The 72,089-nt window shown below is 37.7% G+C and overlaps 4 protein-coding genes across 5 annotated transcripts; 1 reads left to right on the plus strand and 3 right to left on the minus strand.

Moving 5' to 3' along the window:
* Window positions 1-533: 533 nt before the first annotated feature.
* On the minus strand, window positions 534-6,408 carry LOC126707714 (methylthioribose kinase-like). The gene is made up of 6 exons (XM_050407575.1): window positions 5,739-6,408; window positions 3,857-4,166; window positions 3,012-3,186; window positions 2,709-2,910; window positions 1,678-1,892; window positions 534-849 (listed from the first exon to the last, which is right to left on the minus strand). Exons 1-6 carry the CDS (start codon window positions 5,913-5,915, stop codon window positions 678-680), a joined length of 1,251 nt encoding a protein of 416 aa, XP_050263532.1. The 5' UTR covers window positions 5,916-6,408; the 3' UTR covers window positions 534-677.
* Window positions 6,409-8,957: 2,549 nt separating this feature from the next.
* On the minus strand, window positions 8,958-14,177 carry LOC126707713 (methylthioribose kinase-like). Its single transcript, XM_050407574.1, has 6 exons — window positions 13,813-14,177; window positions 12,980-13,289; window positions 12,279-12,453; window positions 11,977-12,178; window positions 10,158-10,372; window positions 8,958-9,353 (listed from the first exon to the last, which is right to left on the minus strand). The coding sequence occupies exons 1-6, from the start codon at window positions 13,996-13,998 to the stop codon at window positions 9,182-9,184; spliced, it is 1,260 nt and encodes a 419-aa protein (XP_050263531.1). The 5' UTR covers window positions 13,999-14,177; the 3' UTR covers window positions 8,958-9,181.
* A 2,068-nt stretch (window positions 14,178-16,245) lies between these two features.
* On the plus strand, window positions 16,246-23,320 carry LOC126705324 (triacylglycerol lipase 1). 2 transcript variants are annotated; one of them, XM_050404230.1, is made up of 9 exons: window positions 16,250-16,627; window positions 16,776-16,886; window positions 17,586-17,726; window positions 18,303-18,413; window positions 18,498-18,641; window positions 18,726-18,766; window positions 18,860-18,936; window positions 21,639-21,734; window positions 22,848-23,320. In XM_050404230.1, exons 1-9 carry the CDS (start codon window positions 16,445-16,447, stop codon window positions 23,171-23,173), a joined length of 1,230 nt encoding a protein of 409 aa, XP_050260187.1. In that variant the 5' UTR covers window positions 16,250-16,444; the 3' UTR covers window positions 23,174-23,320. The 2 variants fall into 2 exon arrangements, with proteins under 2 accessions (XP_050260188.1, XP_050260187.1); XM_050404231.1 differs by lacking the exon at window positions 17,586-17,726 and having other exon boundaries at window positions 16,246-16,627.
* Window positions 23,321-34,704: 11,384 nt separating this feature from the next.
* Window positions 34,705-36,433, minus strand: LOC126707260 (gallate 1-beta-glucosyltransferase). The gene has a single exon (XM_050406850.1). The coding sequence runs from the start codon at window positions 36,269-36,271 to the stop codon at window positions 34,739-34,741; it is 1,533 nt and encodes a 510-aa protein (XP_050262807.1). The 5' UTR covers window positions 36,272-36,433; the 3' UTR covers window positions 34,705-34,738.
* Window positions 36,434-72,089: the final 35,656 nt, after the last annotated feature.

Genomic DNA, 72,089 nt, shown 5'->3' on the forward strand with positions numbered 1-72,089 from the left:
AAAAAACCACACAGTAGTGGAGCTAAACCTATTTTTTTTAGCTCATTTCTACAGTGCACATCTATCTATGGAAGTGCACTATAGCTTAGAGCTAAAAAAAAATTTATCCCCTACCCGGTTGTGTGTGTGGCTATGATAGTTGTATGTAGTGGATATCTTATTTTATTGTAGTAGATATTTTATTTTATTGCAATGTTTATATTATTTTATTGTGTTGAAAGCTAAAATAATATCTAAGGACTAGCATATTTCTTCTGACAATTATAGCCCCCAACAGGTTTAAGCAAATATAAATTGTGTATAAAGAATAATGAGATGCTGATTCATTCAATGGTAATACCTTTAACAGTCATTTAATACAAAAGTTCTCTGGTTGCTAAAAAAATGCATTTTAAGTTTTAACAAAACCATTCAAAATATTGATTATCAGGCCCACCCACCACTTTCATGGGCAGTGGAGAATGATAAAATCATATTAATAACAAGCAAGGACCTTCTGCAATCGCAGTTCACAGCATTAAAGCAATCAAAACAACAGCAATAAAAGGAAATCTTATTCCTTTGTCTTAATGTTGACATTACAACACACATGGTAAAAGTTCATTTACAAAGGATCTGGAAAATCTTGTCCGCAAAACCCCAATATTCAAGCAAACTATGATTTACCAATAACTTAGTTATGACTGGAGTTTTTGAATGGTTGAAATAACTTCAGTAATGGCATGAAATTTTCTCCTTTCCTTAAGAAGCAACTTTGCCACTTCAAGAGCCCGGCGTTCACAATCTGCTCGTCTACTAGCATCAGTGATTGATTCAAAATCCTCAACATGTGCAACACCAACAATTCTCCTGTCAATCAGAAGATACCCAAAATGAATCAATACTAGGAGTTAATATCAACACATTAGAAAAAGAATTTCACTAGAGATTCTAAAAGGATGAACATTAGCAAAATTATCCCTCATAAGAAATATATGAACTCACTATACGGTGTCATTGCCCTTTTCTGTTGATTTACCATATTACATCTAGAAAATACATAGTGATAACATCTTCACTCAATAGATAATATGCAATAAAAGTGAATTACGAATGACTCCTCCTTGTCAGAAGCTAATTAATCTAACATATTTTCCAAGCTTGGAAAATGTGTCCATGATTGGCATTTTACAACAAACACAGCAATCCATAGTGAAAAGAAAAATTATCAATGAGTCTTAGTTCAATATTTTTTCTGAAGGTTTATTATTGATTCAATATGGCCACCAAAGAAACAAAATCAGGTGCCACGGGTTTATTAAGAAACGCATTCTTCCATTGACAAGGATATTTGGCCTTTGTATTAGTGGAAATGATTCCGGAAAATGATCAAAAATATGGGGACAAGGCTTGATTCATTGTTATAGAATATGATTATAATCAAATATCTTCAATTATGGATTAACAATATTCTCTTAATTTCTTTGAAATTTGAAAATCTTCCATCAATTAGCATTCATAGGTTATGGTCTGTTTGAGATGCACAATACCCTCTACCTTAAGGATAGTAAGCTCTAAAAAGTGAAAGCAATATAGTTAAACTTTCAAAAGCAGTGAAAGGAATGAATATTGAAAACATTTGCACACAGAACATAGAAAATATATTGAAACCAAAAAATCTGTAATCAGATTTGTTACCTTATCATTTTGGCAGCACTAAATCCAAGTGTGTCATGGAACAAATCTTCCATAAATTTCTTTTGTACAAGCTGCTGAAGCTCAGGATTGTTATATATTGCAGGAAGATATGCCTCACCAGAACCACCCTTGTGCTCATCCCAAAGTGCAATGAATTTCTTGTGGAAAAGATTCCAAGTATCTTCAATTGTCCTCAATATCCACTCCTTGTATGTCTGCACAGTAATTCCAATATCAAATATGACCCTTAAGAACAGCTAAAGAATAAGAAGTAATAATGTAAACACCTCCAAGCAAGGCTACAAGTCATGCTTTCTACATAAGGAAACTGCAATAGATAGTTTCCTTAAAAAACAAACAAAAGCAAAGAACTTCACCAAAAGAAAAAATTGTTACACCCCACCCATCAAACAGGTCGGATAGAAGGTTGGCCATCCACTACCCAATCAATTGAGAGGAAAAAAAAAATTACAAGAAATAAATAGCGATGTGGGCTTGTGGGGGAAATGTCATACAAAATAATAATGTAGGCAAGAAGCTATGTTTGTTTGTTTGCTATTGTGAAAATTGATTTTCAATTGTAATCTTTATTGCACTGCCATTTTGGAGTAAAATGGCTTATGGATAATTTGGGAGAAAATATTTTATGCCAAGTAAATAAAGGACCCTTTGGGACTACACTTTGTTGAAGTTGTTGTAAAGAAAAGGGGTCTCTCCTACTAAGGGGGCATCTTTTTCCATGTTCCATTCTCTCTTTTCCCACAGAGATAAATTAGTGAAAATTTCAACATAGTTTCAAAGTCCAAGCAAGAAGGGAAAGATCAGTCAAAAAATATGAATGTCACATGTTTATTATTTACTAGCAGTCTGACATTAGCTTCTACACCACTTATTTTACAGGAAAAGAAATGATTCTTAGAAATAAAAACCATTAAATTAAAAACAAAGAGGCGCTTACTTGTTTTCAATAAAATTATTTACTTTTCAAAAGAAAAAATAAAGACAGAGGCAGTTATTGAAACAGGACATACTTTTCTGTCATTCACTTGATCAGCATGTCCATTTTGTGCAAAGAAAGCCAAAATCAAGTTTCCAAGAAATGCTCCAATATCAAAACCCATAGGCCCATAAAATGCAAATTCCGGATCTAAAACTTGAGTTGACTCTTGAGTAACCATGATAGAACTAGTGTGGAGATCTCCATGTAGAAGAGCCTGGGCTTTCTCACAGAATCTAAAGGAAAAGAAACTCTTTAATATCTCATATAACACTAGAAAAAATAGAACTGCTACATGTTACAAAAAGAAAGTAACAACAGTGAGCAGGTACTATACTTAGATTTCAACTCAGCAACTTCAAGCTTCAAAACATTATCCTCTCGAAGAGCCTCAGCATCACGATCAAGATAAGGGGAAGTCCAATGGTTATATTGAGAAACCTTGTAAGGGTCAGAAAAAACAACCTGCTCAGTGAGCCTGCATAACTCCACGTTCCCACAAAACTCAGCAACTGCATAAAGCAAGAATGAGTCATATTACAATAAGGACCATATAAATATGAGACACCATTTACATCTAATTACAACACAATCACACTCTGAATAAACTCATCAAACCCAAAACTTTTTTTTTTTTTTTTGATAATTATAGTTAGGGGAGGTGGGATTTGAACTCTGGATGTCTTCATTGTAAACACCAAGAAGTATCTATTGAGCTACAAGGCTCTTTGCAACCCAAGACATAAAATTTAAGGAAAGTAATTCATAGTAAGAGCAAAAAGGCAAACAACAAATAAACAAATCAAAACAAGCTGTGATCAATCTTCCCGGAATAATCTTCAAGCTAATCTCTAGACAATTTAATGTCAAAACACCTGAGTTGCAACACAAAATGTAGAAGAGAGTGCTAGCAAGACTATTGTCACCCCAACCAATTTTAAACTGATAAGAATCAATCCTCTGCCAACTTACTTAGATGCATCGGCACATTCAAAAAACAGAGTTAAACATTCACATGGATGGAAGTTACTTTGCAAAACTTAAACCATAGTCAGTTGCAATTATATATATAGCCTAGAAAGAAATGGTCATATTGTGAAATAAAAACTCACAAAGAAGAAGATCATATAATACATGCCAGATACAATAACAATACAAAATTACGAATTGAGGTTCACATACCTGCACGTTTGTGCTCCATGGTGGAACGATAAAGGAGGGATGTGAAATAAAGTGTCCTCGCCATGAATTCTGACATGTGTTCTGCCAGCAAGGGGTATTCAATTCCAGCAATCAACCCTTTTCTCACTATAATATGTGGAGGCTCCAAATAACGCATGCCAATCAAAGACATAGTCTGATCAAAATGATAAACTTCAGGCACATGCTCAGGATTCAATCGACCCAACTCTCTCAATGCCACTGCCTCAAAATATGCTCGTTCCTTAGTCATTGGCCAAGATTCCCCTATACAACGCATGTATGGAAGAGCCTGCAGAACCGTATGGCACAACAAATTACAATATAGAAGACACAACCACAAATGATCACCTCCAAGTAGTTGAACCGGAGCACGCAGAGAGAATATATGATAAATACTGCTAGCCACAAAAGCTTAAAAATATCATAATAAATTATTGAGTATTCCAAAAGCTCAAGTTAATAGAGAATTCAAGTTTTAATCATTTAACCTTTATTCTAATTGTATATACCTTGATAATAACAACTAAACACCATGAATTTAGCTTGTTGTTCAAGTAACCAAGATTGATACACCTTTTGATGATTATTAAGTGAGAATTGAGATTGTAAGTGAAATTTCAGTTGCATAATATAGCTTGCAATAGATGAGCCAATCGGATTAAGAGTACACTTTATTCTTTCTTTATAATTCATATGTTTCACGAAAGTAAATTATTTTTACATCTTAACCTCTTTGTTCAAAGTTTATTTGGGTCTTCTTTGAATTGTACATGCTAATAAATCCATTTCAAAAAAAAAAATAATAATAATAATTAAAAAAAGTTAGGAGTGGCAAAAATGATCCAAACCCATTAACTTGCACGTGAACTGCATCTTATAAATCAACCAAACGAATAAAGATACATTGGTATTCCATATAGATGGGTATTAATTGGTAATTCATTGAGTTGCCCATTTAGTAAAACTTAAAAAAAAATTATTTTACTTAACAATATTAACCTTTCAAAGTGATCAAAAACCCATGAAACCAAATACTCCATAACCTTCAACATTACCAAAATCTTCACACTACTTGTGTCAACTCGTGATTGGATTTTAACACTTTTACGAGATTCCATCATAGAAATTTGAGCATTTTATGTTAATTTATGCACCAATTATGATTTAACACTTAAGTACGGAATGGAAAATGGTGTGTCCCTAGTATTTTTTTTTGGACATTTCAAAGTTATTTTGGTCATTTTAGAAGGTCAGGGATATTTAGTCATTTTGGACGGTTAGGAGTATTTGGGTCATTTTGGACATTCCATGGATATTTTGGAGGTTTGGAGGTTTAGAGGTATTTTAATTTTTTGTCATTTTGGAGTCTTAAGGGATATTTGGATTATTTGGGCATTTCAAAGTTTTAAAGGGTATTTTGGTCATTTTTAAGGTTTTAGTAGTATTTTGGTGATTTAGGGTATTTTGGCTTTAATTCTAGAGAGTCCTAAAATATTTTGGTCATTTTAAATTTTGGGAGTTTTAAAATAATTATAATTATATTTATATTTATATATAATATATATTGTGTTTATATATGCACATGAATTTATGATAATAATCGGTTAAATGGGTGTGTTGGTTTTATAAATAGATAAATAGTTGAGTTGATTCCTGCTTAAATTAAATTAAATGGGGGTGAATAATGAATATTTAATATGTATTCAAATGGGTAAACATATAAATTCAAAACTCATCTAACCAACCACCCCTACCTATTCATTTCTCCAACACCCAGCCAATAAAAATTAAAATGCAAATATGGCCAGACACAGCATTACAAACAAAATGTAGACTATTAAGGTTTTGAAAAGGAACAAACCTGCTTGATGACGAAAGATCCGGCATGGCTGACTACGATGTAGACAAAATTGAGGTTGCCATCTCCGACCTCTTTAACCTTGAGGTCACTGCCGAGCTTAGAGTAGAGAGAGGGCACGGTCTTTATGTACTCAATCAGGGACTTCTCATCCAGAGGCCTGAACTCAGTGAAAGCCATTTTGAGCAGCAATGAATATGATATAAAAAAGAAGAGGTTGAATCACTATTGGTGGAAACGCAAAATGAATCAAATGAAGAGTGAGATGAGACTAGTCACTAATGAGAGTAGGACGACTTCTTTTGATATGGTGTCTCATCCGACTATTCCATTCCCTACTCATACTCATAAGACATCCACAAAATCCGTGAACCACCTGGATGGTGAGAGTGAATGGGAGGGCTTTTATTAAGAAAAGAGAATAAGCAAATGGTTGGGTACATTGAATCTGGTCGATTGTAAGAGTAAGACTAGTCCAAAGGAGAGACAAAGTTGGTAATTGGCTACATAAAAGTATGCGGGTTTTTCTTGTTCAAAGAAGGTGGGAAGAACTGGATTCTCCATTTGGAAAACTACAGAAAAATTAAAATGTTTTTGGCATGTTCTTTGAAGTTTGAACTTACATACATAGCTACCCAAAAGAAATTCTCCCTCATCTTAAATTGAAAACTGGGACCATTGGATATACACCAATAAATCATAAGTTTTGATATGCAATACAAGAATTTGATAGATTTTTTTTTTTCTTCCGTTTATGTTTTTGTATGAGGAAAAATTTTAAGCCAATTATAAAATGTCACATCAAAATTTAGTGGCAAATTTTAAATTAATGTCATTAAATTAATTGAATTAGATGATGACGTGTGTGATTCAAATTGACATCACATTGATATATCAAAATTTGTCATGTGTCATTTGGTCCACAAGATAAAAATAAATTTTTTATTCAAAATTTATGGATAATTATCTTTATTAAAATAAATAAATAAAAATAAATTTTTTATTCAAAATTGATAAATAATTATTTTTATTAAAATAAATAAATTAAATAGAGAAAATTATTTATCTTTATTGATTATTATTTTTATCAAAATAGATAAATAGAAATAATTATCTCTAAGAAGAATTTAGACCAATTAAAAGTCTACCACATACTTTTAAATATATCAATTTAAAGTGGAACTTAATCTCTGAAATCACTATAAATAGAGGACATCCCCTCTCATTTTGAACACCAAGTCTTCAAGAGGTCCAAACTCTGGAGAAATTCATCCAATTGAAATAGAGATTGTACTCATTATTCATCAATACAAATTTATATTTGCAAACTATATTTCTTTTCAATTGTTTGATTTTCTGCAATTGAGAAATTTTGTGTTTACAGTTTTACACAGTGAGATTAAATCTTAAAGCTCCAAAGTTCATAGACTTTCACCCAAATCATGTTGAATTTGAAACATTTCAAAAAGGTTTTTTTTTTTTATTAACTAAACAGCAAGATTATATACTTAACTTTTAATTCAATGTTTCTTTATACTATACTGATGAATACTTACAAAACACAGTTCCAAAAAAACATCCATATATTGGAGCCGATGATAGGGGAAAGGGGGTCGAACCACATACGTGAGCAGAAAAAAGAGAAGTGGAGTCTTGATCCTCTCAATTGCAGACTCTTCCTTTACTCGCAAAAAAATAGCACCATGGCTCAGATTAAGTATTTGTTTACTTCTTTGATAATCATTGCAACCATACAAGCATTTGAAGCAGTGCAAGACCAACAAGGTGGCTTCAGTTCAGTCCCTGGTGGATGCGCTTTTATAATGAGATTGAAGAGACTGCTAATGAGTTTGGAGCTGGATACAGCAACCGACCGCTGAAATCTGCCACAGAAATCATTTGCAGACTCTTCCAACAGAGAATATCAGCAGAAAAGAATGTGCAGCGAATGAGCTTTGTCTGTTGTGTAGCATAAACTAGCAACAACAAAATTCATGTTAGCGCAAACTATATTACTGGCTAGTCTGGTGATAAAAGAGAATAGGCAGACTCCTTGAGGATCAATTAAATGGATTGAAAGTTTTGTGAGGATCGAGGCAGGGTATGCAACACCACATTGGGTCTATGACAGATATCATAATTGGGATCAGAGGCAACAGCCACGTTTCTCAACTGCTGTAACAGTTTCAGGAATGGGTTTGTGGTGGAGCTCAACCACAAGAAGAGAAGGTACTACACATCTTTAACATTTTTTGTTGAGCTGCTAGGTAGGACTTAAGAGAGTAGATCAGTTATAGAGTGACAATTAAGGCTAAGTACAGAAGCAAAGCCTGGAACTAAAGTCGCGAAAAGCATTTTCTTTTCATTTCATGGCTGCAACTCGCATAACAGAGACATCGAACCTACCATCTTGTTCTGTTCTCTAAGTAAAACATAACATGTACAGCATTATATCCAAATAACCTAAAGGGCTTTGCTAACTAGGATATCAATGACATCAGAGGAGACATCTGATTTAGCTTAAGGCATGTGCAAGATATCTGACACAAGGACAAGGTCTTGAATTTCCCTACAAATCCAAATAGGTCCGATATAATTATCATATGACCATCTTTGAAAGGTTAATTTCAGGGCCAAGTGTCACCTGTCTTGACCAATCTGATGCTAGGGCAAAACCATACAATTAAGCTTCAACAAATTGAGTAGATCAGGGTCTTAAGTAAGAGCTGCCAAGCCATAAAAATTGGAAAACCCTTATACAAACCTAATGGAGAACTTTGAGGTGAATAAGTTCTACTTCAACATAATAAGAGCATGCACATACACATGGAAGGCAAGTCAATCAACATCTTAGAACAGTAATTTTTTTAACAGAAGACACTCGAAACAGCTTTTTATTTCTGTTTGGAGGAATGCTACTCAAACTTCCAGGGAGCTCATTCTAGAAATAATTAATAAGTATGTGAATGCGTTCATAATCCTGCATACCTGCGGCTCTGAGGAGTAACTTCAAGGATAAAATCCACAACAATATTCCTGTTTCGTCCCAAGACAATAACGGAGGCCTAGCATATTTCTTCTGACAATGATAGCCCCCAACACATTTAACCAAATTTCAATAGTGTATAAAGCCTTTAATAGCCATTGAATACAAAAGCTCTCTGGGTGCTACAAAAAGCATTTTAAAGAACCATTCAAAATATTAATTATCAGGCCCGCCCATCACTTAAATGATAGAATCATATTAATAACAAGCAAGCACCTTCGGCAATCACAGTTCACAGCAATGAAGCAACCAAAATAACAGCAAAAAAGGAAATCTTATTACTTTGTCTTAATGTTGACATTACAATACACATAGTAACAATTCATTCTACAAATATCTGGAAATTCTTGTCTGGAAAACCCCAACATTCAAGCAAACTATCATTTTACCAAAAACTTAGTTATGACTGGAATTTTTGCATGGCTGAAATAACTTCAGTAATGGCATGGAATTTTCTCCTTTCCTTGAGAAGCAACTTTGCCACTTCAAGGGCCCGGAGTTCACAATCTGCTCGTCTGCTAGCATCAGTGATTGATTCAAAATCCTCAACATGTGCCACACCAACAATTCTCCTGTCAATCAGAAGATGCCCAAAAAGAATCAGCTATAGGAGATAAAATCAACACATTATTAGAAGAATTTCACTAGAGATTTTAAAAGGATGAACATTAGCAGAATATGAAATATGCAGTGCCATTGCCTTTTTTCTGTTAGTTAACCATCTTCCATCTAGAAACTACATAGGGATAATATTTTCACTCAATAGATAATATGAAAGAAAAGTGAATTACAAATGACTCCTTATTGTTAGAAGCTAATCTATGTAACATATTTCCATGCTTAAAAAATGCGTCCATGATTGGCTTTACAACAAACTCAAAGCAATCCATAATGCAAAAAAGATTTGTTAGGGTGTGGACAAGGCTTTATTGATTATTAATGATTATAAACAAATAACTTCAATTATGGAATAAAAATGTACTCTTAATTCTTTGAAATTTGGAAATCTTCCATCAATGAGTTAGTTAGCTTCTGAGGTTATGTTCTGTTAGAGATGCACAAAACCCTCTGCCTTGAGGATAGTAATTTTTATAAAAACAAATAATAATAATAATAATAATAAAAAATTGATAAGCTACACTTGCACCTAATGGGTCTTGAACCCACAACTAAACTTCATCCCATTATTATGAGAGAAGGTAGTGCCATTTGAGTTATAGCCCATTGGTTAAACTCTAAAATAGAGAAAGCTCTAATATTTGAAAGTAATATGGTTAAACCTTCAAAAGCAGTAAAAGGAATCAACATTGAAAAATTCTACAAACAGAACACAGAAAATAGAGTGAAAACCAAAAATCTGTAGTCAGTTTTGTTACCTTATCATTTTGGCAGCACCAAATCCAAGGGTGTCATGGAACAGATCATCCATAAATTTCTCTTGTACAAGCTGCTGAAGCTCAGGATTGTTATATATTGCAGGAAGATATGCCTCACCAGAACCATCCTTGTGCTCATCCCAAAGTGCAATGAATTTCTTGCGGAAAAGATTCCAAGTCTCTTCAATTGTCCTCAAAATCCACTCCTTATATTTCTGCACAATTATTTTAAATATCAGATATGACCCTTAAGAATAGATAGAGAGTTACAGAACTAATAAGGAAACACCTACAAGCAGGGCTACAAGTCATCCTTTTTACATAAGGAAACTGTAATAGATAGTTTCCTTAAAAACAACCAACAGCAAAGAACTTCACCAAAAGAAAAAGATGTTATATCAATAGAGTAGAAGCATTATACGAATCAGGCTTCATCTCTTTCCAACTGTCCAGCACTTCATAATGAACTCATGATCACAAGTTCTGTATACAATGTTTGACTATAAACCATAGTAACTTTGAGCTTAAGTACTTTATCTTCATTATAATCGGATTAAACATCTTTTCATATTTCTTACAAATCCATCAATGAACTTCACATGATTATTTCATGCTGGCATAACTCGAGTTGTAGAAATTTGGGACACATAGTTTAAGCACACTCTTTCTTTCTTTTCTTTTTGTTGCCACTTAAGAGGGGAATACTCGTAATTTGCATATTAATATCTAAGCAAGTATAATAAAACCAGTGCTAGGGTTAATGAAAGACCCTAACACAATTTTCTCCAAAATTAACAGAAATTAATGGCAGCATATTCAATGATGGAACTGCAACAGATCCTAAGATATATAGGATAAAATTATTAAGAGAAGAAGTAAGGTCTTCAAAGCATAGAAATAAAGAATATTACTGTGGATAGACAAAATTTCAGATAGTAATCCAGCAGGAGAAGTAACATGCACTAAAAAGCACATGCGGATCCAGGGAAAAAAATTAAAATTACATACTACAATTAAAACTGAGTACATAACACAACAAAAAGCATACACCCACATACATAGCATGTAAATAACATTATTTAAAAGAAACAAGAAAGAGCATAAAAATACTGTATTCAACCACGAATGGCTCCAAAACATATCCAAATACAAACACTGCAATGATGAAAAAACCAGGCCATATAAACTCTAACATACTACTACAGTACTACTAGACTTTATTTCTTTCGACATAAAATCATCAATGGACAATGTTTTCTCATATAATAACATTTTCTTCTGTTTGTTTGCTTGAGTGTAAATTCATTTTCAAATTTTACTCTTCATTACACTGCCATTTCGGAGTAAAATGGCTTATGGATAATTTGGGTGAAAAAAAAAACTATGCCAAGTAAAGGAAAGGGCTTTTTGGCACTAACACTTTTTTGTTCTTTTTGGTGGTGGTGTTGTAAAGGAAAGGGCTCACCCCTATTAAGGGGAATCTTTTTCCATATTCCCATATATCCTTCTCTCTTTTCCCATATTTTGAGATAAATTAGTGAAATTTCAACATAGTTTCAAAGTCCAAGCAAGAAAAGAAAATTCAGGTGGAAAATCTGAATGTAACATGTTTATTATTTACTGGCGTTAGATTTTTCTTCTTTTTCTGATAGATACTGGCATTACCTTCTGCACTGTTTATTTTACAGGAAAATAAATGGTTTGTAGAAATAACAAACATTAAATTAAAGAAAGAGAGGCTCACGCATTTTTTCAATAAAATTACTTTTCAAAAGAAAAAATAAAGACAAAGAGGTAGTTACTATAAAACAGGACATACTTTTCTGTCATTCGCTTGATCAGCATGTCCATCTTGTGCAAAGAAAGCCAAAATCAAGTTTCCAAGAAATGCTCCAATGTCAAAACCCATAGGCCCATAAAATGCAAATTCTGGATCTATAACTTGAGTTGACTCACGAGTAACCATTACAGAACCAGTGTGGAGATCTCCATGTATAAGAGCCTGGGCTCTCTCACAGAACCTAAAGGGAAGGCAACTCTTTAATATCATAAAACACTACAAACAATAGAACTGCTGCCACATGTTATAAAAAGCAAATAACCACAATGAAGGTACTATACTTAGATTTCAATTCTGCAACCTCAAGCTTCAAAATATTGTCCTTTCGAATAGCCTCAGCTTCAAGATCAAGAAAAGGGGAAGTCCAACGGTTATACTCAGAAACTTTGTAAGGGTCAGAAAAAACAACCTGCTCAGTGAGCCTGCATAATTCCACATTCCCACAAAATTCGGCAACTGCATAGAACAAGCATGAGTTAGACTACCATATATGACAATCATGCTCTGAATAAACTCATCAAACACCAAACATAAAAAAATTGTGGAAAATAAATTCATAGTAAGGGGAAATAGGTAAATCATAAATAAACAAATCAAAACAAGTTGTGGTCAATTTTCCAGACTAATGTTCAGGCTTAGCCATAGCTGATTTAATGTTACAACACCTGAGTTGCAACACTGTGATGTAACACCAAAAGGGGAAGATAGTATGTTTGAAGGTGCTGATGCATCGAAGTATGTTGGTGGAGGTTTGATTCCAATCATTAGTTTGCTTTAGAATTGATTGGGGTGAGAATAGTCTTGCTTGCACTATCTTTTACAACACAGTGTTGCAACTCAGGTGTTGTAACATTAAATTATATATATATATATTGTGAAAACAGACTCATAATGTAGAAGATTATATAAAACATGATGAAACCAATAATAATACAAAATTACAATATAAAAGGCTCACACTTCAATAGGAAATATCACACACCAGCACGTTTGTGCTCCGTGGTGGAACGATGAAGGAGGGATGTGAAATAAAGTGTCCTTGCCATGAATTCTGAAATGTGTTCTGCCAGCAAGGGGTATTCAATTCCGGCAATCAACCCTTTCCTCAGAATTATATGCGGAGGCTCTAAGTAACGCATGCCAATCAAAGACATAGTACGATCAAAATGATAAACTTCAGGGACATGCTCAGGACTCAAGCGAGCTTCCTCTCTCAGTGCCACCGCCTCAAAATATGCCCTTTCCTTAGTCATCGGCCATGATTCCCCTATACAACGTATGTACGGAAGAGCCTGCAGAATCACACAGCACAAAAAATTACAGCAGAGGACACAACAACCAAAGACCATCTCCTAGTATATGATAAATTATCGCTAACCCCAAACGCTGAAATACATGATAAATGACCGATTGTCCCAAAAAGCTGAAGCTATTACGAAAAGCAGAATTTAATCATTTAACCATTATTCTAACAGACTAAACACCATGAATTTAGCTAGATTTTACCTTTTGATGATTTTTAAGTGACAACTGAGATTGCAGATATTACAACATTACAAAACATCTTTTTTCTTTTGGAATCCAATACATTTCGCAAAAGTGAATTACTTTCACATAATAACCAATTTCTTCAAAGCTTCTTTTGGCTCTTCTTCACAAAACTGTACACTCTAACAAACCCATTTCCAAGTTTTTTTCTTTCTTTAATTCGTGCTCTCTAACCCAACCAATAAAATGCAAAATGCCCAGAAAATCTATAAAGTATAAACACACACAGCATGAAAAACAAAATGTACACACACAAAAAAAAAAGACCTGCTTGATGACGAAAGATCCATCAGGGCCAACGATGATGAAGACGAAATTAAGGTTGCCATCTCCGACCTCCTTAACCTTGATGTCGTCGAGGTTGTTACCGAGCTTAGAGTGCAGAGCGGGCACGGTTTTTATGTACTCGATCAGAGACTTCTCGTCCAGAGGCCTGAACTCTGTGAAAGCCATTGTGATTTGTGAGCAGTGGTGAACAAAGTAGTGGCTTTTTTTTTAGTCTAAAAAAGAGAAGTGAGAGTGTTTGGCGTTATTCGAGGTTTTTCCTTTTTGTGTGGGGAAGAATGGTCGAGAAGAAGAGGCGTGAGTCTTGCGATTATTCGTTGAAATGATGGATGAGGAATGAGAATAGAGTGAGAGAGGACTTTTGGGAAAAAAAGATACTAATAAAAACACAGTCGGGTACAACGAATCTGGTCGGTTTTAGGATTTGTCTAAAAATAAGTCGAAGTTATTTATGTTAGCAGTATTTTTTTTTTTTGATGAATTTTATGTTAGCAGTATTAAAGATTATGTTTGGATAAAAGATTATGTTTGGATAAGTATCCCACTAATAAATAAAAAGTGAAAATCATATTATTTTTGCAACCGTTATTTTTATTTATTGAATTTTGAAAAAAAAATGAAGAATTTTGATATGAATGATATAATTTGGTATCATTTGATACAGAGTAGTTGGCATTTGATTAAGGTTACATGTGACCTGTGTACTGTATAAAAGTTTGTGCAGTTTTTCTTGTTCACATAACATAAGTTGGAGGTACCGGACCGAATTTTAGGGGTGTGTTTAGATATTATTTATTTTGCTGAAATTGAAAACTTATTGTTGAAAGTGATATATCCTTGGAAATCAGTTGGTTAATAAGTCTCGGGCACTGATGATCTTAAGGCTGGATCCTGAAAACAAACACTAAATCAGAGGAGACCGGTGGGGACTGGCCAAAAGTCCTCCGATGGTGAAGTTAGCGAATTTGGAACTCTCAGTAAGAAGGAAGTGACTTCTGAAAATAAAATGTCTAAATGGCCTTACCTTCTCATCGAAGAATGCTTATATAGCATGTGTGGAACGGTTATCTGTTTAATAACCGTTCTTAATGTCGAGGAGTCTGGAGAATTTGGAGCTAACTTCCATAACCGCCATGGAAGTTATCTCAGTTGGACTTGCGTTCCATAGTGGTTAATGGAGAATTTGGCACTTAGTAGTTCAATCCAATGAACTCGTCCATCTTTCATTAAGGACGAACGAAACTATCAAGGACGGCTCGTCCTTGTCCAAATGATTCTAAGGATGGACAAGTTTTCCATGGGATGGACGGACGAGGTCAACAAGGACGCTTGGGACGATCACCTCGTTTGCCTGGTTCGCCCTAGCTGGTCTTTCATTGGACGAGTCATATGGACGAGTTCAGGAGTTGGTGTTTTTTGTGACACCATCAGAAAGTATTGTAGATAAAGGTAAAAGTTAGTTGAAATAATATAGTAGGGCCCATGAATAGTACCAAAAAGTGCAGTGAAGCCCATAAATAGTAACAAAAATAAACTGAATAGTAAAATAAATTTAATTTTTCATCTCAATCCAAACACACACTAAATTTTGATTAAAAAAAAAAAAAAAAACTACTTTGGGTGCTCATAACTTCGACCCAAATCATGTTGAATTTTAATTTCCATTGATAAATGTGTGTGAATTATAATCTATATATATAATAATAGGAAAACCAGAGGGAAAATCCAATTAAATTTCAAATTGGAATTTAATTAGTATCTAATTTTACGCCACGTGTCTCATCTAATCTAAATTTTAGAATTTTGTGCCAAGTGAATTAATTTAGGTAAAAATTGAATTTCAATTAGAGTTTAATTTTGCGCCACGTATCCCATCTAATTTAAATTTTTAAATTTTTGTACCAAATTAGTTAATTTAATGTAGAAAACAAGAAGTCCAATATAATAAACCATAAAGAACATAATCATATAACTAAAAAAATTCAAATTTAGAAGTCATATATATATATTTATTTATTTATATATTAATAGTTAAATCAGAGAGAAAATTTAATTAAATTCTAAATTGGAGTCTAATTTTGTGTCACGTGTCATTTAATTTTTAAATTTTTCTGTCAAGTGAATTATTATGTGCAAAAATCAAAAGGTCTAAATTCAATTAGATTTTTATTAAATTTTAATTGGAGTTCAATTTTACTTTATGTGTCTCATTTAATTTGTTAATTTTTGTAGCAAGTAAATTGTTAGAGGCAAAAACGGAAGAACTTAAATCCAATTAGATTTCAAATCATATATAATTGTTTTTAAATATATCGTCATTTGCACGAAACACACTAGTTATTTTTAAAAGTTCTCAACGAAATATTGGGCATTCAATTTTATTTTTATATACTTAAATTTTAACAAAGACAAGGCAAGGAAGATAAGAATATGGACCATGGGATGTTGTAGGTGGGGTAGGTGAGATGGAGTTTTCGTTTATATTTTCTCTCCGATTTTGAGAGATGAATTCCATGTAGTGGTAATCGCTTTAAGCGAAATTCTGTGTCCGAAAACGTATTGTATTGGGTATCTGTTTTTTAAGCACTCCCTTTCCTTATCCAAATTTTTGACAATGGCGAAGTCAGTGGCGGTGGTTGTGCGAAGCTTCCTCCTCTTTCTCTTCTCGTCCCAATTCGCCGCCGCACAATTCGCCGCGACACCTACCGGAATTCCCAGTCTCCGCCCTCGATTGCCAAACGACACTTTGTGTAACCATCTCATTCTCCCCGCCGGTTATCCTTGCTCCGAACACACGGTCTCTCTCTCTCTCTGTCTCTCCTTAATTAGTTTCTATTTTCAGAAACTTTTTTTTTTTTTTTCAATTTTAGCAACCTGTGACCATGTGAGCTTTGAAGATTTTCCTTACAAAAATGTCTTCTTACATTTAGTCATTTCAATTATAGGTTCAAACAGAGGATGGTTACTTATTGGCCCTTCATCGCGTGTCTTCTCGTACTGGGAATATAAGCGAACAACGGGGTCCTCCGGTTCTGCTTCAGCATGGACTCTTCATGGTAAACTCTCTCTCTCTCTCTCTCTCTTTTAGCATACATTTGTGCCCAGAAACAAAAGAAAAAGAAAATTGTATGTTTAAAAATAGGGGCTTTACTGAAAAGCCTCCGCCCAAACTTATTTAGTTACATAACACCTTTTGGAACTCTAGTTTGCTAAACTCGAGTTTCAAGTGAAAATCAAGTTTAGCTAACTCGAGTTCCAAAAGGTTAGCTTCTCACTTGGATTGTCTGATGTGGTATTTTCAATCAGACTGCGGCTATCTGCTTGGAACTCGAGTTTAGCAAACCAATTTCCAAAAGGGATTACTTAACAAAGTAACTTTGGGTAGAAGCTTTTTAGTGTTTTTTTTTTTTTTTTTTTTTTGGGTAAAAACTAATATTTGGCAAGAAAATGCCAAAAATGGGCATGAGTATAGTTTACAATAAATATTTCACTCACACTCCCAATGACTTAATATATGCTTTTCAATAAAATTCAACTGTATTTATTTGGAAAAGAATGAAATATTTTTAATTTTCCTACAATTGGTGATTACAACAGTTACATAAAGGTATGCATGAGAGTGCTGCCTTGAAGTTTCTTTAAAAGCATTCTTTGAATAAGTTTTCAACGATGGGATTACGTAGTTATCGTTAAGAAGAAACTAGTTTACTGGCTTTACTTGATCTCATTGTTTCCTAGATTTTAAATACAAACAGGCAGGTGATGCGTGGTTTCTGGATTCGCCAGAACAATCATTGGGCTTCATCCTTGCAGATCATGGTTTCGATGTTTGGGTAGGAAATGTGCGTGGAACACGTTGGAGTCATGGGCATGTATTTTTATCAGAGAAAGATAAGGTTTATGCAGCTTATATGATTTGTCTCTCTTCCTATTATTAAGTTCTTTTTCCATTTAATTTTGGTTGGTTGTAGTCATAGCGGAGTGCCTGAAAATTGCATGTGAAAAGTCGTTATCTTCTCTGATTAATTCCTTGCATTTAGTGAATGAACAAATTTATCATATCTGTTTGTAAATAGTATAAAAAATCTAGTGAGAAACTAAAACAGTAGGTGCACCATTCTTCTTGCATCACTATGTGAGGGTTGAGTATTGAAAATCTCATAGGGGCAGGGGAGACAATGAAGGGGATTAGGAAAGGAATACATATAGACTCTGAGTATAATTATTCCTAGTGAGACTGACATGCAACATAAATACAGTCTCAGGATACCAGTCAATCCCCAGATAAACTTACCTTGATATGTAAATGAACATGAACAAATTAGAACCTTGACAAAAAGGATTTAAGAAAACTTCATAGAAATTCTCTTCAAAACTCTTTTTCTTTTTCTTTTTTTTCTTTTTTTTGGGCGTCTAAAACATGCTTTGCTTATCTGTAATGTGACTAGGCTAAACTTAAGTTTTTCTTGCAGGATTTTTGGGATTGGAGTTGGCAGGAATTGGCTCTTCATGATCTTGCAGATATGATATGCTACATAAATTCAATAACAAATACCAAAATATTTGTTGTTGGACATTCACAGGTCTTACACCTCTTCTTTTACTATATACTCTTCTTGCCTTTTGGCTACTTGCGTTTTTATATACTTAATTTTCTTTTTGCTCAGGGGACAATCATGTCTTTGGCTGCATTCACTCAGCCAGATATAGTGGAAATGGTTGAAGCTGCTGCTCTTTTGTGTCCAATATCATACTTGGGACATGTCAGTGCTCCGTTTGTACTAAGAATGGTTAACATGCATCTTGATCAGGTATTCCTTATCTGCCATTATTGGATGATACGGTAGAAATGGTTCTGATGTTAAAAATGACCAAGATATATTTGCTTTGGACAGATGATTCTCGCCATGGGCATTCATGAACTCGACTTCAGAAGGTTATAAACTGCTTTTATCCTATTATTCTTCTTTTGCTTATACTTAGGCTTTAGTATTAAGTGTGTTGTGTTGAACTTCTACATGATCTTCAGTGATTGGGGGATCAACCTCATGGATTCCATCTGTGATGGCCATGTAGACTGCAGTGACTTGCTATCTTCCATAACAGGTTCTTCTACTCTCTCTCTCTCTCCTCGCATGTGTGCATATTTGTGTTTGGACATGGCTCTATATATGCACTGTGTTTACACATTCATTATGACATGTTTGTTGGAAGCGTTCTTTCTCCAATTTCTTGTTCAAGCGAAAGTGCTATGTCATATGCTTAGTTCCTATTTACCAAATATATACCCAAGTTTGGAAACTGAAAAGAAATGGAATTATGGAAATGAAAAAGGAAGAATTGGGTTCTCCCCTCCTTGGAACTTCAGGGAATTTTGCATGACTTTTGAAAGCTATTCCTAAAGAACTTTACTAGCCGTTGCTATAAACTGCTCCTTTGGTAATTGCCTAGCCATTGCAAGCATTAAACCTTTCATTGGTGGAGAAACTATAACACTAGGGTAAGACTACATAATGGTTTTATTTAGTTGTTCGATAGGGATCTCCTTTTCTGTGTATTGCCATCTCTTATATAGACAAGAGATTGATGGCGGTTCCACATTTAAGTTCTAAAAACTAACTGTGACTATCCATGCAAATAGGCCACATGTCTTTCAAAATAACACCCTCTATTCATGCATGCTTGAGAAGTCATGTCTCTGCCATATAGTGGAGCTAGGATTTTTGCTCACTTGATGCACACTCTAAATAATTTAAAAAAAAAAATTATATAGTTAATTTATTTTTCGTTATTTATTCAAAAATAATAATTTAATCAACCTCAATATGTTTATAGAAAATATGTTTATACTTTTTTCTTTTTTTAAGAGGAATAACCTTACGTGAATATTATTCTAACTGATAAAGAATTTAATTCAAGTTATCAACTCTCTTTACAATATCAATCAATAGACCTAAATTTATCAGTTTCTCTTCTGATAAATTATAGGGATAACTTATATTCATTAACTTAGTTATTTCACATCTGGTTTCAGGTTAAAATTCAACACATGAAATATTGCACTTTTACAAAAATAACATCCTTTTAGAATTTATCTTTTTACTAATACCAGCTCTCTCTCTCTCTCTAAGAACAAGCTCCATTCCCTAAGTGATGGAGTTGAAAAATATGGGATGACTTTAGGCTAAGACTCTTCTTGCTACAATGAATTCAATGAGTCTAGTGTTGGGACCAGTTTTGCAATGGGGCTTGTTGACATCGAAGTTAGTGTTGGGTTTGATATTTAGGTTCAAATGACTTCAGGTTTTGAGTTGGGTTTTGCAGTTTTGTGTCTTTATGGAGAAGAGAATGAGATAAAGAGAACGATAAAACTCTTCTTGCTACATTGAATTCATCGAGTCTAACGTCTGGACCAGTTTTGCAGTGGGGCTCATTGACATTGAACTTAGTGTTGGGTTTGATATTTTGGTTCAATTGACTTCAGGTTTTGAGTAGGGCTTTGCTGTTTTGGGTCTTTATGGAGAAGAGAATGAGATAAAGAGAATGATAAAACTATTCTTGCTACAATGAATTCATTGAGTGTTGGGACAAGTTTTGCAATGGGGCTTGTTGACATCAATGTTAGTGTTGGTTTTGATATTTAGGTTCAATTTACTTCAGGTTTTGAGTATGGCTTTGCTGTTTTGGGTCTTTATGGAGAAGAGAATGATTTTTTTTAATAATAATATTACAGTACATTATGGTTGATTCTAGAAAACCTGTAAGAGGGAGGGGGGGGGGGGGGGGGGGGACTTACATGGATTAGGGTAAGTGGGGTTTATTGTTTGTTTTAGGGACTGCCTTATAATTCTTCTTCTTCTTCATTTTTTTTTTCTTTTTTTCTTTTTTTCTTTTTTATTTAATCTATCCATAAGTTCTTAGAAATTTTAAGGAGTTCCAAATTTTAACAAGGTTCTCATTATTTACCCATAAACTATTTTTAGTGGATACAATTGTAAAAGGATTTCAATTCTTTGTTATGTTTCATAAAACACCAAAACCTTTGCCATGTGTAATTCCATGTAATCCTACAGTACCTGTCCTCCCAAGCACGCTTGACATCTTAATATACACACTGTATCAGCCTAAAATTTGATCTTTAACAAAGTTACTTTATAAGATAAAATTGGGTAGGCTGAGCTAAATCCGTCCAATAATATTGGGCCTTGAAATTTCCTTTTTTTTGGGTAATTGCACCCACCCACACACCTGGAGAATCTTGAGCACTCGATCTTACTTTCCACTTTATTCTTACAAGGTAAGGATGTGCCATTTGAGTTAGAGTTCATTACAATATTGTTTGAAGGACTTCATGTAAAGTGAATTGGCCAACCCCAAAATTGAATGCTTAGGTCCTTCCTTTGTAGGCATAATAACATCCCCACTTTCTCACTCCCACATGCCAGGCTTTGCATGCCCACATTCTTTTAGGATTCTGGATCTCATTTTCTTGGATGTGCAAATTCTTTTGATAAAATAGTTACTGCAATGAGTTGATAACTTGGTACATGGTTTTGTACAATCGTTAAAGAAGACCAAACTTATTGTTTTTTTATTATTCTTTTTAATCAAGTGGTGTATATGGTTAATAGTACAAGGTTGAAATAGATATAGGTTTTGGGTTAATATTTACAATCTTTGAAAGTAATAATTTAGCAACTTAATGAAACCAAATTTGGGGAAGGTGCTCTTATGCTATATTATAAATGCTTGATATATGTGTGTATTTTCATTTAACTTCTTTTGAAGATGTTTCAATAATGTTGCAGGGAAGAATTGTTGCTTCAATAACTCGCGTGTGGATTTCTATCTTGAATATGAACCACACCCATCATCTTCAAAGAACTTGCGTCATCTTTTCCAAAGTATGTTCTACAAATTTTCTTTTAGCTGCCTTCTGTAGTAGTCAGTTTATCATCCTCTTAGACTAAATTCTAGTAGTTTGTGTGATGTTTTGTGTAATTCTTAAAAACTTGTTTTGCACTTTGATAGTTGCAAAAGTGTTGAGGCTGATATTTTAGGAATGCTTCAGATTTTGTTATCATATTCTCATGGCATTGCTCTTTGTACTGCTATAAGTTGTAGTTTAATTTATACGCTAATAACCCTGTGAAGTCTGCAATGCACTTGAAGAACCATATATATTTTGTTAGATTTAGCCTCTAGAATATGTGAACTAATCACTAAACAAAGGTATTATATATTTACTATATAAATTTTTATGTGTTTTCAGTGCCCTCGTATGTAATATCTATGAATTTGGTTGAAGAATTTGAGATGGAAAAAGAGCGTTTATAATGCACATGACTAGAGTTGCAGTGTTGCACCCCTTTGACCTTTGTAGTATTTTCTTTGCAATTCTTGCTCTTTTTCTTTTGGGTGGGAGGGAGGAGAGGGAAGGTTTTGGTGGGTAATACTCCAATTTATTGTTGAATGGAATACCACCTCCATGATAATTTTATTGTTGTTTATTGACAGAGTGGGGTGTAGTTTGTGCATCTCTTTAATCTTATACTAAGCTTTTGGTGTTAAATGATTGTCTTACAATTAATTAATAGAAATCCTGTGTACAACTTCCTCTTCCTCACCCCACCCCCCCCCCCCCCCCCTCTAATTATGATGGAACATAAAGGGGGAAATTGGTTGTCAGCTAAGATCAAGATGGTTATAAATTAGATAACCACCTAGAGGCAACTTCAATGGGCTCTTCTTTAGAATAAAAAAAGATAAATATTTTCTTTTCTTTATCCTGTTTGCGGTACTTGTTTATTGGAAGTGGAACTAATGTCTTTTTCAAATCTATCATATGCTTTTGTTAACATAACTTAGCTTGAAGAGAAACTTCATCAACCCCCCCCCCCCCCCCCCCCCCCCAAAAAAAAAAAGAAAGCTCTATTTTCTTGGGGAAAAGAGAGGCAGAGGGTATGCTTTATGCTTTTGGGCAGTTTTGTTACAATAATCTCCATTGTGTCTTGTAGTGATTCGTAAAGGTAAGTTTTCCAAGTATGACTATGGATTGATCAAAAACCTGAAGCTTTACGGTCAGATGAAGCCCCCTATTTTCGATCTTGGTCACATACCCAAGTCATTGCCTCTATGGATAGCTTATGGGGGTAATGATGATTTAGCTGATGTTACGGATCTGCAGCACACTCTAAAGCAATTGCAGTCCAAGCCTGAGTTGCTTTATCTCAAGAACTATGGTCATATAGATTTCCTTTTGAGCGTAAATGCAAAGAAAGATGTTTATGACCATATGATTCGGTTTTTCAGGTCATGGGGAAAGTCTAGTAGTAGTTACTAAAATGAGTGCATGTAATGTGTAAATATATAGTTCTGGAAGTACTCTCTTTTTTTCTTTGAAACTCTCCAGATGTGCACATATTGTAAATGTAATGATATCCCCCATCTCTCTTTTTTAGTCTAAAAATTCAGTTCGTATCAGCTTTTATTATGTTTTTCAGTATTTTATAAATAGTTATTTTGATTGTTATATTCAACTCGAGCACCCACGAATTGAATCTGAGTGCACCCTTAACCCTTGTTTATGGTTAGAGGAGATGCCATTCAGTACTTGAACGTTCTATAAATTTTAAGCTAAAAGCCTAAAATATCTGTTTGCCTAGAAGGCAGGAGAAGAAAGATGAAAGAATTTCTGGGTTTAATTTCGGGAAAATTACATTTTATCACCTTAAACTATACACCAGATTGCATTTTACACCATAAACTATCCGAACACCATAAACTATCCGAATGCACATTTTGCACCTTAAACTATCACACTTATAACCATGGTGTTACTTTTGTTTTTATGTTTGATGAAATTTTATTTTATCACCATGGTGTTACTTTTGTTTTTATGTTTGACGAAATTTTATTGCATGTGACAAGCACATGTTTCTTGCTTAGGTGGAACAAACTTAAGAGATTGAAACACCCTTCTTCAAAATCAATTAAAACAAAAGCTAATTTTTTCACATCTCTTTGTTTCGCATGTGTGCCTCTTCCTAAAACCTCAAGTCCCACCCACCTCAGCTATCTATGTCAACACGCTTCTATCGCAAGGTTGGAATTACAACAGTAGCATCCTATTGTAGAAGTAAGATGGAAATCTGTTCCTTAAGGGGGGTATAAGTTAATTGGGCTGCTGCTGTTATAATGCAGGATTTTTTGGAATGCGTATGGTTGGGTGTGTATATACTTGATGACAAAGGAAATGTCATCGTTTACCAAAAAAAGAAAGGAAATGCCATCAATTGCTATGTGCTCTAGAGGAGCTTTCTTATTAGGTATGGCTGACGCAACTGCATTTTGTGCTATTCAAGCTATTTCCTTTGCTCATGAAACTGGGATCTGAGAGGCTTTTTCGGAAACTGATGTGCAACAAGTGTTGAAAGCTTTGCTGAAGCCCAAACTAGATTCGTCAAGTTTAGTTATATACAGTGCATTTTGTGCTGAGTTGATGTGAGAGTAAATTTAAATTAAATTCATTTTATGGATCCAATCACATTGATGGTGGGATTTAATAAAAAATTACGGGTAGTCTTAATTCTGAAAACAAAAATTAAATTAAAAAGTAAACTTAAGAGAAAATTTTAGTTTTTTCCTTCTCTTTGGACGATGGTTGAGGTGTGTGGGGCCTGAGGTTTTGAGAAGAATTTGAATTTGGGAAGAGGCACACATGTGAGATAGAGAGATGTGGAAAAAATTGGCTTTTATTTTAATTAAATTTGAAGAGGGGTGTTTCATTCTTTTAAGTTTGTTTCACCTAAGTAAGAAGCATGTGTTTGTCACATGTAATATAATTCTGTCAAACATGACAGCCACAGTAACACCGGAGTGCAAAGTGTGATAACCAAAATGCAGAGTGTAATAAGCATGATAGTTTAGGGTGCAAAGTGTGCATTCAGATAGTTTAGAGTGTAAAGTGTACTCTGATACATAGTTTAGGGTGGTAAAATGTATTTTCCTCTTGAATTTCATTCATTGCTCTATTTAAATTCATCCTTCAGATAACAATTGCAACTCATTCAAAATAGCAGTAGCAGATGGCTTTGTAAGATAACAACAATCTCCTAATAACAATTTGAGGAACAGGAAAATTTGTATTGTTAACTAGTGTTGTATGTGTAAGAGTGATGGGTAGGGGTGTTTGCGGTGCGGTGCGGTGCGGTTTTGGGCCATTTTTGCACTGCACTTTGCTTTGTGGTTTAGCCAAAACCATAACTGTACTACATCTCATTTTTGCGGTCACATTGGCGGTATGGTTTAGAGTTTAGTCAAAACTATGACTGCACAGTACCTTATTTTTGCGATCACATGTGTTATGCGGTGTATAAGATGTGGTTTGAAACCAGTATATTTTTTAAATTTTGGACTTTTCCAACCAACACAAAATTGATTTTTTCATTTGTTTTTGGCCTCTAGCAAAGGAAATGTCAACAACAAAGAAGTGTGGTGGCTCAAAGAAACAAGGATAAAGCTAAAGGAGAAATAGTGGCTTTGAGTTTAGAGTTTAGACGCAGCTTAAAGGAGAAACAGTATGGCTTTGAGTTCAAACCAGCAAGAAGATGAAGTAGTCAAGTTTAGAAGGGAGAAAAGGAAGCCAAAATTCATTCCGGCCGAAATGCCCAAAACACCCTAGAATTGACCAAAATGTCATCCAAGGTGGAACAAAAGGAGTTTCCATTTCGGTTTGGATACTGGTACGAGAAATTCTGTCTGTTCTGGCTGAAACGAAACAAAATCAATAACATTGCTTCCACATAAGGGCGTTATATTTATGGTTTCTAAACCTAATCTAAGTGGCGACTCTATCTTTTCTCCGCCCCAATCCACTCAGCTGAGGCATACTCCCCTTTCTTAAGGAGAAAACCGCTCTGTTCACAATAATGTGTTTAATTTTGCATATATTTGGTTCTTTCGTAAGCAATCCTGTAGTGCACATTGCATCAAGTATGGGCTAATTGGTCTCACAAGTTCTCCAAGCCCAATGGAGAGAGATTTTTGATGAGCCCAAGGCCCAAACTGATTCAAAATAATTCTATTACCCTCCAATCCACATCATCTATTTAACCCTTTGTTTGGGTTATTCTTTGCACATGTGGGCTTGATCCACGAAAAAAAAACCATACACGTTGCCCAATAATCACTTGTTGATTAATGGTGGACCACATCGACCCAATGTTGGCCATTTTAGCTGTCTTAGCCTTACGGTTTCCTTAGGCGTAATTAATGATTTTTTGGGCTCGGCTTTTTGGTCCAAATTCAACCAAATTCATGAGCTAATTTACATGGGCTATTTCCACGGGTTGTAGACTTGAATTTACCGGCATAAATCTGTAAGCCTTAGTTTTATTGATTTATTTATTTTTATTTTATTTTTTATAGGCCCCCGGTTGTGTGAAAAGTATCCTCTACTTATACTTTTCTTTTCTTTTTAAGGAAGTAGTTTTAGATCTCTTATCAGATGATAAAAGAATTTATCAATTGAGCTATACTTATAAACATATGATATTATTTCTATATATTAAGAAAATTTGGAAAGTTAGTTGTTACTTTTTTTACTTTAAAAAATTCATCTAATTTAATTAACAGAACTCTTAAAAAAAAAAATGAGGTTAAAATAGTAAATCAACAAAACTTAAAAAAAAAAAAAAAACCAAGTAAAAGCTTCCCACTAGATAATAGATAGATACAAAAATAAATAAATAAATAAACTTCCCATTAATTACCTCATGTATACAACCAAAACTACCCCACCTTATATATATATATATATATATATATATATAAAACCGAAACCTTTGAAACTTTCACAATTTTCCACGTCAGCACAATATTTAAAAAATAAAAACTCTATTTCACTCAAAAACAAAACCCTACGAATTCGACTACACTTTTAACTCTCCCACCGTCTGCCATAATTAACAAAAATACGGAGACCAAAGGCAGGGTGTTGCATGCCAAGCTGACTATTGAAGATCAAGCTCTTGCTGCAGCATATCATGATAACCTGACAGACTCTCTAAAACTAACCATTCTCTCTACCTCTCTAAGCTCTTCTTCTCTCTATATCCTTGATAGTTTCTGAAAAATACATTCCAAACGCAAAAGTCTACTCAAAGGCACAGAGAGAGGACAGACACCCATGACGGAGCCATATCTGTCGTTACCCATCAAAGCCATCACAAGATCTCCATTGTCATAACAAGCAGCAGTTACCAATGCTTCAAACTCTAGCCCCAGTTTACACAGGTGAGATGCTCTGTATCCAATTTTTATCAGTTCTTTTACTGGTGTTGTTGGCATATAATTGGTATTGGAAGTGCTACTGTTGTTAAGTGTGTTTTTTTTTTTTTTTTGATTTTTTTGATTTTTGGTATTGGAAATTATGGATTTATAGGTAGTGCTACTGTTATTAGTGTTTTTGAATGTATATTGAAAAGAATTGTGGATACGTGAATATGGGGTCATATGTCAAGCAAGGCACCACAAAATTATGGTGGAGTGACTCAACATCTAAGAGACTATTAATAAAATAAAACCAACCAAATTTGGGCTGGTAGTGGCGAAGGAGATGATTTGTACTCCTACTTTCAAAGAATAGTTGGTTGAATCAAAATCCAAATAATTGGTGTTGGCTAAATTACCAACCCATGAGTTGTATTGAAATTATATATAAACAAACAAAAGAAAACTATTAGATTATTAGATATAAGCTAAGGATAAAACATAATGATGAGACATTTGAATTTAAATAAAATACAATAGTTGGAACCAAATCCACTGCAAGTTTATTTGAAAGTTGTAGAAGTATTTGAATTGGAATTTTGATTTGCAACATGATCTGTAGAGGCAACGTGAGCTGTAGATCAATTATCAAAGGCATTTATCTTAACAACGTCTAGAGCTTACAAGTAAATAAGTAAGCAAATTCAAATAGCACATTATGCATTTCTGTATAAACAGAGAAATTGTATCTTTGAATCATGTACCCATGTAAAAATTAGTACACTGATCACACTCCACACAGATTGAGTAATGAATTTTGCTTTTGATTTTGGTGAGTGAGTGATTCTACTCTAGGTTCTGATTTTTAGTTTTCTAAAATTTAGCTGCTGTTAATTATTAAACAAAGAGTTAGAGATGGAATTTGAGAAGTTGCTTAATTAGTGCTCTTTGATTCATCTTTTCTTTTTTTGCTCACAATTTGTATATGGTTTTGTAGGGACACGAATCTCTAGCGGCCCAACAACAATGCTGGGCTCGCCTACAGAAAATCCCTTACAATAACATTTGTAGAGAGTGGGCTTGAAAGGCCATCGTTGGGTCACAGGGAGCTAGTTCAGGCCGGGCTTTAGATGAACCGAGACAAGAAAAGGCTTTAGTTTGGATATTTAGGCCTTACACCTTTGTATCTCGAGAGATTTGGCTCCTCGGATCATGTCCGAGGAGCACTAGTGTTCTCTCCGATTACTCGACGGTGGGTTTTTCGGGGTGATGCGCATATATTCTCCGGGCATTCTCCCTCCTCAAGTTTTTCTCCGGAAGTGAGATGGGGATCCCCCTTCCTTATTAGTTTACCTTTCCTTTTATACTAGCCTACGTTTGTTGTCCCTCGTCCACGTGTAGGGTCGATCTTTCCAGGACAGATATCTGTCCCATCAATCTAATCCCGAATTTGTTGGAGATGATCAATAAAGCCTAAAAATCCGGCTCTGTTGGGTGCAGTGTCATATCAGTGAAGGGTATTAAGGACAACTGCCCCAAGATATTTTCTGATCTCTCAAGTTAGCTTGTATTCCACTCTAACCCGGGAGATTTTGGGTCTGCCGAGGACTAAGCTGTCCTCGGCTGTACCTTCAGGTCACTATGGGCTTCCTATTTTTGGACTTGGGCCCTGACCTCCTTTAGTTTGGGGCCTGTGGACTCCCCATAAGCGAGCGAGCCGGGCCCCTAAACTATTGGGCCCCACTGGTTTTTTTTCCTTAATGAATTTGTATAGCTATTTAATTGATTGGTTTAGAATTGTTATGGTTTCAATGATGTCCAGTGGTTATTTGACTTATTTCTAACTATGATGTTGCTAACTAATTTAAATATATATATATATATATAATCGAAACCTCTGAAACTCTCACAATTTTCCACGTCAGCACAATATTTAAATAAAATTATCATTTTATTTAAATAAAATTATTTTTGTTTAGTCCAAACTTAACATGGAGTAAAACTTTATCTCTCTAACAAGTCCATCTTAAACTCAAAATTATCATTATCAATTTTTTTAAATAAAATTATTTTTGTTTAGTCCAAATTTAACAAGGAGTAAAACTCTATCTCTCTAACAGGTCCTTCTTAAATTCAAACTCTTCATTATAAATTTTTTTTTAACAAATTTTTTTTTGTTTAATCTAAATTTAACAAAGAGTGAAACTTTACCGAAGCCTCTAAAGCTCTCACAATTTTCTACGTCAACATAATATTTAAATAAAATTATCATTTTATTTAAATAAAATAATTTTTTTAAAACAAAATTATTTTTGTTTAATCCAAATTTAACAAGGAGTAAAACACTATCTCTCTAACAAGTCCATCTTAAACTCAAACTCATCATTATCAATTTTTTAAATAAAATTATTTTTGTTTAGTCCAAACTTAACAATGAGTAAAACTCTATCTCTCTAACAAGTCTATCTTAAACTCAAACTCATCATTATCATTTTTTTAAACAAAATTATTTTTGTTTAATCTAAACTTAACAAGGAGTGAAACTCTGTCTCTCTAGCAAGTTCAACTTAAACTCAATTTGAGTTATTTTTTTGCAGTATCTGAAACTGTTTAACAAATTTTTTGTAAGCAATTGCACATTCAAGCAATGGCTTCTTCATCAAATTGTAACACAAATTGAAGTCATGCAAGAGCAAATCATGCAATGGTGCAGTTTCTTAATCAATTTAAGATTTTACAAAATTATTTTAGTCAATCTCACAAATAGGTAAGTTCCCGTGCATAGCACGGGTTAACGACTAGTATAATTAAAAAAAGAAAAAAAAATATCCCTCTTCACATCAAAAATAAAAAATAAAAAATTCGCGTAAAAACCAATTGCAACTTTCTAAAAAAAAGGGTAAAATACTATTTTGGTTTCTAAATTTTATTGAATTTTTTTTTTCGTTCCTAAACTTTAAAAAGTTTTTTTTTTTTTTTTTTCAATCCCTAAACTTTGTAAAAAGTTTTTTGAATAATATAGAGACAAAAATAAGGATGAAAATAGAATCTTTTCAATAGTTTAGGGAAGAAAAACAAACTTTTAGTAAAGTTTAAGTACATAAATAAAACATTTTCAATAGTTTAGGGATGAAAAATGAACTTCTTAAAGTTTTGAGATGAAAAACAAACTTTTGGTAAAGTTTTTGAACCAAAATAGTATTTTACCCAAAAAAATAAAACTTCTCCTTTCATTTGTTCCTCTTTTCCCCTTCCCAACATTGTGGAATGAATTAAAAAATTTTGTTATGAATGAAAAGTTATAACACTAAAACAAAAACAAAAACAAAAAAAAAAAAAAAAAAAAAAACGCCTCATTACACATTCTTATTAATGGAAAATAATAACACTAAATAAAATATAAATAATAATAATAAAAAAGTCTAATCGCACACATTTAAGAGGCCCATATTTGGGACTTGGGAGCAAGCAGTAAGCACCAATGTTTTGTAGTTTTTGTTAATTAAAATGCATGAGCACAGGTTTTTGAGGTAGTTATGATTGTTAGGTCATAGGTGCAGACCCAAGATGATAAGGTTGGAAATTATCAAATTAATATAATAGCCACAAATAATATTAAAAAATGTTAATAGAAAGGAGCTTCGATTTGAAATCCAGAATGCTTTATTTGATTGTAAACGCAAATGGCACTGTCTGACAATGATTTAGGTCATATTGCCAATTATCTAACTTTCGAAATCAATAACCTACAACATGAGGCCAGTTATTTATTAACTTCTGATAATGATGGAGTTGTCTTAGACAAACATTAATATTTCCTTTTAATTAGGAACGTACCTAACAATCTTTTAGGGAAATTTAAAAAATAATAATAATCTTCCTATTTTACTTACGTATCCAATTTAGCTCATATGTATTTTTAATTGTACCAATTATACTTTAAATATTTATTTACTTGATAATCTAAACCCTTTTATCTATTTTATTACTTACCACCTCAATGCACAACATTTCTTCATCACATATGAGAGAGAGAGAGAGGAACACATTACTACCTATTGACACCCGGAATCTATTAAATATTTTTCAAGTTTCATTCCCTTATGTGCTTTCTTCTTCTTCTTTTTATTTTTTATTTTTATTTATTTTTAATTTTTTTTGTAAATCACTTATGGATATAAGTGATAAGACTGCTATTTTAGGTGTGTAAAGGTTTTAGAATTTGTTCTATCAGAGCTTAATGTAACGGAGATGGATGAAGAGTTTAGATTGTGATAGAAATGAAAATCTAAGGTTTAAATTGACAAGATTAAAATTATATGCTTCACTTTGGTATAAATGTAAAATAGTTTTTATTTTATTTTATTTTTTAATTTTCCCCTATACTTTCGTTTGAGGGTCACAGACAGGGACGGAGGGAGACTTGGACAAGGGGGGGGGGGGGGGGGGCAAAGGCCCCCCTAATTTTTTTAATATTAATATATATAGGTACCAATTTTATCAATTTTGTTCTATAAAATTGCACTTTGCCCCCTTTTACAATATCATTGATTCTTTTAAGAATACTACTATAGTTACAAACTTTTTTACAATATTTTTACAAATTGTTGAGGTAGTAAATTCTTATTGGTTTGCATCTGGGCCCATCACTTACATCACATTTTTATTTACTAATAACCACTCATCACATTAATAATTTGTAAAAAAGTTTGCAACTTTAGCATTTCCTCCTTTTAAAGGCTAGATCTAAGATCTAAAACAAAATAAACAAGTCCAAAAAATTACCCAACAACAAAAATTACCAATAATATAGCTAAAAACAATTAAGTTCAATTAACCAATTTTACCAAAAACAAACAACCTGGCCCTTTAAAAAATTTTAAACCAAAAAATTTTGTTCATACCTAGATGCACACATAAAAAACATAAAAAAAAAAAAAAACTATTAGCTGTTAAGCAACAGAGCCAGAGGCTAGAGTCGCTGCACGTAATGAACAGTAAAACCGCCCCCTCTAACCTCAAGTCCTGGCTCCGTCTCTGGTCACAGTATTAATATTGAATAATAAGAATTATATATGTATATAAATATATTTGAATTGAGAAAATTGATTAATCTCTCTTTCCAATTAACATATATGATTATTAAAAAAAGAGTAGTACTACGAATATTACAAGTTTTACTATATTGATTATTGAGCTTATAAACTAATATGTTATCAATTATAAAGAGATAATTCAAATATTTGGTGGTTAAACCCCACTAATCACATTTGTTGCCACCTCTGATGTCACCTCTTATTTGTGGCTATTATTAAGTTGATAATTTCCAACCTTATCATCTTGATAGATATAATAGATAAGGGTGGAAATTTGATAGAGCAATGCTATAAGTTAGATAAGACAGTTGTGTTGCCCGTGATTGTTAAAAATAAAGCAACTTAGAGATGGTTGTTCATCAATTTAACGAAACCAAAATTTTGATAATTCAAATTCAGATTCTGATTAATTATACCAAGCTTTAACAAGGTCGAGCTGGCTTTGGATATTCATAAACACTAAAGATAGTACATCTTATAACTATGCAACTTAAAATTAAAATTTTAAAAATGTGTTTTTTTTTTTGACAAAAATTTTTCTTTTGAAATGTAAATATATGATTATTAAATTCTTAGTGTAGATATTGGTGGTTAATATGCATTAAGAAAGGTAGAAATATATATATATATATATATTTATATAAAATGTTACACCTGGTATAACTTTAAGTAATATTACGCCACTTAATATATCTTTATTGAATGCAAATTTTAATAAATCTACTGTTGGATTACATTATCTTCATATATTCTCCATATTTGCAAAAGTAATCAAAGATCAATAGTCATGTTATCAATCAATTGGTTAAATTTAAGTTTTTGTAGATTAAAGTAATGCATAAAAGATGAATTTATGAATTGAATAATAAATAACATTTGATTTGAATTAAAATTGACATGTATATTAAGAACATATAGAATAAGTAATCCCACAATAAGATTTTTAAAATATGAATTCAATAATAAATTATTAAATGGTGTCATATTTTTTTGAGTTATACCAAATATAATTCCAACCCATCACATATAAACAAAGTTTAATCACTTTATGTTTGGTTCGATCTTACTTATCTACAATCTAGTCCAGGTGTAAAGTGTGATTGTTGGAAACTTATCCTCTTTCAAAAAATTGAAAAAAAAAAAAAAAAAAAAAAAGTGTCCAGGCCTCCAGAAAGGTAAAGGTAAAAAGAAACTGCCATTCTGGTTAAACAAATTGAGCGTAACAAAAAAAAAAAAAAGAAAAAAAAAAAAAAGAAAAAAAGAAAAAAGCAACCAAGGAGTCAAACTTGACTAGATGCTAGACATGCTCACTCGTCAATCTTCATCTTAGCTAGCATCATAGCTGGAGCCTGGAGGGTGGGAATAAAAAATTAGGACAAAATAAAGTTACAGTAATTTTGGTTCTCATCTTAAAATTTAACTGTATAACTACTTAATTAAAAAATGCACTTTTATTCTATGAAAAAAAATTTACATGTTAAAATTTTAAAAAGGAAACCTAAAAAACAACACTTAAGTACTGTACCTAAATCTTGCTCAAAAAATTAAGTTTGTAGTTATGATATGAGATTCAGGATTGGTGTTGTTGAGCGAATTATAACACCGTCTTCGTTAAGGAACAACTTATTTAATTTTTTGTTAAAAATATGCTAATGTATATTCATATTTTGAAAAAATTATAAAAAACAACAAAACTTGAGGTTTTTAAAAAAGGTATACATAAAAACTAAAAGTAAAGATGCTAGCTTATAATTTAATGGCAAACATATACATCAAGTATTAATGTGATCCATTCTCAAAAAAAGAGTATTAATGTGATTTATCATTTAAAAAAATTATTAACTAAAGTTAGCTCAATTATGAAAGTTTCTTATCGTTAATTAAAAAATTTAAAAGTTAAACACTGTCTACATCCAAAATTACTTGCCGTCTTGACTGGGTTATAAAGAAGAATAATCACGAAGCGATCACCATATTAATTTTTTTTATGGTATTTATTAAAAAATGAAATTGAGCAACACCAACTTAGTTGGATTTTTTAATTTTTAATTTTTTTTTATGAATTTAGATATCTTCTAGACGGTTAACAACGTGACTTGACAGGATTGGCAAAAGGCCTTAAGCTAATTTAGATGTCTTTTTCTAGGGTCAACTAGTTATTTATATAAGCAATTCATCTCTAACACAGCATAATAATAATTATGAAAGGACTCATTAGGATTAACATAAAAATTATAAGACAAGTTACATATATATATATATGCTAAAAATAAACAAACAAAAACATGACAAGCATAGCGCCCGGTCTAAGGCGCCAATTTATGTGGCAGAGCAAAATAAAATAAAGTAAACAAAATTAAAAAGAAGATAGCGAATACGGATACACGTTAAGGTATCCCCGTTATTTCACACGAAATTTGGTCCACCTTCCCTTCATTACCTAACACGTACCCATCCATCATCAGATGTTGTACCTCAACTCTTGATCCTCATTCTCCTTCATTAATTCTTTTTTTTTCTAATGTCATTATTCATTTTGACTAGGCCTCCACCAATTCTACCTTTCCATTTGTCTTTGTTTCAACCAAATCTACCTTTCCATTGATTTCTGCTGACTTCTCTGCCAAATCCAAAGCAACCCCATTTGCTGTTGACTTACCAGTAATAGCCACACTTCTTGCTCTCACCTCGTCCACAAAGGCTTGTATGTTCCGATCGGAGGAGCCACCTTCTGAAAACGCCGCCTCCGCCGCAGCCTTCCACTTCAAAGCGTTTTGCTTCATCTCCACTGCCTTAGGCCCAACAGTAGCTTCCAACAAGCATTTTTCAACTTCATCCCTAGTGATCACTCTGTTCTCGGCTTCACCACGGCACATTCTCACTCCGGTTTTGAACACATCAACTAAGTACACAGCGTCTGTGACTTGGTCACCCCATTGTGGGAAAGCCACTACAGGCATGCCTGAAGTGAGTGACTCCATGGTTGAGTTCCAACCACAGTGTGTCACAAAGCAAGCAACTGATGGGTGTGCCAACACTTGCTCTTGTGGGCTCCATTGGACCACCCTGCCATTGTCCCCAGCTTTCTCGAGAAACCCATCTGGAAGAACAAGGAGTTCTAAGCCAGCATCCTTGTGAGGTGGCTTCATAACCCACAAAAAGGACACCCCAGATTGCAATAGCCCATAAGCAATCTCGTCGACTTGCTCCTGTGTCAAGTACACCACACTTCCAAATGAGATGTACACAACAGATTGGGGTGGCTTTGAGTCAAGCCACTCCAAACAATCATCAGCCTTCATGAAGTCACCACGGACGCTGTTTGGTGCTTTTGGGTTCTTGAAAAGTGGACCGACGGTTTTGATTGGGCAAATCTTGGACATGAACTCGATGACATCTTGCTCGAGCTCTTGAAACGTGTCCATCAAAATGCAAAAGGGCTTGTCCAAGTTCCCGTATTGTCCCAAAATAGCCCTCCTCAAAAAGGGGTAAGGAGTGGTGGGGTACAAGAAGCTTGGAGTTTCATCGTACTTCAAAAGTGGCATACATGGCAATTGGATATCAATAAAGGGTTCAGCTTCAGAAGGGAAAGGAACTAAACCGTGGTAGTAGTGGTAATAGGCGCAGAAGCAAGCGCAAGATTGGACCCAAAGCATAGCTGAAGGAAGGCCAAGACTCTCAGCAACATCAGAAACCCAAGGGATAAAAGGGTTGTTGATTAGGCACGAGACAGGGCGTCCCATTTCAGCGTTTTTCCTGATCATCTTAGGGATGATATCTTTGCCAATGAGCTCCAGTTGAGGCAAGTATTGATCCAAGTCTTGGCGCCTTGGCTCATCCTCGTCCCAACCGTCTTCGAAGAATTCAAAGCGGATGAAGCCTTCACCGACCGGGGCAGGCTCGTCGGTGATGTTGCTGGCTTTTCTCATCTGTTTGCCAATGCTTTCGGGGGTGGAGAAAGTTACAAGCAAACCCTTTGCAGCAAGGCGCTTGCCAAGCCTGAGTAGAGGGTTAACATGGCCTTGGCCTGGGAAAGAGACAAGGAAAACATGAACTAGAGCTTCGGATCCCATTGATTCTTCTCGTTAAGCTAGGTAGAGAGGAAGAGATAGAAGGATAAGCTTGAGGTTGATTCTTACAAGGAAGTTTGTGATCGTGTGGAATTGAATTGTGAGTATTTGCGAGTAAGAACGGTAATATATACCGAGGAGGAATGTCTCACATTTGGAATTGGAGGAGAGCAATATGACCGTTAGGTAGCTAAATTAATTACATCAAACGTGAAAGTTTGGTTAGAGAGGCAAAATCAAAACTGACAATGTGGTAAGGTAGAGTCCGAGATTTTGCACTATAATCTTATATGGATGATAAGTCTTCCTAGTCAGCAATGATGTTAAACCTACGTACATAACTTTCTTACTTTACGGAAATGAAAAAAATTTAGTTCAATATAATAACATGTTACGCCGAAAAAGCAACAGATCCAAATTGTATTTGTCACAAAGAAAATATTGTAGCAAAATAATTTTTAAATGTGTGAAAAGTACCGTTGGACATATTTTTAATATTTTTTAATGCGTGAACAGTATTGCTACAGTACATGAACAGTACTGCTACAGTGCAAATGATATTTCCTCAATCTATATATATTTTTAAGCATACATAGTAACATGGATGTGGTACTCATAATTTATTTCAAATTTTAAAGAAAAAATTAAAAAGTATTCATATATACCTTAAGACGTGTATACTTTAATATATGGAGAGTATATATGTGATGCCCCAATTTGATTAATTATGTGATGTGTGTGGATATGTGATGAGTCCCACATCGGGTATTTACTGGGTTGAATTGGACTTTATTAACAACTGCAAAGAGCCTCAATTGTAACCAGTCCTTTTGAAATATAGTGTAGATGTGACTAGCACTTTTTCTTGGGTCATTATATATGGTATCAAAACTGGGTCGGTAAGCCCATGTGGGCTCGAAGACACTACCCCACAAAGTGGGTCCTAACAAGGACGTTAGAAATTTAAGTGGGAGAAATTGTGATGTCCTAATTTGATTGATTGTGTGATATGTGTGAGTGTGTGATGAGTTCCACATCGTTTATTTATTGGGTTGAACTGAGCTTTATAAGATCCCTTGAAGAGAGAAAGAATGTTGGAAGAAGGCTACAAAGGCCTAAGCATGGTTTCATTAATGACCAAGAAAGGGTTGCAAAGGCTTGAAGACAAAGACAAGGGTTGGAGAGTGGCTACATTGATAACCTGAAGTAGATCAGTGAAGAAGGATGTTGTGAATTGTGATGAAGCAAATGCGTGTAAGTTGGTGAATTTCGCATATACAAGACCCAAATAGGCCAATTTGAGTGATTTATGGGCCTTAAATGAGAAAATAGACCCCAAAATTGAAGTCTACCCAAAAAACAAAGCACAATTGAATGACTTGTGGTATGTAGTAACTATTAATAACTTTTGATCCTCACCTATAAATATGTTTGACATTTCAATATAAAGGCATTGTCTTGACCACGAACATGACACCCAAATTTTTCTTGATTATAATTCCCCTTTTAGGATAGATTTAGCCTCTATTGTCATGCAATTTACCTTTTCGATACAAAAATTAGTTTTATTTGGTGTAGCATATCCCCGAATTTACTTTCTGTGATTAAGAATTTATGTGTAGCACATTCCCTTTGTGTTTAAGTGAAATGGCACAAAAATGCTATGAGATTGGAGACGATGTATAATCCATTTTGACAGAGATAAGATTTGAACTGAATGAGGCAAAACAACCAAATAGAGGAAGGGAAATGAGATAAAAACAACTTATTATTATTTTTCTCCTTCTTATTTTATTTTTTTGAGAATCTAGCTAAAACAACTTGAGTTCAGTAGTGCAAGATTTCAAATCTCGGACCCTTTCCTTTAAAAAAATAGTAAAAAATAAAACAGAGACATGCACACACATACAATATACCCCATTTTGACAGAAATTTAGATATAAGATTTGAACTGGACGAGGAAAATCAACCAAACAGAAGAAGGGAAATCAAATAAGCGCAACTTGAGCTCATGAGTAGTACTGAGGGACCTTTTTCTTAAATAAAAAAAATAAAATAAAACAAACACACACTGACACTCACAACCTTTGACCCCTTTGTGACAGAAAAAACTTAGACAGCCCCTCTGAGACTTTGATGGGATTTGCACACCAGGCCTATTTAGCACCTGTTAAAGTTAACCCTATGCGAGGCCCTACTTTTTTTTTGCTGACATAAACTTCAAAAATGTGGATTGTACAGGGCTGTAGCCTTTCTCAAAACTGTCCGCCTTGGCACAAAGGTTCCCTGCAAACATGTGGGCCTTCTAATTATTCGTTCTCATTTTTAGCAAATTTCAAACCAACTTCAAGAGCAAAAAATGTATGATTTACAACAAAATATTCATTTATGACCTATAGGACACTTCATGTGTACTAATTAACAAGGAATTATCTTTTAGGATCATTTTATTTTGATCAATTTTACTTAGCACCATAGGAACATTTCTCTATTAAAAAATAAAAAATAAAATACAAGAAGAAGAAGAAGAAGAAGATTTAATTCCAAATTTCTAAGGTTAGTTATAGATTTTCAAAAAATTAGCTAAGTTGGTCACTATTCATTTAATTTTCTCCAGTTCATTATATACGTTTTTTTTAATAAAACATAAAGACAGAATTTGTAGTAAAATACTGTATATTGTATCAAGTGGGTTTCTATATTTTGTGTATGTCCATGCATGGTCTCCTACAAGAATTAATTCGTATTTATGCTTAAGCCTAATTTGCAATTTTTCAACCAAAAAGGGGGAAAATGAACTTATTGCTTTACTTAACATTCTCTTCCTATCATAACAGATGAAAAGAGGTTGTCGTTTGATATGTGCTGTTTTGTCTCTATTCTCAAACACAAAAACAAAAGAATATATTTTCACTTTCAAGTAAAGACAATTGCATCGGACAAGCAAAGTTGAATGGCAAAACCCAAATCGGCCAGCCAATAGTTTGACCATTAGCTTTGGGATTGTGATTAGTAGAATAGAAAAGTTATATGCTTTTTAATTCAAAATATTTTAATGTCTTTATTCTCTGTTTTATCTAAACGCATGGCATTAAAGAGAAGAAATGTCTAGAGTGGTCTCGATGTTGCTTTATATATTTATTCTCTATAATTAATTCAGTTTTGCGGCCCTCGAAAATTAAAATAATCATTAAGAACGAGAATACAAGAGACTGTTATCTAACAACAATATAAAATTGGGCTTCGAATAAGCGGTCCAAATTGTCTCGGCCAACATTTCTGGACGCAACTCATTTTCTTACTGAGAAGTCAAAATTATAAACAACGTTGGGTCATAGACTCATAGCGAAACAGCAGTTGCGGCGCGAACTAGAATTTTGCTTTGCATTATTGCTTATTAGTTAGTTACTACAATTACTATTAGGCGCGCATGTGTCAGGCTTTCCGATGTACTTCCCTTTCAATAAAGTTGGGAATGTTTCTTCTCAAAACCTATATATGTTAGGAATTTTTAATTTTACCTGTTATATTTAGTGACTGGATAATGAATACCCCATATATATATCTTAAAAATGTAAAATTAAATAAAACTTCAAATAAACCATGCTCTTAATAAACCTCTTACAATATCTAAAATCCATAATTTAAAAATAATTTCCAAATACTGTAAAATCTTAAGCCAAAAAAAAAAAAAATCTTTTTAAGGCTTCAAGCATTATTGAAGTTGTCTAAAATTCCCCCGTTCTACCTTGCACCTTATGAAGTAATTCAAAGGTTCTGTTTCCAACTAAACTTTAATATGAAAATTGTAATTGATAGGGTGAGCCACACATCTAGTAAGCAATTATACATAATACACAATAGAACAGAGTCAAGCAGAGCATGAGTATTTTGATTTCACAAATTCACTCAATGATATCAAATATAGTTTTCCAAAACATATAACGAGCCACTTAATACATATGTTATCAAATCTTAAAATCGTTCGAGAACACATATAGATAATTGATCAGAATACAGTGTCACATATACACATATCACATATTCTCACATACAATCTTGTGAGCGAATACCAACATCTAACCCTTGCTAGTGAGGGATCAACACTTATTCTCGCATACAACCCTGTGAGCAGGCTTACACATATATCTTATCAATTTTAAAAAAACACATAGTTTGAGTCACATATCACAAAAGCAAAGTTTATACAAAATAGAATAATTTACTTAATAATAAGAATTATTCCAAATACATAGGCATATCAAAGATCACAATATCGAATTGAAACATAAATCAAAGGATGCTTGACTCTCTTAGGGAATGAATAGGAATTGAGGAGTTTATATAAATATATTTTTACAATTCTTAAGTAAGTCTAAAAACTCAATTTGCTAAAAGAAACATTTTAAATATCATTTGAAAAATAGGAATATGAATTTGAAATCACTTGGTTTTAAACAATTTAAAGATTAACAATCTTTTTAGAAAACCTATGTTGAAATTCATTTCATTTCTAAAAGAATTTAGTTTTGAAATCATCTTTTAAATAAGATGCAAATGTTCAAACATTATTTAAAATTCGAAGTTTCTCTTTAAAAGATTTATTAAAAGTCAAAGTGTCTCTTTTATTGATGTAAAAATGCTTTTGATAAACTTTAGAAAACATAAGCTTAAAAACATAACTTTTGAAAACCTTTGACTTCTAAGAACCTAATGCACAAAACTTGTGCATATTATGCATAATTACTTATCTTTCTTGCTAATACTTGTAGTCTAGATACAAAATTAAATGAGCTCTTCCTCTACACCTAAAAGTAAAGGAGTAACACAATTATATAACTAACCCACCTTGCCGTATACCATAAGGATGTAAGGGACACTTCCTAAAAATTTACTAGTCTCTAAACATCTCTAAAATCCTCCATATATAGTATATTCCTTCTCTTTGTTGAGACACATTTTGGAGAAGCCCAATAGTAGGGAGAAGGCCAACAATAAGGGCAGAAAAGAGTTAGTGGATTAAGAGAAAAAACCATTGAGCCCGAATGGCAGGAAAATGGATCATAGGCCCATAAAGTAAATAAATGGGCCTATAGGAAAGCAAATGGGTCTAAAAGAGCCTAGAGAAAGAAGTAGTAAACCCATGGGCATAATGTGATGTAGAAAAGTAAGAATGGGCCACAGTAGGCCCGAAGTAATGAAGTAAGAAAGTAAGGGGTTGATGGAAAGCCCATGAGCCCCAAAGATGAAAGATACGGTAATTGGGCCAAGGAAGCCCAAAAGAGTTAGTAAAAGCCCATGGGAATGCAGAATTAGAAAATGGGTTAAGGATGCCTAAGGAAAGCAAATGGACTGAGGATGCTCAAGGAGAAAGAAATGGGCCAAAGGAGCCCATAAGCAATGTAATGGATCAAGAAAGCTCAAAGTAGCATGAGTATAAATCCAATGATCATACTGGGTCATTGTGACCTATTGAAAGAACGACATGCAGCAGGCCCAAAAGAGGCCTAACAAGCACGGGTCAAATAACACCATAGCAAAAATAGTAGGGTGGCATGGCAGGAATGGTAGTAGGATTACGGAAGGAGCAAAGAGTGGGCTAAAGAGAGGAAAACCTATAATTAAGCAAGGCCCAGCCCTTGAAAGGAGCAAGCCAATAAAGAATGAAAAATCAGAAAACAGTTCATGCCATAAGAGGTTAAGGATGAGTAGCAGAATGCACAGATGAACCTCTAGGCCATGGCAAGCGCATGAGCAGCAGACAAGCTTTGGATGTACATAGAAGTGGAACACGTGCAAGGCTCAGGCACTACCAACCTGTACCCAGCCAATACAGGAGTGATGGGCCATGGGTCAGAGGTAAGAAAGGGTATGATCTGGCGATTGAGAGAAGGGAAAGTTTATTCTTGGGTTCCCACTCTGATTCTTTTAGGGGAGATGTCCTGCTGGGATAACATACCACCCAAAAGAAGAAAGGATGAGTTGAAACCATTAGGTGCATGCCATGAGGAATAGCAAGAGAGAATACCCACACTGTGGTGGATAAGAATGCCATGGTGAACAAGCAAACAAAACAACCTTCTTTGTCTAGTAATGGGGAGTGGCATAGCTAGCACAGGTAAGTGGTGGTGGCTGGGCAGCTGACAAACCAGTGGGTGGTTGGGAAGGACATCCAAATCCAGACAAAAGTAGTCAAAGGCTAAAATGGTAAAAACTAGTCACGACAGGCAGTATATAAAGGGCCCTTGTTGTGCAAAATATTATCATTGCAAGAGTAGCAATCACTAGGAGAGAATCACAGCACCACCTTCACCACAACACTACACGAGTAAGCGCTAAGAAAGAAATAATAGGAGTGGGGAAAGAATCAAAATAACAAAATGGAGAGAAAAGAGAAAGAAGAGAAATAGAGAGTATAGAATGACAAGTATGCACTAACAGGCTAATCCCTTCTCTCCCTCTAAAAGCCCTTTGTTGAGGATAAAGAATTTGTTTGGGCATAAGCCATTCAGGTCTGTTCCCTCAAAGTGAATAATTTCTACAGTAGGATTCTCCTGCGAGGTTATCCACATTGAGGAAGTGGTTCCCTCCTTGGTATTAGTTCTATAGCACAGTTGAACATGACAGACTAACCTTTTCCTTTTGATTTCACTATTTATCAAAATTATTTCTTTTCTTGCCTTTACAATTTCACTTATAACGTGTTTCTTATATCGTTCTTTTACTACTTTACTTAAGGATTCCTTATTTATTTTGTCTAATGGGAAGCGTATTGCCTTTATTGTCATACTGTATGTGTCTGCCATAACTCTTCTGTAATAGTTTCGCTTGCCATGGGCATGTGACCAAAGTTTCGGCAAACATGGCATAATTTGTGCACAAGCCAGACCAAAGTGAGTTGCAATTGGACTGGTCCCAACTCTCTTATCCAAAACACTTGGGCCTCAGTATAGTAGGAGGCAGTCCAGCTCAAAATCACAAAAGGCCCACCACATTTAAATTGGCAACTTCGCTGGAGAGTTGGGAAATAGATAGGGATAGAAGACAGAAGCCTTCACAAGAAAATGCCCCCAAAATCTAGAACAACACGAAACATGAGTGCCATGCCCTTGAAAATAGAGTCTAGGCCAACAACGCCTCACCAACAGCAGCCTAACTAGGCAGGAGGTATTAACAGAGTGGGGGTTGAACCCCAACCGTAGCCAAGAATCCCCACTGACAATGCCAATATTTTCATTGAGGTATTGCAATCGTTGCAACACTCGTAGCAGCAAATGATGGAAGAGATTTGTCAGCTGAAAACAGACAAGACGAAGGAGAAAGGGAGCCAGCATGACACAGAGCATGCGGTAGAAAAAGAAGAAACACCAATAAGAGGTGCTTCGTAGAATGCGAAAGAACGTTTCATCACTATGGCTAAAGTAGCAGGGTTCCTGAAGCAGGAAAAGGTTAGGGCATCTAAGGAGAGATTCTATGCACGAAGACCTCCTTACCTATTAAGGATACTCAGCAAACCATACCCTGAGAGGTATGAACCATGAGTCTTTGTGCAATATGATGGCAGGAAGGGAAGTGTTGTTGAGCATGCAAGCAAGTTTATCAATACTCTTGGCCCTTATGCGGCAGACAAGGACTTATGCCTTTGGGAATTTTCTAAATCACTATGTGACCGAGCATATAATTAGTACATCGGCCTAAAGTTAGGATCAATCCCAACTTGGGATGGCATGGTGGATGTATTCTGCACTAAATACTTCTGTGGAAAGGAAACAGTAATGCTTGTGACTCTGTAAGCAACCAAGTAAAGAAGTGGTAAGGATTTAATAGAATACATCAAAAGATTCAAAGACATAGCACTTAACATAGCACTTGACTGCTATTGGTGGAAATGTGTATGACGAACATGATCCAGGAATACAGAGCCGTCATGGAAAACTTGGAAATCTCCCAGTTTGCGCAGTTATTACAGAAAGCTAGGAAGATTGCCTAGTTAGTGAAGCCAAGTTCTGACAAAAGAAATGCTTCACAGGCTATGGCAGAATCCACTGGTGAAAGAAAAAGGAAGGTTGATGGAAGGGAATACGATACCCTTCCACCACTGTCGTGTACCCCAAATGAGCTAGATGTGCTCCTAGAAAAATGGACAACAGACGGAGTCTTTAAGCCTAATCAAGTTTTTAGAGAGCCCACGGAGGAAGAACGAAGGGACCCACGCTTTTACCGCTTACACAACTATGTGCAACATCCAACCGCAGAATGTTGGGCACTCCACAGATTAGTACATCACAAAATTAAGGAAGGGACTCTAGAACTGTCCCAGCTGGAAGTTCAAAGAAACCCATTCCCAAACCACAAAGGAAAGGGTGTAGCAGCAGTTGTGATTTGTGCAGATCCAAGAGAGGATGAAGAAGAGAGTCCAACTCTGCTTGCAACAGTAATTACCACCTTATAGAAGAGTTCTAAGTTCAAGAATTTGTTTGACCAATTGAGGCTCACAATGAAAGAGTGAAGGATAGCTACAAAGGCCCTGGTAAGCATTGCCTCCGGGGCAGGAATAGAATGTTTAACAACAGAAGTCATGGATGAAAGAGCCCTCTTGCAAGAATCAAGTGAGATCACTTTTAGTGATGAGGATATGGAAGTGGGGTACTTAGATTACAGGAGGCCCCTTTACTTAGCAACATCTATAAACCAAATCCCCATCAAGAGAGCCTTGGTGGATATGAGTGCTTTTGTAAATCTCATCCCACTAAGTACTTTACAAGTAGCAGGAATTTCAAAAAGAAAGATTCAGGGATGCCTAATGGAAGTGACAGGGTTTAGGAGAAAAGGTGAATACACTACAAGCCACATTCAGCTGTGGTTAAAGGTGGGCCCCATAGCCTCTTTAGCTTGCTTCCATGTAGTGAAAACGGAAGTCTTATATCATGTGCTCCTAGGGAGGCCATGGTTGCACAAGCATTGATTAGTCCCATCCACCGATCATTAGTGTGTGAAGGGAAGGTTGAATGACAGAATGAAATGCATAGCAGCAAATCCATTTCCATTTGAGCAAGTAGAGGCTCATTTAGTAGAATCTATGTTCTACGACTAATGGGCACCGTCTAGGGAAAGCTTAGTATTGAAACCACAAGGTACCTTTGTGCCTGGGTGGAAGGATATCCAAGACAACCCAGAACCCGATTTGAGGAAGTTGTTGTCGCAGAAAAGAAAAAGGAAAGAAAGGCCACTTCAGGGTCAGAAGACACTGTAATGTGTCAGGGTTCGAGGCCCTGATGGCAGGATTGTATACAAATTATGAAGATGCGCGGGGCCAATATGTGACATACAAGTAGGCCCCAGACAAGAGTAGCAACACAAAATTTTGGTGTGCTGCGTGGCTCAAGAAAGCTCAGGAGAAGAAAGTAATGAAGAGAAAGATGAGGAAGTTGTAGCAGAAAAAGATGTACAAGTTATGGTTGAAGAAAAGTTGGAGGAAATTGACCTGGGGTCTAACCCACAAGAACCAAAACCTATCTCAATTGATTCAAGACCATCAGAGAAAGAGAAGTCAGAATTGATATTGTTGCTGAAAGAATTTAAAGATGTTTTTGCATGGGATTATGACAAAATGCCCGGATTAGATCTTGGGCTAGTAGTACACACTTTGAATGTGGACCCCGAGGCCAAGCCAATGGCTCAACTTGCCAGGGTTTTCCACACTGAAATAGAGGGGCAAATAGTAAAGGAGGTGCAAAAATTGCTGGCTACAGGTTTCATTAAACACATCCAGCATCCATGTTGATTATCTAACATTGTGACAGTAAAGAAAAAGAATGAGTAGATAAGGTGTTTCGTAGATTCAGAAATCTCAACAGAGTCTGCCCAAAGGATGAGTTCCCATTGCCAAACATGGATTTGCTGATAGATTCTGCAACGAAAAATGTCATGTTTTCATTTATGGATGGATTCAGCGGGTACAATCAGGTTAGAATGGCGCCAAAAGATACGGAGAAAACTACCTTCAGAAAACCTATAGGCAACTTTTACTATACTGTAGTGCCTTTTGGGTTGAAAAATGTAGGCGTAACTTACCAACAGACGATGACAGCTATATTCCATGATATGATGCACTGTGAGTTGGAGGACTATGTAGATGACATAGTTGTGAAGTCAAAGAGGTGAGAAGAACATGCCCAAATATTAAGAAGAGTATTTGAAAGATGTAGGGCTTTCAAATTAAGGATGAATCCCCTCAAGTGTGCATTTAGGGTATCTTCTGGAAAATTCCTGGATTTCTTGGTTCACAACAGAGGGATAGATGTGGACTCGGTCAAAGCTACAACCATAGCAACCGTGAAACTGTTGACCATGGTGAAAGAATTGAAGAGTTTCTTGGGAAAAGCCTCATACATTCAGAGATTCATCCCTGGCTTAGCATCAATTAATTCAGCTTTCGCCAGATTACTTAAGAAGGGGCAAAGCTTTGAATAGGGAGAAGTATAGCAGACGGCCTTTAAAAGGCTATAGAAGATTATGATGAACTTTCCTACTATGCAAGCCCCAATATGCAAGAAACCATTGCTGCTCTACTTGTCCACTAACTTGTACGTTATAGGTATGTTGATTGCCCAAGAGGATGGAGATGGCATTGAGCAACCAATTTACGACATTAGTCATGCCTTGAAGGATGTAGAGACTTTCTACCCAAGGGCAGAGAGGACATGCCTGGCCATAGTATATGTCTTGCAAAGACTACGCCATTATTTCTTAGCTTACGAGGTGTGGCTGATGACTAAGTCTCACGTAATTAAGGCTTTGTTACGACAGCCAATTCTTTCTAGCAGAATATCCCAGTGGTTACTACAATTGCCACAATATGACCTGAAAGCGGGAACACCCAAAGCAGTGAAGAGTTATGCTATAGCAGGCTTGTTGGTGCAATTCCCAGGAGAGGAAGAATTCTTGTTGGATGATGAGGTCCCAAGAGAGGTAGCCATGGCAAAAGAAGTTAGAGAGCAGTGGGTGATGAAGTTTGATGGGTCTTCTACCACCCAATCAGGAGGTGTAGGAATAGTCTTGTACCATGAAGAAGACAAGACCGTGGCACTCTTATTCAAATTAGAGTTCCCCTGTTCAAATAATACGACAGAATATGAGGCCTATTTCACTAGGCTAGCTATGGCCCTTGAAATGGGGATCAAACATTTAAAAGTGATGGGTGATTTGAACCTAGTGCTCTGCTAGACCAAGGGGAGCTTCTTCTTGAAGGAGCCCAGCCTAGCCTCGTACAGAACGATGACCCAGAAGATGAAAGAAAAGTTTTCAACGTTTGAGATAGAGCATGCTCCAAGGAACAAAAACTGGTATGCAGATGTGCTAGTCGCATTGGGCTCACAAATAATTTTTGAAGGAAATAGAACCAGAATAGAAGTCAGCAAGAGAAAGGAATCTATTGTTGAAATGCTGAAAGAATGGTTCTAAGAGGAACAATGTGAAGAAGATTGGAGGATTCCTATAAAAGAAGCTTTGACGAGAGAATAAAACATGGCAAAATTGAAGGCGTTAAAAGACAACACCTTAGTAGGAGAAGAGTTGTATCGCAGGATGCCAGGTGGAGTCCTGTCCAGATTCGTGGGGCAGGAGAAGGCCCGAAGAAAGTTGAAGGAAGTGCATGATAAGACCTGCGAATTCTGCGAAGAAGTCAATCTTTACCGCAGACTCCAAAGGGCAAGTTTCTATTGGCCAAGCATGGGCAAAGACGCTGACCAAGTCCAAACCCAATGCGAGACTTGCTAGCTTGCAGCAAACAAAGAGGAAAGTTACACTGTACTCATCAGCGAGGACTAGAGAAGTCCATTCGTGCAGTACCTGACAGAAGGTATCTTGCCACAAAGGTACAATGAAAGATACAAGCTTAAGAGATAACGGAGTCCTTTTCAAGAAATGGTATGATGGGCACCCATTATGATGTTTGGGTCCCGAGGAAGCAAGTGAGATGATAAAAGAAGTACACGCAGGAGAGTGTGGGGAGCACCAAGGGAAGAAAAAGTTGTACAGATGCCTACTGCAAATGAGTTACTACTGGCCCACCATGAAGAGAGACGCAATAAAATTTGTGAAAAAATGCCACAGATGCCAAGTACAAGCCAACTTGATTCACACTCACGACGACCCTCCAAGTTTGCCACCTCCTTCCTCAAAGCCTCAATGCATGTATCAATGGCATCAACAGCAGGCTAAACCTTCTTCATGAAGAAGGCCCGGGCAATCTCACGAAGATGGTCCAAAATGAACTCTATAGCAAAGCCCATGCCAACAAGCTCTTGTACCGTAGCCCTCTACTGCAGGATCCTCTTGGTAGAAATAGTGTCAACAAAGTTATGCTCGATGTCATTCATCACACTACCCAACAATTTCAAAAAGTGCTCTCTAACGGAACGGCCAAGACGGAACCCTTGCATGAATTCACCACGGTTGCTGTAAACTACCTCCAAATGAGAAGCACAATCCTCAGGAACTTTGAAGCTATGGAAGTCAACATAGGGAGGCCTAGAACCCCAGAAGTCTGCAAGATTGAGGTCATTAACCTCAAGCTGATCAAAACGAGTGAAGAAGGCTGCGGCCTCACCTACAGGGTTTGGAATTACGGTAGAATTGCTGCCCACCTTAAACTGAGAAGGGGCAATGAGAATCGGACCTAATAAGGAACATGAAACCTGGTGTGAGAAACCATGAAGTAAGAAGAATGAACTCATAATGAGGAAAATGAAGAAGGGGATAAGAGAAAGAAAACATACCAAGGCCTGTGAGAATGAAGGCTGTGGGGATGGCAGGAATTGTCGCTGGTACTATAGGGATGGCAAGAATTGGTGTCGTAGGAATGGCAGAAGCAGGTACTACCGATATGGCAAAAACTGGTACTGTAGGAATGGTAGAAACTGGTGTTAAAGATATGGCGGAAACGGGTGCTAGAGGTGCGGCAAAAGTAGTGGCTGTGGGCATTGTTGTGTCTGCTGCAACCTCTGACTCCTCAAAAGTCTCTACAATCAAAAGAACAGACATATAAAGTGAATGCAGATTACATCAGAAGGTTATGCAGATATATATAAAAAGGAGAAGAAAGAAGATGGCAATGATAAAGGGTGGAGAGAAAAACTTAACAAATATGAGAAATACATACTCATATCCTTGGCCTCATGGTTGCCACCCTTCTCCTCATCAGAATCAGAAATCATCTTCTTCATGATGGGTTCGTCATCAAAATTCTCGAGAACCTCCTCAGATCCCTCATAGGACAAGTCTGCATTAGGCCCACGTGTGGTAGAGTTAGGGATGGAAGAAGGGGTAACCACCAAAGAGGAGCCATCCTTCACGGCCTGAGATAAAACCGTGAAAGGATTACTAGTAGAGATAATAAGAAGTGTGGCAAGAGAGGCAAACTTAGTCTAGGAAGTAGCCGGAGGAGTGGCTCCCTTTTGGGGAGTAAGAGTTACGACAGGAGTAGGAACAGGTCACTAACCCTCTTAGTATGAGTACCCTCATCTACAGGTACCTACTCAGTGGAAGGGATAAGAGTCTCAGTAAGAACTCCCTATGCAGTAGCAGGAGTGGTCGAAGCCATGGCCTTAGCCACCACATCAATCCCATCAAAGGAACCTTTCATGGGTGTGCCTATGGCTGTAGAAACCTCCTCGACCGTGGGGTGATATATGGAGATAGGCTCGGGCTCGGCTTGAGGAACATGAAAAAAGAAAATAAAAAAGAGAGGAATACATAATCATTGATGATGCAAAAAAGAAGAAGAGAAAGAGAGATGGAGAAACTAGTGACATGGGACAAAGGAAATATATGCCAAAAAGAAGAAGAAGAAGAAGAAGAAGAAGAAGAAGAAATGAGGGAGACATACCTTAAACTCGAGCTTATCAAGTGATATAGGACAAGTGGCAGGCGTATTCTCCTTATGCTTAGACTGTAAAAGAAAAGAGAAGACAAGATAATGAAGATAAAGTAAAAAGCCCTATACAAAATAATGAAGATAAAGTAAAAATTAGAGATAACATACTCTTCTCTCAATAGTGGTGGATGTAGGAGGAGCATTAACAGATGGTTGTGGAGCAGTAGGCCTAGACTTGCCTGTAGTAGGGCGCCTGCTAGAACGGGTATGAGCAGAAAGGGGAGGAGAGTTTTCTAAAACTATGTTACCTACAAGAGGAAGGTCACCCTCAAAAGGCACAATATTTGAATAGGTCTCAGAGGAGTCAATTCCCTTTTTGGTAGACTTGGGCTTGGTGGATCGAGGTGCAAAACTCTTTTTACACAAGCACGAAGATGTTGGTCACCTTCACTCTCTTCTCCTAACCCATGGGATAGTCACCAGCATACCAGAAACACCCTCGCTCCTCCTCAACCCACCCAAATATAGCAGAACGACTTTACTTCTTAGCATATGCCACCATAGACTTAGTGGGAAAGAGTAACTGAGGGTTGGTAGAAATAACTGCACTAAGACTGTCAAGAGGAATGAGAGAAAACCCATGGCTGCCTAACAACTTCTGCTTAAACGAGGTCATCACGGCCTACCAGTACCCTTGCATGGCAGCAATACAAATATTCTCCCTCTGTGAACTTGGAATAGTGACTGTAGTGAAACACCTACTCTAAAACTCAAAGGCAGTGTGCCGTAGGAATGGCTGAACAGAAGTAGGGGACTCCATAATGGCAGAAAAGTCATCAGGAATATCATGATCTAGCCCAAACTGCCTCCTTACTCTATCAGCAGAATAGTGAATGAATCTAACACCCTCATCAGCCAGATAAGGCAACCACCCAACGTTGGTGGCTGCCAAGTAGGTGATACCTTTCTCATCAAAGCCAGTCAATGGGGTAGTGGTCCCAACAGTATCAATAAAAGGACCTATCACAGAATCAGCACATGTATAACCTGTACCCAAGTTCCTATATGCTCTTTAAGAAAACCTAACTCCTTTATCGAAGAACTCAACGGAAGGATGCCCAATCGGCTTCAAACCAACCCAATGAAAAGCTAACGGAAAATCAGACTCAAATCGGCCACATAAATTAGTAATAACCCTCAGGCATGACTGGTATCTCTCCTTGGCAAAGCGAACAGGCCTACACTTTGCCAAATACCTAGCGCAACACTTATATAACAGATGCTGTAGAATGGTACTATGAATAGAGGAAGTAACTATATGGCAGGAACCCACCTGATCCTCATCACTTCGCAGGATATCCAACTAAACATATAGATGTCCTAGAAACATGGGTGTTAATGGTAGACTAACCCCAGCAGATATCTTAATGGCTAACCGAAAATACAGAGGCTTCACAGCATAGTGAGGGTGAGAGCCAAAAATGAACTTATAGAGCCAAAATGTGATGAGGACCGCATGGCGAGTAGCAACAGAGGCCTTAGAGAAAGACCCGACCCAATGTGACAACTTCGCGTTGCCACTCATCCCCTTCCTTAACTCAGCCTCTGCGGCCTCTTTTTCCGGAGAGAGCTCCAAGGCACCAGTGTTAACATCACCAAGAATAGGCAAAAGCAACTGGTTTGCCATGTCCTCCAAGGTCATGGTAATCTCACCACAGGAAAGAAAGAAGGTATGAGTAGCGGTACACCACCGGCGGACCAAATGGCGGAGATTAAACAAGTCTCTATTGTCAGACAAGCAGCGTGATGAGATAATGGCCTTCAACACACCGGCCCGATGTATCGCCTCCATAAAACCCTTGTCGAACAACTCGTTGTCCACCCATTCCTTCCAACCCAAAGTAGTACCCGATCCAAACTCGAAGAGAATAGGCATGGGGAGTGAAATACCTTGGCAGATAACAAGAATTGGAATCAAAGAAACCAATGGAGCCCAAGATATATTTGTGTTGCGACGGCAAAAGGCAAGCCACACATGGCTTGGCGGCGTGCCTCCTCCTCATCGGGAACTTTTGGAAAATGGGAATGGGTATCATACCACGTGTCTATAAGAGGAGCACACTCACTATCAGGATCCTGTCGTGCCTCCTCCTCATCGAAACAATCCGATTTGGAATGGGCGACCTCTTTGCCTACATCTCGCGTGATAGGATCATTGGAGGCAATCTCTTTCCCCTTACAACGGGAAGAACCTTGGCTTTTCATCGGCGTCATGATGGAATGGTTGATTGGAGTAGATGGGTGATAGTGTTTAAGAGAGAAGACACGGTGAAGGAAGGGAAAGGAAGAAAGTGTTTGGAATACAAAGGGAATCTCTGTTAAGTGCCAATGTCATTAACGCTGACACAAAAGGATGCGATGGGTCAGCCATCGGATAAGGGGTGGAATTAATGAAGCGGAGACTGTGCTTCAGAATAGCTGCTAAACTAAGAAATTTGAAGAGACAACATTGTTCATGGCAAAAAGAAAAACAAAAAAAATTAAGTTGGGGCCCACTATTCGAAAAAGCTCGCAAAGAGAAAGAAGAAAGAAAGACAGAAAGGACAAGAAAGTCTTTTGTTCGCATATGAACCACAGAAGGACTTCCTATGCTCATGGGGCTAAATGTTGAGGCTCATTTTGGAGAAGCCCAATAGTAGGGAGAAAGCCAACAATAAGAGCAGAAAAGAGTTAATGGATTGAGAGAAAAAACCATTAAACCCGAATGGCAGAAAAATGGATCATAAGCCCATAAAGTAAATAAATGGGCCTTAAGGAAAGCAAATGGGTCTAAAGAAGCCCAGAGAAAGAAGAAGTAAACCCATGGGCATAATGTGATGTAGAAAAGTAAGAATAGGCCACAGTAGGCCCGAAGTAATGAAGTAAGAAAGTAAGGGGTTGATGGAAAGCCCATGAGCCCCAAGGATGAAGGATATGGTAATTGGGCCAGGGAAGCCTAAAAGAGTTAGTAAAATCCCATAGGAATGTAGAATTAGAAAATGGGCTAAGGATGCCCAAAGAAAGCAAATGGGCTGAGGATGCCTAAAGAGAAAGAAATGGGCCAAAGGAGCCCACAAGCAATGTAATGGGTCAAGAAAGCCCAAAGTAGTATGAGGTAAGAGGTCAAGGATGAGTAGCAGAATACACAGATGAACCTCCGGCCATGGCAAACGCATGAGTAGTGGACAAGCTTTGGACGTACACAGAAGTGGAGCACGTGCAAGGCCTAGGCACTACCAAACTGTACCTAGCCAATACAGGAGTGGTGGGCCATGGGTCAGAGGTAAGAGACGGTACGGTCTACGGTTGGGAGAAGGGTAAGTTTATTCTGGGGTTTCCCTCGAATTCTTTTGGGGGAGATGTCTTGCCGGGATAACATACCGCCTAAAAGAAAGAATGATGAGTTGGAACCATTAGGTGCATGCTATGAGAGATAGCAAGAGAGAATACCCACACTATGGTGGATAAGAATGCCACGGTGAACAAGCAAACAAAACAACCTTCTTTGTCTGGTAATAGGGAGTGGCACAGCCAGCACAGGTAAGTGGTAGTGGCTGGGCAGCTAACAAACCAGTGGGTGGTCGGGAAGGACACCCAAATCCAGACAAAAGTAGTTAAATGTTAAAATGGTAAAAACCAGTCATGACAGATAGTATATAAAGGGCCTTCGCCGTGCACTATATCATCATCACAACAGTAGCAATCACTAGGAGAGAATCATAGCACCACCTTCACCACAACACTACACGAGTAAGCGCTAAGAAAGAAAGAATAGGAGTGGGGAAAGAATCAAAATAACAAAACGAAGAGAAAAGAGAAAGAAGAGAAATTGAGAGTGTAGAATCGCAGGTATGCACTGGTAGGCTAATCCCTTCTCTCCCTCTAAAAGCCTACTCTTTGTTGAGGATAAAGAATTTGTTTGGGCATAAGTCATTTAGGTCCGTTCCCTCAAAGTGGATAATTTCGATGACAAGATTCTCCTACGAGGTTATCCACGTTGAAGAAGTGGTTCCCTCCTTGGTATTAGTCCTGTAGCACAGTTGAACACGGCAGACTAACATTTTCCTTTTGATTTCACTATTTATCGAAATTATTTCCTTTCTTGCCTTTGCAATTTCACTTATAACGTATTTCTTATATCGTTCTTTTCCTACTTTACTTAAGGTTTCCTTATTTATTTTGTCTAACGGGAAGCGCGTTGCCTTTATTGTCATACTGTATGTGTCTGCCATAACTCTTCTGTAATAGCTTTGCCTGCCATAGGCATGTGACTAAAGTTTCAGCAAACAGGGCATAGTTTGTGCACAAGCCGGATCAAGGTGAGTTGCAATTGGACCGGTCCTAACTCTCTTATCCAAAACACATGGGTCTCAGTACAGTAGGAGGCAGTCCAACCCAAAATCATAAAAGGCCCACCACACTCTTTTATTTTTATTTTTTTAGAGTTACAAAACTGGTAGAACTATTACCCACGCCTATAAACATTAAATCCTTATATACCTATTAGTTATTCTAAAGCAACCGACCAATATATCAAATATCAATTTAAACCAACTACAAGGCTTCCTATTATATTTGAATGCGACCTTCGGATGGTTCTCTTTGGGTTCAATCTTAGACTAGTAATTTAATCAAAGTATATAAAATGTTGTCTAGTCCTTCAAACCTGATGATGCACAAAAATTATCAGTGACTTGATCGTCCAGACGTGCGTTAATTGGGTACTTAAAGAACCTTCAGAGAGTACTGATGGGGTGCCGGCCAAAAACCCTCCAAAGGTTAAGTCAGTGATGGAAGAATTTCTAAAAACTTAAGGACACAAGAGCTAAGAGAATTTCTACGTACCTTAGGTATGAGGAGGCTTGGTGCTTATATAGTGGTTGAGGGTTGATCAAGATCCTATGAATTGATGAATCTAGGATTTTTCATTGTATGGAGGATACAGAGTTAGTGCTCCAAGATCTCATGGCCTTACTTCCCATATTAGGAAGACATAAACGTGAAATAGGTTCTTTGGGCATGGTGTGCAAGTTATTTCCATGCAGGGGTTTATGAGTGGAGAACATGCAAAGGTTTATGGGGCCCAACATATCCTGCCGTTGGGTTCACACAAACCCATTTGTCAAACTAGGTGTCATTCCCCCATCGTGCTATACATCGTACCTATCCGTTGTCTTTTATGTGCTTACCAACCGTTAGGACCAACTGCTAGGTAATTGATGAATCTCTGTGAAGCTGATGGATCTCATGAGGCTAAGAGATCTTGCAGAGGTGGAATAGGACCTCTGTCTCGATGAATTGTCAAGTGAGGTGTTTTTGTCCTAACGGGTCAAAGGTTCTAAAAAACACTTATGCCGAAAATATCCTTATCAAAACCAAAATCTTTCATGCCCCAAAGTCTAATAACCAAATTAAATCATGGCAACGATACACTTAAACAAAAATTCTATTTGATGACGTCGAAAATTGTCACCAATGGGTCACACCGTACTCGCGACTCGAAGCGAACCTGCACGACAAAAACAATCGACGGAAGTCCTTCAGAGAGCACCGGTGTGGTGCCGGCCAAAGGCTCTCCGACGGTCAAGTTAGAATTCTTCTGTTTTGCTTAGAGCGTTAGAGAGGGTCAATTAAAGCGTACCTCGATTTCTGTGGGTATTAGGCCTTTTATAGTGATAAAGGGTTGACTTTTCCTTTTTGGTTCCAACATCTTTTCAATGTGGGACTCTACTCCCAATTCTTCTAAGTGTGGTGAGCAAGGATTCCCATTTCCGGATCTTAGGGTTTTTCTGGGCTATGGACGTTTCGGATCATGGGCCCTTACGATGGGCCTTCAAAGCTGGGACCATCTTTACGCAGGCCCAAGAGACCCAGTCCGTCAGGCCCATTAAAGTAAGCCCATCAGGCCCAATATTTTATCATCTTCAGTTGCCCCCTTCACCCCAATGGTCCGTCACCTTTTGGGTCAAAGGATCAATGGGGTGACGGTCCTTACGTATGGGTATGACGGTCATTTTATAACGGATTCAGGCAAGATAGGACGACGGTTCCAGATGGATCAACCCGTCATAGTAAGATTCATCAAGTTGACGGTGACATGACGGGTACAAATCTGTTGGTACGTACTGACAGGCTGTCAGCATTTATTAAGTATGCCACGTGTCACTCTCTGAATGGTCGTTGTATAGGATCGAAGTGTCGCTTCGTCTTCCGTGCACCTCCTATATATATAAGGCGCCTCACTCTTTCATTTTTCAATTTTCACTCAGAAAACATTTGTCAGAGCGAAGCCGTAAACCTTGTCAGAGTAATCCGTCGAGGACGAATATCTGTTGATTACACCAACCGTCACCTATCCTCTGATAAGTTTGGTAAGTGCTTCTAATTTACTATAGTCAAGTTACATTTCCGTCCATGCATTGTTGTTAGGCTTTCCATACCCGTCAACACTTTCAAACCCGTCGGTCTTAGGTTTCATTGTCAATTGTAGGAAATGTCTAGTGCGTCAAGTAACCAGTCGGTGGTTCGTGATGGGACGGAATACGAGGATGTATACCCGTCCGGTCATAAAGACCAAGAGAGCCCCGGCGAAGATAGGAGTCCGTCTGCCTCCTCTTCATCCTCAACAAATGAGGATGTGGAGATAGTTGAAATAGAGGGTTCCGATGACGACGGGGATCAAGCACTGGAGTCCGTTGTAGGCGCTGATGGACTAAGGCAGTTCATCATGTTGCCAGAGTGGACGGTGCATAGGTTTACATCCGTCATCAGGGAGAAACACTTCAGCACCTTCAGGACCAACTTCCAAATCCCAGACTATGTTTCCATCCGTCTACCATATGCGTCGGAGAAGTGTTACTATGAAGGGGTAGACGGTGTCGGAGTGTACGAGCAGGCATTGAAGGCTGGACTTCGATTCCCGCTTTCTACACTTCATAGGGAACTCTTACAGTATCTGGGGTTGTCCGTCACCCAGATATCCCCTAACGCCTGGAGGGTCTTCATAGCCATGTCGATTCTTTACGGTGCAATGTCAAACGGGGAAAGGAAATTGACGGTCCGTGAATTTCTTCACTGTTACCGTCCAGACGAGATTTCTGGATCAAGGGGGATGTATAGTTTTGCTAGTCGGAGCCCCTTGTTGAAGGTGATCTTTGAGACCCCAGACTTAAATAGAGACTGGAAGAGTCGGTACTTCTTCCTGGAGGGTGACAGATGGATGAACCATCCAGGGGAGACGGAGTACATGCCCGTCGACACAACTTGGGCAGTGATAAATCAGACACGTATGCATCCGTCTTAATTTTGTACTGCTTTTCATATCCGTCCAGTTTTATGTGTATATCTTGATCATCTTTCTCTGCAGGTAGACGGCGCCCACAAGTCAGCCTCGAGGAGTTTAGTTTCCTTGAAAAGGTTTGCAGGAAAACTACGCCGGAGGAAAGGACTTGGGCTAAGTTGGTGAACCCGAGGACCATACATTGGTACTGCGACGGTCTTGAGCCCACCCAAGAAGCAATTAGATACGACGAGCGAGTTCATAGACGTAAGCCCGTCGACTTTACTTTGCCATTTACCTGGCCTTATTTTGTTTTAATTTCATCCGTCATTGTTTGCAGAGATGGATGACGCAAAGAGGAGAGCTTTGATCAAGTCCCAAGCCGTCAAGAAGAGGGAATCCGGCGAGGAGGTACCTAAGGTGTCGGCTTCAGTCCCGAAGAGGAAACTGACAACAAAATCCGACCGTCCATTTAAGCAACCAAAGGTCTCTCTTGAACCTGTGGTTGGTTTAATGGCTGAGGGTAACAAGACCGTCACCCCAGCGAAGCAGGGGAAGGGTAAGGGATTGATGATGGTCCCAGACGGTAAGCAAGAGAGACCTCCTTCCCTTCTCCATGATGACTCCAAGTATGCATTGGAGAAGCTGTTGTCCATCATCACGGCAGAAGACTATGAAAACCTGGGAAACCATTCGACGGAGGCCATGGGGGAGACGGGCCTCTTTGCCGTCGCTCAGGTTGGTTATGTCCGTCAAATAAGTTTTTATTTTTCTTTCTTGTTGTTACTTACATTATGTGACGGTCTCTTTTCTATTCGCAGTCCTTGGTCATGATGAAGGGACTACTGGACCGGTGTCTCAACCGTGAGAGTACCTTGGACCGGGTGCGCGCGAAGGCGGAGCAGACGGAGGAAGAGCTCGGACAACTCCATAAATGGAGGTCCAAGATGGAGAAGAAGCTGGAGCTTTCTGAGAAGGCAAGGAAGGAGCTGGAGGAGAAGACGGCCACTGCGATGACGGCCATAGAGAAAAAAGAGGCGGAGATCAAAGAACTCAAAGAAGAGATCCGTCAGGCGAAAGAGGCAGCCGTCGAGGAGTACCGATGCTCGGAGTCCTGTTTGGGCGAGCTGTCGGACTCCTTCCTTCAAGGCTTCGATGATTCTCTCCGTCAAGTCAAGAAGGCCTATCCAGAGCTGGATTTGTCAATGGTCAAACTTGAGGACCAAGCCCAGACTTCTGCCCTCCCCGTCGCCTCCGAAAATACGGAGGACCTTTTTGGTGACGGTGCTGCTCAAGGAGACGGAGAGTCCGTCCCGTCGAAGGATGTCCAAGTTGCTGAACCAAAGGAAGCTTAACGTCTATGTAATTCATTTTGAGGACAATCCGTCTATTCTTTTTTTTTTTTTTTTTTTTTTTTTTATTCACATTTTAAGACAATCCGTCCTTTTTAATTGTATTAAACATTTGCCTTTGGGGCTTTTGGCTTAATGTTCACATATGCTTTTTATAATTGTTTGGTACTCTGTTTAAAGCTCCGTCTTCCTTCTTGAGGAAGGATTTTTGTGAGAACATTTGTTTCTGTGATACTCCGTCCACATTGCAGACTTGTTATCTTGTGTTGATTGAGCATTTACATCGGTGAGGATTTTCCTTTTCCGTCTGTTTTGAGAGGTTTATTATGAGGACCGTCCACTTTGTGGCGTTGTACATCATTTTTAAATATATCGCGTATTTAATGGACTTGTAGAAAATTTTAACGTAGCTAGTTGTCCGTTCACTTCGCTTACACGCTCTTCTATTATCTCCGTCTGTTTTGTGGACATGTATTTCAACATCTTAGTGATCCGTCCACTTTGGGGACAGTTTTTTTCATCACCTTAGTGATCCGTCCACTTTTCGGTTTTATATTATCACCTTAGTGATCCGTCCACTTTGTGGACTCATGGTTCATCACCTTAGTGATCCGTCCACTTTGTGGACTCATGTTTAATCACCTTAGTGATCCGTCCACTTTGTGGACTCAGGTTTCATCACCTTAGTGATCCGTCCACTTTGTGGACTCATGTTTAATCACCTTAGTGATCCGTCCACTTTGTAGACCGTTTTTTATCACCTTAGTGATCCGTCCACTTTGTAGACAGTTTTTCATCACCTTAGTGATCCGTCCACGTTGTGGACTCATGTTTCATCACCTTAGTGATCCGTCCACTTTGTGGACTCACGTTTCATCACCTTAGTGATCCGTCCACTTTGTGGACTCATGTTTAATCACCTTAGTGATCCGTCCACTTTGTAGACCGTTTTTTATGATCCGTCCACTTTGTGGACTCACGTTTCATCACCTTAGTGATCCGTCCACTTTGTAGACCGTTTTTTATCACCTTAGTGATCCGTCCACTTTGTAGACAGTTTTTCATCACCTTAGTGATCCGTCCACGTTGTGGACTCATGTTTCATCACCTTAGTGATCCGTCCACTTTTTGGAAGTGATAATCCTCGTAGGCTTATCCGTCCATCTTGTGGACTTGATTTTGTATCCGTCCATCTTGTGGACTTCAAGTGATCATCCTTTAGAAGGATCCGTCCATCTTATGGACTTTATTTTGCATCCGTACATTTGGTGGATCTCAGTTATTTTGTGGGCAATTGTAATGACATCCAATTAGAAAATCAAAGTTGATAGAAATGCGTAAAGGAAAAGTGCCTGCCCCCCCGGGCTTAAAAAGGCACGACAATATTGTAGCAAAAATAGTTAAACAGTTAAAAGAAAAGTTAATAATGCCAAAAAGTCTTAAAAGAAAAACTGGTTGTCGTGTCACTATTACTGGAAGTATTTCCTCAAGTGCTCGGCATTCCACGGATGCGGTAGCTTTTCTCCGTCTATTGTCTCCAGGTGGTATGTTCCTTTCCTTTTCCACGATGTAACTCTGTAAGGCCCTTCCCAGTTGGGGCCGAGTTTTCCCTGTGTAGGGTCTCTAGTTGCACCCATGACCCTCCTGAGTACGAGGTCTCCTACTTGGAAGCTTCTTTGTCGGACCCGGGAGCTGAAATGTTTGGACATGCGATCCTGGTATCTAGCGATCCTCTGCTCTGCTGCCGACCTGACCTCATCTATAAGGTCCAGCTGTAGCCTCATGGATTCGTCATTCCTGCTCTCGTCGTGGTTGTGAACCCTGTAGCTTGTGAGCCCAACTTCTGCTGGGATGACTGCCTCGCTCCCGTATGTCAGTCGAAATGGTGTCTCTCCTGTCGGAGTCCTCGCCGTTGTCCTATATGCCCACAATATGCTCGGCAATTCTTCCGGCCATATGCCCTTTGCCCCCTCGAGCCGAGTCTTGATAATCTTTAGCAGGGATCGGTTCGTGACCTCAACCTGACCGTTAGCCTGAGGATGGGCGGGTGAGGAGTAGTGGTTTTTTATTCCTAGCTGTGTGCAGAAATCCCGGAAGTGGCCGTTGTCGAACTGCCTCCCGTTATCTGAGACAAGAACTCTAGGAATACCAAACCTACATACGATGCTCCGCCAGACAAAGCTTCTAATGTTCTTTTCTGTAATGGTGGCCAAGGCTTCCGCCTCTACCCACTTTGTGAAGTAGTCGATACCCACTACCAATAACTTCAGCTGCCTTATCGCCGTTGGGAAAGGTCCCATGATATCTAGTCCCCACTGAGCGAACGGCTATGGAGCCGTTATAGGGGTTAGCTCCTCAGCTGGTTGTCCGATGAAATTGCTGAACCTTTGGCATTTGTCGCAGCTTTTAACGTAAGACTCGGCATCCTTCTGCATGGTTGGCCAGTAATACCCAGCTCGTACCAGTTTGTGCACTAACGAGCGCGATCCGGAATGGTTCCCGCATATTCCTTCGTGTACTTCCCTCATTACGTAGTCTGCCTCTTCAACCCCGAGACATCTTAGATAAGGACGGGAGAAACCTCTCTTGTAAAGAATGTCTTTTATCAAGACGAACCTTGCCGCTTGGACTTTTAGCTTTCTCGCTGCCTCCTTCTCGTCCGGCAATATCCCGTCCTTTAAGTATGAAGTTATCTGCGTAGTCCAGTTTCTTTCGGAGCGTATCTCCTGCATGTTGTCGGGGTCTATTAGCGGAAAGATTTGAACAAAGGAAAGTACATTACCCGGTACCGTCATATGTTCTACTGAAGCGGCTCTGGCTAGCCGATCGGCGAGCTCATTTTCTCCCCTGGGGATCTGGACGAACATTGCTTTTAGCCCGTCGACTCTCTCCCTTACTTGATCAAGATATCTCTTCAACCTTTCCCCTTTGCATTCATAATCTCCGTTTACTTGATTGGTCACGACTTGAGAGTCGCAATGCACGACCACACTTTCAGCTCCGGCGGCTTTGGCTAGGTCGAGTCCCGCTGCCACCGCTTCGTATTCTGCTTCGTTGTTGGTAATGGGGAAGTCGAGACGGACCATACATTCAATCTTGTCTCCTTCAGGTGACAGCAATATTATGCCGGCTCCTCCGACTCGCTTATTGGATGATCCGTCGGTGTAGATGTTCCACTGGGGGGGTTCTTCTGCCCCCTTGTCCGCGTCATGCGTAAACTCTGCTATGAAGTCGGCTACAGCTTGTCCTTTAATGGCCACACGTGGACGGTACTTGATGTCAAACTCACTCAATTCTATTGCCCACAGCGTCAGTCGACCTGCGGCCTCTAGATTACTTAGTGCCCTTCGCAAGGGCTTGTCGGTCATTACGTTCACGGTATGGGCTTGAAAGTAGGGCTTGAGCTTGCGAGCCGCCGTGACCAACGCAAAAGCGAGTTTCTCCATAGGTTGATATCTTTCCTCGGCACCGCGGAGCGCCCGGCTGGCGTAGTACACGGGCTTCTGTGCCCTGTCCTCCTCTCTGATTAAGGCCGCGCTGACGGCCACCGTGGAGACAGCCAAATAGAGGAAGAGCTCTTCACCTGGTTGCGAGGGGCTCAGTAGAGGTGGTGAAGATAGATAGGTTTTTAACTCCTCGAAGGCTCGCTGACACTCGTCCGTCCACTCGAATGACTTTTTCAATGTTCGAAAGAAGGGTAAACACTTGTCCGTCGCCCTCGACACGAATCTATTCAATGCCGCTACCTTGCCGTTAAGGCTCTGTACTTCCTTCACGTTTCTCGGGGGGGCCATCTCCATTATGGCTCGGATTTTGTCCGGGTTAGCTTCAATTCCCCTTTGAGATACCATGAATCCTAGGAATTTGCCTGCCGTTACACCGAATGCGTACTTTCCCGGATTGAGCTTCATGTTGTAGGATCGAAGTGTGCCGAATGTTTCCTTGAGATCTTCCAAGTGGTCTTCCTCCTTCCGGCTCTTCACCAGCATGTCGTCGACATAGACTTGGACATTCCTCCCGATTTGCTGTGCGAACATCTTGTTCATTAGTCTCTGGTATGTTGCCCCTGCATTCTTCAGACCGAATGGCATTACTTTGTAACAGAAGAGTCCTTGACTGGTTACAAACGAAGTCTTCTCCTGATCGTCCTCGTGCATGCGGATCTGGTTATAACCCGAGAAAGCATCCATGAAGCTTAGCAATTGGTGTTGAGCCGTCGAGTCTACTAGGATGTCGACCCTTGGGAGGGGATAGCTATCTTTGGGGCATGCTTTGTTAAGATCGGTGAAGTCCATGCACATCCGCCATTTGCCACTCGTTTTCTTCACCATTACCACATTCGCCAGCCAATCGGGGTAGTAGACTTCCCTGATGAAGCTTGCCTCTTGGAGTTTGCGGACCTCTTCCGCTATTGCTTGGTCTCGTTCCGGGGTGAATACTCTCTTCTTTTGTCGGACGGGTGGAAACGAGGGCAACACATTCAACTTATGTACCATGACCGAGGGATCGATTCCTGGCATATCGTCATGGCTCCAGGCGAACACATCCTTATTGCTTCTCAAGAAAGCTACGAGCTCTTGACGGATTGCGGGTTTGGCAAGCGTTCCGATCCTGGTGGTTCGGTCTGGATTGGAACTGTCGAGAGTTATCTCCTCTAGCTTCTCTGTAGGTTCTGCCGTCGTTCGGTGTTCTTCTATGTTCAAGGCCTGGATTTGGTCTTCCACCTCCATCATAGCTACGTAGCATTCTCGTGCGGCAATTTGACTTCCGCGTAGCTCTCCTACCCCATATTCTGTTGGGAACTTGATCATCAGGTGGTAAGTTGATGTTGCCGCCTTCCACGAGTTGAGCGTGGGTCGTCCAATAATAGCATTGTAGGCTGACGAGCAATCGACCACCAAGAATGTTACGTCCTTGGTGATTTGTTGGGGGTAATCTCCTACTGTCACCGATAACGTGACTGCGCCCAAAGGGAATATTCTACTCCCTCCGAAACCAACGAGCGGGGCGTTTGTCGGTATTAGCAGCTCCCTATCAATCCTCATTTGTTGGAACGCCGGATAATACAAGATGTCGGCCGAACTACCGTTGTCGACCAACACTCGGTGGATGTTGTAGTCGCCTGCCCGCAAGGTGACGACGAGGGCATCGTCGTGTGGATGGTGTAGGCGTCTTGCATCCTCTTCCGAGAACCCGATAATGGGGCCTTCCCTTCTTGCCATCTTTGGCACTGTACCCGCCAACTGGACATTCTGTACCATCCGAAGGTATGTTTTGCGAGCCTTTTTTGACGATCCGGCCGCACCTGTTCCTCCAATTATCATCCTTATGTCCCCCAATGGGGGCCTTGGTCGCTCGTTTTCTCGACGGGGGTGTTGTTCTTGTGGGGGTTGATCCGTTCTCTCCTTACTGACGAACTTCTTCAGTTTCCCTTGTCGGATAAGGGTTTCGATTTGTTGCTTCAAGTCATAGCAATCGGCCGTGTCGTGACCATGGTCACGGTGGAAGCGGCAATATTTGTCTTTGGACCTTTTGTTGGGATCACTCTTCAGCTTTCCCGGAAACGTCAGGGATCCTTCGTCCTTAATCTGCATTAGGACTTGGTCTATCGGGGCGGTCAACGGAGTGAAACTTGTGAACCTTCCGCCCATTGGTTTTGGACGTCTCTCCTCCCTCCGATCTCCCATCCGTCCTCTCTTCCGCCCCTGGTCCTGTCGGGGGTCCTCTTGTTTGTCTCTTTTCTTGGGTCTGTCTTCTCGGGCTAATAGTGCGTCTTCAGCGTTCATATACTTGGTGGCCCTGTAAAGCACCTCTGACATGGTCTTTGGGTCGTTTTTGTATAGGGAGAACAAAAACTTACCCCCCTTCAGCCCGTTCGTGAACGCTGCCACCAATATCTTGTCGTCGGCTTCGTTGATCGAGAGCGCTTCTTTATTGAAGCGTGATATGTAGGCCCGTAACGTCTCCTCCTCTCTTTGCTTGATATTCATTAAACAAGCCGTGGATTTCTTATACCGATGTCCTCCGATGAAGTGCGTAGTGAACTGAGCGCTCAGCTCCTTGAAGGTGCCGATGGAATTTGGTGTTAGCTGGCTGAACCAAATCCTTGCTGTGCCCTTTAGGGTTGTAGGGAATGCCCTACACATAATTGCGTCTGCCACTCCCTGAAGGTGCATCAGGGTCTTGAAGGTCTCTAGGTGATCGAGAGGGTCCTTGATTCCGTCATAACTGTCCATACTCGGCATGCGGAACTTACTCGGCAGGGGGAAGGAATTGACGGACGCCGTAAATGGCGAGTCAGTCCGGTTGACAAGGTCGTCAAGATCACTGGACACTCGCCCCTTGAGAGCGTTCATCAGTACTTCCATCTGTTCCTTCATCGCCTGCATCTCCGCGATGATGGGTTGTGGAGCTGTATCCGTCACTGAAGGGATGCTAGCGTCCCGTCGCACTTGTTTGCTCGGGGCGTTACTCTCCTGTGGTCCGTCATTATTTCTCCTTTCCTCACTGTTCCCTTCTTGATCTTCTCCTTGGCTATTCACCGCCGCACTCTTTTGATTCAGCTGCTCTATCAGGTCGTGGTTTTGTTTGGTGAGGCGCTCCACGGCTGCGGCGAGCGTCTTGACCTGTCTCTCAAGGGCAGTCGTAGGGGCTTCTTCTTGGACGTCATTTGTGGTTGCCATCGAGCGTGTGAGTACCATGTAACTCTTTTGTCTAGGAAATGTTACCGTACCCGGTCGTCTTTCCCACAGACGGCGCCAACTGATGACGTCGAAAATTGTCACCAATGGGTCACACCGTACTCGCGACTCGAAGCGAACCTGCACGACAAAAACAATCGACGGAAGTCCTTCAGAGAGCACCGGTGTGGTGCCGGCCAAAGGCTCTCCGACGGTCAAGTTAGAATTCTTCTGTTTTGCTTAGAGCGTTAGAGAGGGTCAATTAAAGCGTACCTCGATTTCTGTGGGTATTAGGGCTTTTATAGTGATAAAGGGTTGACTTTTCCTTTTTGGTTCCCACATCTTTTCAATGTGGGACTCTACTCCTAATTCTTCTAAGCGTGGTGAGCAAGGATTCCCATTTCCGGATCTTAGGGTTTTTCTGGGTTATGGACGTTTCGGATCATGGGCCCTTACGATGGGCCTTCAAAGCTGGGACCATCTTTACGCAGGCCCAAGAGACCCAGTCCGTCAGGTCCATTAAAGTAAGCCCATCAGGCCCAATATTTTATCATCTTCACTATTAATCTTTAATGTAATCACAGGCCCATATTTATATGACAATAGTTCTAATAAAAATTATAGATCTGCCATTGTCAAGACTAGGGAGTAATTACCTGAACACTAGCTACTGCTTGATGCCCCCAATCGTCCCTACAATTTTCTTTTTCTTCTTCAACTTTTGGTTAACGTGTATAACGAAGACACCCTAGAGCCTTCCAAGATTTTATAACTTCTAATTAACCTCAATTTAAGGTGTTATTAACTACTAACTTGTTTAGATAAGATAGAACTCCAAGGGATTCTAATGACTCGACTTCTTATCCAAATAGTTTTTTTTTTTTCCCCTTAACTGATAAAGGGACTAAAGGTTTTAATTTCCTTATCTTTCTGTAACTGAAATGAAAATAAATGAGAATTGCACGTCCTATACATATATATGCACGGAATGTATACAGTTTCCTAATTGTGCAGGTTATTGTTTCATCTCTTAACTTTGGGTAGCATTCTTTGTTTGGCCACATAATTACACCTCACACCAATCCTATCATGACACCATGTGCTTATCCACATCACCTCTCAAAGCTAAAAATAATAATTAATAATGATGATGTACGGTGATGATCATAAAATAAAATTTGAGTATTACAGACACAACCTGACCCACTTGACATGCTTAATAAACGGGTCGTGTTAGGTTGGCACAAATGTGACAAAGCCCATTTCAACCTGCTTAATATAAAATATAACATCCATATAGAAATAAGTTCTTTACATCTTGAAAGTAATGCATACACTTCAAGTCTTTAACCCACACTCAAAATAACATAGATCAACAAAAATATAACATCGGTCTAGAAAAAAGTTCTTTACACTCTAAAAGAAGTACGTACACTTCAATCCAAATTCAAAATAACATAGTTCAACAAAAATATAACATCTGCATAACTTGCCAAACATTAAGTATCAATATTGAAAGAGTTGGTGCAAATAGTAGACTGATCATGACTAGAGAAAGTTTCAATTTACAACTATATCACTTGTAAGTTTTTATAATTACTCAATTTTCTTTTTAAATTTAAAATATAGGTTGAATATAAAAGATATTTGTGAAATCTAAAATAAAATGAGTATTTATTTGTTATATGAGTTAAACGGGCTGTATTAAATGGGTTATTTTGGGTTGACACAAATAAATTGACGTGTCAAATGAGTCTATTGCGGGTCATGGGGGTTGACCCGCTTATGACATGTTTCTTATCATGTTACTTTCAAGTAGACCCTTTTATGACCCAAACTTGCTAAGGCCTGACCCAAACCCCTAAGGCCCAATCCTAACCCACAAAAACCTGTGTCATGTACGTATTGTGTTTACGGGTTGGGTTAAACATTGACACCCCTAGTTTTTTTTATTCAAAAGCATATATATATATATATATATATAGGTTTTGTTAATGGGTGTCCTTAGGATATTTGTTAATAGGTCATTGTAGGAAAATTTGATACCACTTACATGAGAAATATAAAAAGCTGTCAAAAGAGTCAGCTAGGGTTTTTTTTATTTATTATTTTTATATTATTTTTTTAAGTTTCTAAAATATATTTCCTAAACTTAACTTTTTCCTGTATAGAGAAGTTCTAAGTGTTGACACCTTACCCACGGAATTTTGATTGGCTGATAAAGAACTCCCCAGATTAAATTGACCATACTTCACCAAAGATCTATGGCTACCACCACGAGCTTCCTTGAATCGCTTCAGCACCTTTAATACTATTTTAATGGCGTCATTGTAAGTCTAATAAGACTGTAATTGGACGACATTACCAATCTCTACCATAAACTCGTGAAGATAATATTAAACTATAGTTTACACTTCTAGCTCAACAATTTCACACTTCATCATAAGATGATCAAACTTCGCTTTATATTCTTCCTCAGACATATCTTTTTGCTTGAGATTTTAGAACATAAGGCAACCATCTTGTTGATAATTGTCCAAAAACACCTCTCTCGTATATTATTTTCTTATTTTGATGGCGACAAGCTTCACTTTACGATGATTTGGGAAATTTCTATAATATAAGATTCGCTTCACCAAGTATAACCAATTAAGAAATCATCTGGTTGTGTTCTTCCTTCAAGCTCTAGAATATAGACTTCCACATCTAATTGATTTTGTTGGCTTAACCCATAGCTCCTTAGAGCGTGACAATGAGGAAAAAACACTTTCCGATTGATGTTTGACTTCAAGCTTGATAAAAGAGGTTATTCCCTTCACTTTCACTGGAAGAGGTTCACCTTCAGAAATTCTGAATGATGATGAGAATAATCACGTTCAAAAGGTTCTTAGCACTCAAGAAGTTCCTGGAGCGCAGCTTTACTTGTCTCCTTAACTCAGCCACTTTGAAATCATGGAGGTTCCATTCGTGACTGGTGGTGTTTTCATCAGTTGTGGAGTCAAGATTTGACTTAAAAAAAAAAAAAAAAAAAATTGACACTCTTGTGAATACTAAATGGTATTTTAATGTTATAAAACCCATAGAAATATAACAATTCATTATATTGTGTTTATTTGTTAGAGTTTTTAAATATGAATAATCTCTATTGTAATTTATTATTATCAAAATTTCACTTATAATTCTCATGTAATGATTTTTAGTGATTAAATAAATTTTAAGTACAACTTACATAAACCGTTGTTAACCTTGTATAATGATTAAATTATTAAAATTTTAAGCCATAATACAACCATTTGTGCATCTAACACTTTTGAGTTCAACTTAAAAATAATATTAAATTATAAAATGTATTACTTGATTTTATATCATGTTAAATTTGAGTGCTACGGTATGTCTATCTATTCAGGCAATTCTAAGCCACAATTAATGTTAGGTGGTGTTAAGAATCCAATATCCCTAATGTCTATTGATTCTCAATTTAGTAGTTCTTCGAGGGAACTAGGCCTCCATTGATTGATTCTCTGAGGGATTCTACCTCCTATAGCAATTCAAGAATTAGCTATTCAATGTATCATTCTTCAATGAATCCATTACAATCTGAATTGTAGCTTATATCCTGCTCTAACTAACTAGGTACAACACATCTTAGCTTAACTGACTAAGTACAACACTTAATGCAATACAACAATAGTACAACAGTATAACACTTTAATGCTACCGGTAATTGTCTTTGTACAAGCCTCCCTTGCCACTTTGTCACAACAGCACACTGCCCTGCATGGTCCAACACACTTCCCTGCACTGTCCAACACACTGCCCTGCACTGACTAGCCACACAGTCTCAAATGCACCTTAATGAAGGTCCTAACAATGCTCCTTCCTTTAAAGCACCTTGCCTACAAGGTGAGGGTACTAAACCTATAATTTATGAAGGAGTTCCCAAGTGGCATCAGCTGGAGAAGATCCCTCCCAATTAACCAAAACCTCAGTAGCATCCTTGAACCTTCTGAGCTGACATTGCCTTTGTGCAAAATAGCCTTTGGTTCAGGAGTGATATGGCCCTGAGCATCAACTAGTGGAAGTGTTGGGATTGGAGTAATTGCTTGTCCAATCTTAGCCTTCAAACAAGAGACATGGAACATAGGATGGACCCCTGAAGTGGAAGGCAAATCCAGTTTATATGCTACAGACCCAACCTTTTGCAAAATCTGAAAAGGTCTAAAGAACTTAGGTGCTAACTTTCCCACCTTAGACCAACGAAGGGAATGTTGTTTGAAGGGTTGTAGCCTAAGGAAAACCCAATCACCCACCTCAAAACTCCTCTCTTGCCTATGTTTGTCAGCCTGCAATTTCATTCTGTCTTGAGTAGCTATTAAGTTGCCCTTAAGAAGGTCTAAAATCTGCTGCCTAGTTAATAAAAAATCATCCACAGTAGCAGCCTTAATGAGGCCAGGGATGCAGTCCAGCAACTTAGGGGGTTGAAAACCATAAAGGGCTTCAAAGGGAGTCACCTTAGTGGTAGTGTGATAGTTAGTATTAAACCAGAATTCAGCCAAAGGCAGCCACTCCACCCACTGTCTTGGCTTGTCCCCTACAAAGGCCCTGAGATATTGTTCAAGGCTTTTGTTAACCATCTCAGTCTGACCATCAGATTAAGGATGATAGGTAGAAGACATAGCTAAGTCCACTCCTTGAAATCTAAACAGCTCCTCCTAAAACCTTGAACTAAACATAGGGTCCCTATCACTTACTATAGAAGTGGGCAACCCATGTAACCTGAAAATGTGAGCCATGAAAAGGAAGCCACCTTAACTTGTGAGAGACTACGCCCCTGGCCCATTTTTATGAATGTTGGGCCAAACCCACATGAATGGATGAAGTCATGTTGTTGTCTCTCAAAATAGAGGTTTGACTAGTTATATTTTCCCCTTTAGATTAAGGGTTTTATAATGGAGTCGCCACTTATTTAATTATTGGAATAAATAAGAAAACCAAAATTGAACAATTCCTCATTTTATTTATTTGAAATTGAATTTACATTCATCATAGGAAATTACATGACTTTGGTCCTAGATACAATCTAAGATAAAGTACATGGCTTTGTTTCCAAGTTACAATCTAAAAATTGAAAATTACATGGATAAGCATTTGATCTACTAATCCTTGATCTAAATTCGGAGGCTATGTTACAAGGTGGAAAGGTGTTAGGCACCCACCTTGCCCGGTGAAACCGGTCTTCTAGACTATGGTGGCTAACATTCATATCACATCATCTAATATGTTATCAATCAATTTGCATGTTGAATTTAATGTGTGTGCATGTGATAAACCCTAATTCAATTTATTAAGTATTGCATTTGGATTGAAAAATAAACTCTAGTGACTGTGTGTGGATGATGATATCCTAGATTCAAGAATTTAAAAGAATTATTAAACAAACATCTTTTTCATGTTTTTTTTTTTTATGTGGATTTAAGATCGAAACTAGTGTTATGCATGAACATGTGATGAATAACTAAGAACATATGAAGAACACATAAGAACATTTAAGAACATTCAAACATATTCAAGAGAATTTAAATAGTTACTATCATGATTTAATCCTAAATTCTCATCATGGTAACACAAAAAACAAGTTAGGGAAAAAGATTATACCTTCATGCAAGATTCATATAGTGGATAAGGAAACTCTTGGTAGAGGTCCTAAGGGTGGAGAAAAAGAAGAGTTAGGAGAGGAAGAGTGAGTCTCACTTAATACTTTGAGTCTCAAGAAGACCAAGATATGACAAGACTACTTAATTTCACTAGAACTCAAGAGAGAGGAAGAGAGGGGGTTTTTATCTGTTCTTTGGAATGAAGGAGAGGGGGGTTGATATAGTAGTGATGGAGGAAATATAAATGGAAGACCATTTAATGAGGGTTGACAAAGAATCATGAATCTAGACCTCATTTTAGCCTTTGGGGAAATCTGGTGTATTAAATGTGGAGATTAATGAAAGTGAGGAGCAAGCAAAATTTAGTTTTCCCGTAGCTGCTGTAACAGCCTGTAGAGCCAACTTTGAAAAATCATATCTGACTCAATTCTGATTGGAATTATCTCATTCTTATACTCAAATTAAAGCCCCGGATGTCTAGTTTTTGGGAAAATTAACCTCATTCACAGATTCAAAATATTTTGAGAGATATCAATGAAATGGTGAGAAGAGGTCATTTGTTAAAAAACAATTTCAGCACAATTAGCATTAATAGGTCCCAAATTAGTTTCCAATTAACACTAATAGGCTCCAATCACTCCCATTTCAGACTTAATTGGTTCCAAATTTACTCTAATTAAAAGATAATTGCATAAATTACTCATTGAATAATTAATGTTTAACTATCTAGTTAATCAGGTGTGTGTAACCCTACTATAAAATGTAGTCATAACCAATCAAATTATGACACATCATCGATCTCAAATTGATTATACTTTTAACTAATTGAAATCAATTATTCATAATCACATATAGTCGGACTCAATTTTTGATGGTGCATCTCAGCCATTAAAATTTGATTTGGTGATAACTTTCAATCTGGTGGTCCGATTAGGGCGTAC

Source organism: Quercus robur, chromosome 11 (genome assembly GCF_932294415.1).
Source record: "Quercus robur chromosome 11, dhQueRobu3.1, whole genome shotgun sequence".
NCBI lineage: Eukaryota > Viridiplantae > Streptophyta > Magnoliopsida > Fagales > Fagaceae > Quercus > Quercus robur.

What these genes read in the sequence shown, in the direction of transcription:
- LOC126707260 (XM_050406850.1), bottom strand. Translation starts at nt 36,271, where the DNA reads ATGGGATCCGAAGCTCTAGTTCATGTTTTCCTTGTCTCTTTCCCAGGC.
- LOC126705324 (XM_050404230.1), top strand. Translation starts at nt 16,445, where the DNA reads ATGGCGAAGTCAGTGGCGGTGGTTGTGCGAAGCTTCCTCCTCTTTCTC. An exon ending in ATCCTTGCTCCGAACACACG is followed by an intron (nt 16,628 to 16,775) that starts GTCTCTCTCTCT and finishes TTTCAATTATAG; the next exon opens with GTTCAAACAGAGGATGGTTA. An exon ending in CTTGCTATCTTCCATAACAG is followed by an intron (nt 18,937 to 21,638) that starts GTTCTTCTACTC and finishes ATAATGTTGCAG; the next exon opens with GGAAGAATTGTTGCTTCAAT.
- LOC126707713 (XM_050407574.1), bottom strand. Translation starts at nt 13,998, where the DNA reads ATGGCTTTCACAGAGTTCAGGCCTCTGGACGAGAAGTCTCTGATCGAG. An exon ending in CACGGAGCACAAACGTGCTG is followed by an intron (nt 12,454 to 12,979) that starts GTGTGTGATATT and finishes TGTTCTATGCAG; the next exon opens with TTGCCGAATTTTGTGGGAAT. An exon ending in ATCAAGCGAATGACAGAAAA is followed by an intron (nt 10,373 to 11,976) that starts GTATGTCCTGTT and finishes ATAATTGTGCAG; the next exon opens with AAATATAAGGAGTGGATTTT.
- LOC126707714 (XM_050407575.1), bottom strand. Translation starts at nt 5,915, where the DNA reads ATGGCTTTCACTGAGTTCAGGCCTCTGGATGAGAAGTCCCTGATTGAG. An exon ending in ATCAAGTGAATGACAGAAAA is followed by an intron (nt 1,893 to 2,708) that starts GTATGTCCTGTT and finishes ATTACTGTGCAG; the next exon opens with ACATACAAGGAGTGGATATT. An exon ending in AGTGCTGCCAAAATGATAAG is followed by an intron (nt 850 to 1,677) that starts GTAACAAATCTG and finishes TCTGATTGACAG; the next exon opens with GAGAATTGTTGGTGTTGCAC.